This window comes from Salvia splendens, chromosome 6, assembly GCF_004379255.2.
Source record: "Salvia splendens isolate huo1 chromosome 6, SspV2, whole genome shotgun sequence".
Taxonomy (NCBI): domain Eukaryota; kingdom Viridiplantae; phylum Streptophyta; class Magnoliopsida; order Lamiales; family Lamiaceae; genus Salvia; species Salvia splendens.
The window spans coordinates 26130552-26190931 of NC_056037.1; the positions used below are offsets into that span (position 1 = coordinate 26130552).

Sequence of the window (60380 nt, forward strand, 5' to 3'; positions counted from 1 at the left end):
CGAGTCGACTGTTTCAATCCATACAACGTCTTCTTGAGTTTGCACACTTGTCCACCTTTGAAGTCTTCAGAGAAACCTGGTGGGGCTTCCATGTATATTGGTTTCGAGAGTTCACCATGTAGGAAGGCATTAGTAACATCAAACTGGTGTAGGGGCCACTCCTTGTTGGCTGCAATAGAGAATAGAACTCGGATAGTGTTCATTTTGGCAACTGGGGAGAATGTCTCGGCATAATCGACCCCATATGTTTGAGTGTATCCCTTGGCTACCAACCTCGCCTTGTATCTTTCAATCGATCCATCTGGTCTCCTTTTGATGGTGAAGACCCACCTGCATCCTACAGCTCGCACACCTTCTGGTTTGGCACATACATCCCACGTCTCGCTCTTCATCAGGGCATTCATTTCTACCATCATCGCTTTCCTCCAATGAGGCATTCTCATAGCCTCTTCTGATGTTTGAGTTATCTCTTCTTCTTTATACAGGGCGGTTGTGAACGCCCTAGCCATTTCTGTGAGATTGGCTTTAGCAAGATTTGCTTCTGAGTACCTGCTTTTAGCCCCGATTTTCTCTGGACTGTATCTTTTAGGTGGAATCCCTCGAGTGCTGCGCTGGGGAAGAATGTATCGACTAGTATCTCCATCAATGGCAGTGACTTCATCTGTGCCAGGATTGTCAGTAGGAATTGATGTACTTTCAGGTTCAGGAGTTACCTCGGATATCACTGGAGGAGGATTGGACTGTAGTGTGGTTGGCTGAGGAGGATCTATAGTAGACGTGACCTGCTCGGCGGTAGCGCTAGCTTGTTCTGTTGGTTTCGCCTCGGAGTTGCTTGATTGAGGCACCAACCAACTTGGGGGTCCACTTATCTCTCCTAGGCCATTCATATTTCCACCTCTCTCCCTCTGACCTCTAAGTTGGGTTTGATAAAAATACTCGCACTCAAGGAAGTTACAATTCATAGTAGTGATTAATTTCCTAGATGACGGATCATAGCATCTATATCCTTTTTGATTAATCCCATACCTAAGAAAGACACATTTCACAGCGCACGCAGAAAATTTTGTCTGTTCATGTTTCGGAACATGCACATAGACAGAGCATCCAAAAATTTTAAGCGGAAGAGTGAGGGGTTCCGGGATTTTCGTCACTTTTGAAAGAACTTGATGAAGGGGCTGGCAGCGGAAGCGTGCGTTCATAACGGATCACATGAATTTGATCTATTTAGCAGATTATTTAGACAAAATCTATTCGCATAATTATCACATGTATCATGCTCATAACTTGAATTAAAACATGCTTTAGCACATAAAATCCCTAAAACATGCTTACTGCGGAATTAGCCAATTTACCTCGTTGATTCAATCAAGAATCGTTGATGGCTTGCTCCGTCTCCACGTGAAGATCTTCAATACAAGACCTCGGATCTTCTGACTGGTGTCCCGGACTATACGCTGATATTTGTGTGGGCAAATCTCACCAACGTACTAGGACTCGAATAATGGAAGACAGAAACTGCTCACGGAGGGAGCACAATTTTCGAAATCTCTCTTTAGAGGGGGGACGAAAATTTTAAAAAAATAATTGTTGTGTTTTCTGTCTCCTTTATTCTCCTATTTATATAAGTCACATATTGGGCCCCAGTCAGGGATCTAAGGAAGAATTTGGAACAGGCCTCACCCAATTAGCTTTTTACTAATTAAATTGAACCCACAATTTAATATAAGCTTATATTGGAATATTACGAGCAGCCACTACAGAAGTAATATTGCACTGCCTTCTAAATCCGAAATTACAAGTATTCCGGGTTTCCTTTAATTGCATTTGATTTATTTCTCGCGCTTAAGATAGAAACATCCATTAATTAATTAATGCCTGCTATAGACTTAATTAATTAACATATTTCAAATTCCAAGAGTGGACTTAGAAAGAAACTCTTATTTATTATTCATAGAGTAATCAAACTCCAACTAGCTAGGTTCCGAATAATAAAACTTCGTTTCGAGCTCCTCTTGTGGATGTTATCAAACGAGACTCTCCTCGCGCACGTTTCAACATAATAGCAATCCTAGCACCTCTAGATAATGATCACCACTACCCAATATACCTGGATCGTTGGGTTACGAAAAACCCGCACCTTTGGTAAGTCAAAGTAGTGGATACTCAATATCGTATGCTCAATGCTAACGTACATTGATTAAGAAATTAATTATCAAGACCTCGTCTTTCAGTAGATAGCATAAAGACTCGTCTTGCTGTTAGATCCATTCAGTGCTATACCACACCAACGTCATCTTATTTGAATAAGGTTTAGAAATATTCGGACTGACATTGCAACCTTTCGCGATAGGTAGTCTAGGCCTATCTAGGTTGTGAAATTCTTATTTTTCTTTGTTTAGAACTGACCGTGTTACCTTAAATTGGACGACGCCCACAACCGGTCTACTAAAACAAAGACTTAGACTTTGTTACGTTTGCTCATACATTTAAATATGCAATAAACAACCATTAAATGTAAGACATAACAACATTATGACAAAAATAATCTGTTGCATTTATTAGAAAATAACCATTAGAGTTTTACAGTATCCAATCACTCGAAAGGTGATTTCTAGTATACAAAACCCTAACACTTGAAGGGGTGTTTTCATATCAAGTATTTTTGTAGGGAGACGGTTTACAAGGTAGACTGAGGTAGCGACTACTTCTGGCCAAAGAAATTTTGGGACATTTGTGTCAAAAAATAAAGCTCGAGTTATTTCAAGAAGAATTCTATTTTTTCTCTCAACTACCCCGTTTTGCTCCGGTGTATAAGGACAGGAGGTTTGGTGCTCTAACCCGTGTGTTTTAAAAGAGTCTTCCGTGTCTTTATTGACAAATTCCCTCCCATTATCTGACCTAAGGACTGAGACAGTTTTGTGAAATTGTATCTGAGTCATTTTAAAAAATATGACAAATTTTTCAAACACTTCAGATTTATTTCGCAACAAATACACCCAGGTCATTCTTGTGTAGTCATTAACAAACAGGAGAAAATACTTAAAACTATGATCACTAGTAATAGGCGCAGGGCCCCACACATCAGCATGAACTAGGGAAATAAATGTCTTTAACAAGCGTATTACTGGATTTAAAAGACTGTCTATGATTCTTAGCCAAAACACACGACTCACAAGAAATGTCTTTAAGATGCGAAAATTTTGGAAAAAGCAATTTAAAATAACCCGCAGACGGATGACCCAATCTTCGGTGCCATAACCAAGCTTCTCTATTAGCAGATCCGTGAGCAAGCATCGCGGCGCCACCTTGGTGAGCTATCTCGTCCATATAATAGAGGCCTTGACGCTTAGTGACACGCCCAATTATCCTCCTCGTCCTGATATCCTGTAATACACAGAAGTTCGGGTGCATCAATAAAGTACAATTCAGCTCCTTAGTCAGGTGACTAATAGACATCAATTTGTGAGACAATTTTGGCACATAGAGACAGTTTTTAAGTTTCAGACTGGAGATATTTCAATAGTTCTACTTCCATGCACAAATGTTAATTCGCCTTCGGCTATTTGAATCTGGCTTTTAATTGACCCATTAAAAGTAGAGAAATCTTCCCTATCATAAGTCATAGTATCTGTAGCCCCGCAATCAAAAATCCACTAACTTTCAGTATTACACTCCAAATTTTTTGCCATGCACGCAATATGGGTGTTTTCAAGGGGGTGCAAAATAATTAGGGCTAACAAATGAATTTTTTGAATTTGGGGGGTCAATTTTTGTATTTTCAGTTTTTAGAGGACTTAATTGCATAGTAAAATCATTCTGGGGTAAATTATGCAATTTATCGGATCTGGGGGACTTATGTGCGACAGGGGATGTAGGATGGAGTAGTATTTGATATTTTACGGAAGTGGGGGTGTTATGTGCAAATAACAAATGAGGGCTAGGGTTAAACAACCCCAACCCTTACCTCCAAACATCCCACCGCCTCTCCTGAAATCGGTGATTGCTGCTTCTCCAATCGTTCTGCCTCTGTTCTCAGGTCGTCCTTGAGCGTCGGCGGCCTCCTGGTTACCCGCTCCGGTCGCCGGGAATGTGCCCCCTCCGTTTTCAGTTACACCGATCGCCAATTTCGCTTTGGCTTTTTGGTTCTCATCCCACCATTCCGGGAATCCAACAAGAAGGAAACACGATTCCTTGGTATGTTTGTGTTTTCTGCAGTGGGAGCACCAAAGTTTTGACTTGTCGGGCTTGAACGGTCGGCGATTCGGAGCGGTTGGCGTCCCTGTCCGATACGGTGGCGGTCAACTCCGTTGCTGATTCCGGGCTGAAAAACCGAGCCCGATGTTGCCCGATGATGATAAGGCGTCGTTAGTTGCACGGCTTCTCACTTTATCCAACCGTATGCAACTACCGCTGAGGGCCATGGTCGCTCCTTGAGGACTTCTCGTTTCATTTGATCGTATTTTGGATTGAGGCCGGTCAGAAATTTGAATAGCCGGCGCGTCTCGATGTACTTCCGGAACTGCCCTACTCCTTTGTCACAGCAGGTGACCCGTTTTTCTTGACACCGGTCCACGTCAATCCATGTCCCGTGTAAGTGCCGCCAATATGTTTCGAGACTTAGTTCCCCTTGTTTAACGTTCTCTGCCTTTTCTTCTAGGTCGAACAGTAGGAACGGATCGGATGTACCTTCGAAAGTCACGGCTAGACTCTTCCATAGAGCCTCTGTCGTTTGGTGATGAGCAAAATCGATGACGATGTCGGTCTCGATGTTGTCTAGGATCCACGAGAAGACAATTAGATCCGTCTCCTCCCACTCCGTGTAGTCGGCCGCCCCTGGTTCGGGTGGTGGCGGATTGCCGTTGATGTGGCGGAGTACCCTCCTACTCCCAATCTGGATCTTCATCAGCCGTGCCCATACCGAATAGTTTGTTCCGTTGAGCTTTACGGCGATAGTCACATTTTTGCTGACCATCAGCTTGTTGTCGTTTGAGGTTTTGGGTTTGTCGTCGTCGGTCATGGCTTAATTCTGCCTTAGGTCGAGAGAGGTATATTCTAGGCTGTGATGAATCTATTTCTAAGCCTTTTTTGCTCTGATGCTATATTGGAATGCTTTGTTTTTCATTCAACGTGAATTATTCCATGATTTACATCCATCTATATAGGAAGGAGACTATACAAATAAGGTAAAGATTCACCCTAATTCTAATTACCTTATTACATGGTAAATTACTAATGACAATCAATTTCATATCTCCTTGATTATTTGCTTGTAATTTGATTCCCCCTTGATTTCTTTCCAACTGTTTGTGAGATTTAGAAATATATTAGTGAGATCTTAGATTAATGCAAAAGGTCGTTTGGTGTGGTATAATTTTAAATTTCATGTTGAAATTATGAAAGAATGGATATTAAAGGATCGAATGTCGAAGGTGAGCTCGGAAAATTTAGAATTATAGAAATCGATACTCAAACGATGTCTTGATGAGTTTAATTTTTACTACTTCCTCCGTCTTACAAAAATAAAAACTTTAGAGATGACACGGGTTTTAATGTGAAATTAGTAAAATATGAAAGATAGCATAAAGAAAAAGTGATTGAAATATTTTTAGTGAAGAATGAAACTTACTTTATACAAGAGAGAAGACTTACCAAAAATATAAGGGGACATTTTTTAATAAGAAATGAAAGAATATTTTTGTGGGATTGAGAAAAGACTATCATACAAGTACCCAGTATTTTATAACTATAAAAAAAACCCTACTGCATACTTGCCACTATTTCCCATATGATGAGAATTTCAAGGTCATGGTAATACTGTTCAAATAAAACCATGTATTTTATAACTATATGAAAACTATTATGAGTTGCCACTCTTTCCCACATGGTGAGAATTTCGAGATCATATATACTAATACTTTTTAGCAACAATAACGTGCCACATTAATGGCACATCCAATTTTTATATATGTACATGTAAAAAGTACATCCCAACTATCAACATAAAACCGATGCAAAGCATGGGGTATTAAATTTGGATGAGACTGTATGAAAGGTAAAGATTGATATATTAAAGCCCTAATTTAAAAAAAAAATTAGAACCAAAACACATCCTTTCAGTTTATCGATCTAACATTATATCTTGTAAATAATTTATTTATCATTTTATGTTTTCACCTTTAGTAAAACCATAGCAAAAAAACACTTTTAAATCATATATGGAGCATTCCCTTTCGTCTTATAGTATAACTTCATTTTGGAGATGACACAGATTTTAATACGTAATGGATAAAATAGGAAAAAATGAAAAAAAGTAGATGATGAGACCTATAAATAATATGAAAAAAGATATAGAGAAAAGATTTATATAAATTAGTATGGTTTATTACTATGGAATGGATAAATGAGTAATGGGTAAAATAGGAATCAAACATGCAACATAGTGATATTAACTCCACAATGGTAATAGCAAACTCTTCTCAGTCTGTTTTCACGTGGCTAACACTAAGCATTGCGATGAAGAAATCCAGCCAGTTTTCAGCACTCTCACAGCAGAAAATCGACATATTAAGCATTTCCAAATACACATGTAACGAAGCGTAGAAAACACAGCACACGGTAGGGGGGAGTCCAGTGTGTATCAGCTCTATTCTCTTCACATGTCATCCTCGGCCTCCTCTTCATCCTGGTCGTACTCTTCTTCATCGTCGGCTGTCGCATCCTGGTACTGCTGGTACTCAGAGACGAGGTCGTTCATGTTGCTCTCCGCCTCGGTGAACTCCATCTCGTCCATTCCTTCACCTGTGTACCAATGCAAGAAAGCCTTCCTCCTGAACATGGCTGTGAACTGCTCGCTCACTCTTCTGAACATCTCCTGAATGGAGGTCGAGTTCCCAATGAAGGTGGATGCCATCGAGAGACCTCTTGGAGGGATGTCACACACGCTGGATTTCACATTGTTGGGGATCCACTCCACGAAGTAGGAGGAGTTCTTGTTCTGGACATTGATCATCTGCTCGTCCACTTCCTTGGTGCTCATTTTGCCCCTGAACATGGCTGACGCAGTGAGGTAACGCCCGTGGCGTGGGTCAGCAGCACACATCATGTTCTTTGAATCCCACATTTGTTGGGTAAGCTCTGGAACAGTCAGAGCACGGTATTGCTGAGAGCCACGAGATGTCAGAGGAGCGAACCCCACCATGAAAAAGTGCAGCCTGGGGAACGGAATGAGGTTAACAGCAAGCTTTCGCAGATCAGAGTTGAGTTGACCAGGGAATCGAAGACAGCAAGTGACTCCACTCATTGTTGCAGAAATCAAGTGGTTTAGATCGCCAACTGAGGAAAAAAGTGAAAATATGTAAGCAAGTATGTCACGGAATTTTAAGAAATGTATAGAATTGTGCCAAATAACTATGAGCCCAGACACGTAGTAGATATATACAAATAACTAAGAGCTTCATTGATCAACAGAAGGCATGTAAATTGAGAGGCCAAAGAGATTGGTTATCCAAAATTCAACATAATGCAAAGGACAAGTTAAAGATAAAATAGTACATTAACACATCAAATTATAGTAACATATACATATCGAAAGGTCAAATGTATGTTCAATATTTGAAATGGACAATAAGCAGTGTTTTCCAACTGAGTTTCATATTTAGGATCATACAGCATTTTATTAGACACATAGAATCAACCAAATGACAAAACACGCAGAACAGCAGCGTAAATTAAAATCATAGTAACGTTTTCGGATTTCATATAACCAAGTTAGTTGATACGTAATGCCAGTCTGCCTTAAACATTTTCAAACATCTTTTATGATCTATGTGTGATTCTGAAATCAACAAACGGGTGAAGGATAAAACGATTGCAGATAGCAAGAGTAAAGACAGTTAGGCAAGACTAAATAAAGCATAGGCATGGAATATTAATGAGCTATACTCACAGCTAGGAGTGGTAAGTTTGAGAGTCCTAAAGCAAATATCATATAAAGCTTCATTGTCAAGGACCATGCATTCATCGGCATTCTCAACAAGTTGGTGCACTGAGAGGGTGGCATTGTAAGGCTCAACAACTGTGTCCGAGACCTTGGGGGAAGGGAACACAGAAAATGTGAGCATCATCCTATCAGGGTATTCTTCCCTGATCTTGGAGATCAGCAGAGTACCCATACCCGAACCAGTTCCTCCACCAAGTGAGTGACACACCTGGAAACCTACAGAAACGAAGCAAAGAGATTCAACCAATAGTCAGAACACAAAAAGATTTCCATCAAGAAATTAAAACAAAAACTCGTAAAGCTATGTCAGTAGCAGATCACCTTGAAGGCAGTCACAATTCTCAGCCTCCTTTCTCACTACATCTAGAACAGAGTCAATCAGCTCAGCTCCCTCAGTGTAATGGCCTTTCGCCCAATTGTTTCCAGCACCAGACTGGCCGAAAACAAAGTTATCAGGCCTGAAGATCTGACCATATGGTCCAGTGCGGACACTGTCCATGGTTCCTGGCTCGAGATCCATAAGCACCGCCCTAGGCACAAACCTGCCACATGATGCCTCATTGTAGTACACGTTGACACGCTCCAGTTGCAAATCGGAAGTACCAGCATATCGTCCTGTTGGATCTATGCCATGTTCTTCGCAAACAACCTCCCAAAACTTGGAACCAATCTGGTTACCGCATTGGCCTCCCTGAACATGAAGGATTTCTCTCATTTTCCTGTAGGATAAACAGCCACCATTATTAAATTTTCACCAAAATCATTTAGGAGCCAAATCAGCATTCACGAATAAGAAACAACAGTCAACACAGTCAAATTCAAAATGTGTTACTTCGGAAACATTTTTCCACATTATCTAATGTAAATATTTAAGCTAAATCTCCAACTTCTTCGTAGATCTCGCACTAGATCGAAACAGGCATCTAACCTAATACATTGATCTCAGTCAGATCTCACAGATCTCAGTCAGATCTGCAGATTCAGGGAAAAAACACTTTAAACTTACAACAACCTGCTTCAACTAAAGGCGATCCGCCGCTACATCATTCTATAATTCATCGACAGTTTTAAATTGAAAAAATTAGCGAAGTGTGTGAGAATTCGAAATGACATTAGTTCATTCAACGAAAATGATCCACTAACATGAACCAGAAGGAAAATGGAGCAAGCTTGAAACGAAATCTATAAATGTGAGCCAAAAACAGCGCGTTTTAAAACAAATCATGCTAATGTAGCTTAGATCTGAGCTCCAGTAACAAGGAATTGAAAGAAAAATCACCTGTAGGTTAGCGGGAGTAATCAGCAGGCGATCGACGGAGAGTGAGTGAGAGTGAGATGGAGCGTGTGAGGGAATTGTCAGATCTTGGAGTGATTTTATATTTAGGGAAGCCGGCTTTCATTATTTCCCTCCACTTGCAAGCGAGCTATTATAAATTATTTGATACTGTTGAGGTAACAAAGTACAATAGTAGTAGACCTCACCACGGTTCGGGAACCGGTGGTTCACGGTTCGGAACCGCCGGTTCCGGTTCAAGAAAAGCTTGAACTTGAACCGGCCCGTCCAAGGTTCGGCGGTTCTGGTTTTTGAACCTTGAACCGGCGGTTCATCGCAACCGCCAGTTCCGGGCCGGTTCGCCGGTTCATGGAATTTTTTTTATTAACATTTTAATTCAAGTAAAAAATGTAAATATACTTGCATAAATAAAATTAGAATAATGCGATGTACAAATGCAATTTTATTGATACAAATTACAACTTTAAAATTACAAATTACAACTTAAAATTTACAAATTACAACTTAAAATTATAAATTACAAAAGACTTAAAGTCTTGATTACAATTTACAAATTACATTTTCGAAACAAATGGGAGAAAAAAAATAAAGGAAAGGGGCTTGAGTTCAACTTAAATCTAAAATTTAAGTTGAGATGACTACGTATCCTCAATGCTCAATTGCATTTTGGAATCAAAGTCCACGTATCCTCAATGAAAGTGGAGAATAGAGAGTAGTGTGATTGTGTGAATATGATAACGTGAATAACGTGAGTAAATTATGAGCGCAAATAACGTAAACAACTTGAGAGAATGAGGATGGAGAATAGAGAAATTGAGATTGAGAAGAGAAATTCTTATTAACACAAGAATGGGGTGAGTAGAAATGAAGAGGAGGGAGGTATTTATAGGGGAAAATTGTGATTAAACAAAAAACAAAAAAAAAAATTTCAAATTTCAAATTTTGAAAATCCGGCGGAACCGCTGGTTTTCTGTGTAAACCACCGGTTTCGTCAACGGTTTTCTAACGAAAACCGGCGGTTTCTGACCGGTTTCTGAAAAGGCTAGGGGTAGGTCGGTTTTAGGCCTGACAAGTTGTTGGGAACCGCCGAACCGGCGGTCCCGGCGAAACCGGCGGTTTTGAACCACCGGTTACGGTTCGCTCAAAAATGGAACCTGAACTGGCCCGGTGGAACCGGCGGTTCCGGTCACGGTCCGACGGTTCCGGTTCCGAACCGCCGGTGACGGTTCCGGGCCGGTTCGGATCGGTTTGGGGACCTCTAAATAATAGTAATATGCATATTTATCATTTGATATTGCTAACTATTCTCTGTATTTTTTGTGTTATTACTAAAATGGAAATTGCAATGAAGTTTGGCAGTTATATAACTAATCTTGCTTGAATACTCTCTTTTGGAGTATATGAATAAAAATTACGATTACAAATTTTTTTTCCATAGAGGCTATGCTTAGTTCCTTTGAGATATATGTATTTGATATTTAACAACTGTTTTGAACTCTGTAGATGGAACATTCTCAATCTCTAACTCAAGTAGTAGCTAGCAACCAACCAGAGCTCAATGTCGAGATGTCAAAAGATATTGAAATAGAAGTGGGGAGACAATGCAGCTACAACAAAAGAAAAGGAGAATGAGAAGTTAAAAAAACGTAACAGGATCACCTGCAAAGAGGTTAAATGTATGGGATTTATTTTAGAAAATTATTGTTGATGTAGGAGATCTTCCTGTGCAAGTCTGAAAAGGAAAATGTAAGATGTGTCACAAGTTGATCGCCACTAATCTGAAGTGGAATGACACCTCCGCTATGTGATGCACCATCTTTCGTGTTTAAAGAAACAACAAGCGGCATAGGATCAAATGAAGCGCAACCAAAAAGGATCGGGGTCCATTATTAGTTGGAGATTCATTCAAACCGAGTCTAGGATAGCTTATGCAAGTATATTGTCCTTGATGAACTTCCCTTTAGAGCCCTGGAAGAAGAAGGATTCAATATTTTCATGGTAGAAATATGCCCTACGTTCCAAATCTCGAGCAAATATACGGTACGAGCTTAGTGCGTGAAGAAATTTCTGCAACAGAAGGAACAAACAAAAGTGTTTTTCAATAAAGAAGGCATGAGAAGAGTGTCATAACTACATACTATTGGACTGTCATTAATAACACAAACTATATGTATGTTACAACACATTTCATTGCTAAGGAGTGGAGGTTGCACAAGGGAATTATCAGCTTCACTAAGATTAACAGAAGTGGGAAGAATATTGATGTGATGATGATAGATGTGGTAACGCAATGACGTTTGCCAAGATTGTTTTCTTGCACCATAGACAATGTTGCAACCAATGATGTAGCAATGACATACATGCACTTCAAGCTCAATGCAAGAAACATTTTTGTTACCAATGGTCAATACCTTCATCAGCAATGTGTTGTTAGTATAATCCATTTGGTAATTGATGAAGGATTGAAAGAAGCCGTGAAATGGATAAAGGCTTCACCATTAAAATCTCTCTCCTTTAAGGAGATAGCCAAGATATCTAAGGTTGATACCTCAAAGTTCTTGTGCATGGATGTGATGACCAGGTGGAACTCAACCTACTTGATGCTTGAGGCAGCATTTCCATATGAGCCAGCTATGAGATTGTTCACAACCGTGAATCCTGATTTTGCTAGTGACTTGAAGGAAATGAAGCACAAAAAAAATGTCAATTGGTGTTCATACTGAACTCAATTGAATTGAGGTGATGAGGATGTGTGGCTTCCTCGAATAGTTCTATAATTTTATTCATCTCGTCTTTGGCACCCACTAGTCACATGACATCAGGTTCTCGTGGAGTTGTTTGACATTATCAGTGTCATAACCGAGTTGGAAGAGGATAAAGACGATAGTCTCAGAAACATGGCCACAAGGATGAGGTTGAATCGTGGCAAGTATTGGCTAGAGGAAACATAGCTTAATCTGAAGATGAACAAAATCCTTTACATCACTGCCATGTTAGATCCCATGCAAAAGATGAAGCACGTGGAACATTGTTTGAAGTTGGTGTATGGTGGCACACGGCCAAATGAATTGCTGGAGGAGTTGATCCACGACTTATACGAGGTGTACAAGGCAGAAATCGACGGATCTACTCTTTCTTGGCAAAGGAAAAAAAATTCTCTCGGAGTTGTTAGCAACAATGTTGCATATATGTCTGACCAGACGGAGCTCAATCGATACCTATCAGATAGTCTATACATGATGCCTTAGGACGAAGTTGATACTTTTGACATTCTCGAGTGGTGGAAAAAATACACAGTGGCCTATCCTATCCTATTATGTCGGAGATGGCAAGAGATATCCTAGCTATTCTTATATCCAGCGTTGCTTCTGAGGCTGCATTTAGCATGGGGGGTCGTGTTCTTTCGCCATTTAGAAGCTCTTTGACCCTGAGGAAGGTAGATGCTTTGTTTTGGGCCAAGGATTGTGTTGGTAGATTTTGATAGCTTCGGTTTTGAGCTCGGCTGTTGAGTTCGGTTTTTGAGCTCGGTGATGGTGTTCGGTGTCAGAGCTCGGTGTTACGAGCTTAATCGAGTTCGGTGTTAGAGTTCGGTAGTTCGGCACCAAGTTCGGTAGCTCGGCAGCTCCGTGGTCTGGAGAGAACGATCAAAACATGAAGAAGAGTTCGGCTGTTATAACAACTCGTTTCAACAGCCGTTGGATGTACTTAGTTAGTCATGTTTAATCCTGACCGTTAGATGGAAAATAGCCGTTAGTTAGTTTTGAGCTTTTAATAGTTTGTTATTCTGCTTTATTCAGTAATTTTTCATCTTCCGTTTCTGGTGAATAAAATTCTCTTTCGATTTCCAAGTCTTGATTTTTCCTCTCCCAACATTCGACAATCTGTAGCTAGGATTAACAATTGGCGCCGTCTGTGGGAAAGAGGTGAAAGGAGGTTGGTTTGCGGACGATTCAAACGATCTCGATGACGACAAGGCTTGAGGCTGAGAAATTCACAGGCAAGAATGATTACGGTCTGTGGAAGATGAAAATGAAAGCGATTCTGATCGATCGTGGTTTGGCGGCGGTTTTGGCTCCGGTAGATAAGGAGAATGCGCCAGTTCTTGATGAGAAAGCACAGGCGAAGTTCGATGAAATGATACAGCGAGCTCACAGTGCGGTTATTCTTTGTCTCAGTGATAAAGTTCTGAGGGAGGTTCAAGAAGCGACCACGGCGGTTGAGGTGCTAGCGAAGTTAGATGAGGTCTATTTGGCAAAATCCCTGGCCAATAGGCTCTATATGAAGAAGAGACTGTATTCGTACAATTTTGTAGCCGAAAAATCGATCGTCGAACAATTGGAAGATTTTAATAAGATCATTGATGATCTTGGGTCCGTGGATGTGAAGATCACGGATGAAGACAAGGCTATACTGGTCTTGAATGCGTTGCCAAGTTCGTATGATCAGCTAAGCGATGCAATAATCTACGGCAGAGATAAGCCAATCACATATGCCGAGGTTCATGCTGCGTTGATGGCGAAAGAGATGCTGCGATTGACAGGTGGGAAGGCATTGGAGACACAGGCTGAGAGTCTCAATGTCAAGAAATTCAAGAATAAGAGTTTCAAGAAAAACCAAAATAATGAGTTTAAGCCTTCAAGCTCGGAGGGGAGAGAAACTCGGTCCTGCCACTGGTGCAAGAAACCAGGGCACCTCAAAAAGGACTGCTTCGTGTGGAAGAAAAAGCAAGCGGCTGAGGGAGGAAAAGCTGTCAACACAGCAGAATATTGCGAAGAGGATGAAGTTTCTGTTGCTTTGAATGTGATGGAGGAAAAGGGAAAGGAATCTTGGATAATGGATTCAGGGTGTAGCTTCCACATGAGCCCGAATCTGGACTGGTTCGAAGACATTAAAGAGTCAACAGGAACTGTCATTCTAGGCAACAACCAAGTGTGCTTGATAAAAGGCATAGGTACCATCAAGTTGAAGATGGAGAATGGGTGTATGGTGACTCTGAGTGATGTTAGGTATATTCCTGATGTTAAAAGGAATCTAATATCCTTAGGCTCTCTTGAAAGAAAGGGATGCAGATTTGTCTCTGAAGGTGGGCAGATGGTTGTTAGTAAGGCAGGAAGATCTATCTTGAAGGCAACTAGAAAAGGCAGTCTATATTACATGATGGCTGCTGTTCAGAGAAGAGACTCAGGGCATGCACACAATGTGGTTAGTGATTCTTTGAGTCTGTGGCATACCAGATTGGGGCACCCAGCAATTGGTAGTATAAAGGAACTGGTCAAGAAGGGTGTATTGCAATGCTCAGATCAGACTGATACAACTCAATGTGAGGAGTGTGTGTTAGGGAAAGCCAAGAAGTTGCCATATCCCAACAGCACACATTCTTCAACAATGCCTCTAGATTATGCCCATAGTGATCTTTGGGGGCCTGCACAGGAGAATTCAATTGGAGGTGGCAGATACTACATGAGCATCATAGATGATTTCAGTAGAAAGGTCTGGATTTACATATTGAAGCAGAAGTCAGAGGCTTTCAGCTGTTTCAAAACATGGTGCAGTGAGGTTGAGGCAGAGAAAAGGCTGAGTTTGAAATGCTTGAGGACAGATAACGGGTTGGAGTTTCTGTCCAAAGAGTTTGATGAGTTTTGCAAATCAAAAGGCATCAAAAGACACAAAACAGTTCCATTAAATCCGCAACAAAATGGAGTGGCCGAGAGGGTAAACCGCACTATCCTTGAGAGAGTTAGATGCATGATCTTGGCTGCTGGGATGAAGAAGCGGTTCTGGGCAGAGGCTGCATCCACAGCTGTTAAACTGATCAATAAATGTCCTTCTTCCAGCATTGGAGGGGACACACCAGATTTCAGATGGTATGGGAAGCATAGTGGCTATGATGGCTTGAGGACTTTCGGTTGTAAAGCTTTTGCTCATGTGAAGCAAGGTAAATTGGAAGCAAGGGCCCTAAAATGTGTTATGATTGGATACCAATCGGGTGTGAAGGGCTATCGGTTGTGGTGTGTGGAGCCAGGAAATGAAAGAGTTGTGATAAGTAGGGATGTAACTTTCTGGGAAGGTGAGCTGCCTTTTAAGAAAAATTCAGAGACTGCAGTAGATAGTTCTGGATTTGAGGTGGAGATTGGGGGAGTTCAACAGGAGCAGCAGGATGAAGATGAAAGAGAATCTGAGTTTCCTGATGCCTCTGATCTTGGACAACCAACTCAGACGGCAGCAACACCAAATGAGCCAGGAAGCTATAAGCTGGTTAGAGACCGAGGTAAAAGGATCAGAAAGCCACCAGAGAGATACTCTGATGCTGAGTTCCTGTTTTATGCATTACTAGTAGCTGAGGAAATAGAGTTCTCAGAGCCAAGCACTTATGAAGAGGCTATGGACAGTAAAGATGCAGAAAAATGGATGCAAGCCATGATTGAGGAGATTGATTCACTGCTTAGAAATGGGACTTGGGTGCTGGTGGAAAGGCCCAATGGTAGAAGGGTAGTGAGTTGCAAATGGATTTTCAAACAGAAGCTGGAAGGAGCTGATGGTAAAAGTGTCAGATTTAAAGCAAGGTTGGTTGCTAGGGGTTTCACACAAGAACATGGTATTGACTATGATGAAGTGTTTTCACCTGTTGTGAAACACACTAGTATCAGAATCTTGTTGGCTATTGTTGCAAGAAGAGATTGGGAGCTTGAACAACTTGATGTCAAGACAGCCTTCTTGCATGGAGACTTGAAAGAAACCATCTATATGGCACAACCAAAAGGCTTTGAGAGGCCAGGTGATGAGGGAAAGGTGTGCTTGTTGAAAAGGAGCATATATGGTCTGAAACAAGCAAGTAGGCAGTGGCATAAGAAGTTTGATGATCACATGGTTAAGAGTGGTTTTCTGAAATCAAGCTATGATGAGTGTGTCTACATTAAGAGTGTAGGTGGAGCTGCTGTGGCATACTTACTCTTATATGTGGATGATATGCTCTTGGCTGGAGCAAGTTTGAAAGAAATTCAGAAAGTTAAGGCTGATCTCAGTAATGCTTTTGAGATGAAGGATTTAGGCTCTGCAAAACGAATTCTGGGTATGTCTATTTTCAGAGATAGAAAGAAGAGAGAGATTGTGTTGTCTCAAACTGATTATGTGCAGAGAATACTCAAGAGGTTCCAGATGAGTAACATCAAGGAAGTCTCAGTTCCTATGAGCCAACAATATAAATTGTCTGCAGACCAGAAGCCAAAATGTAAGGCTGAGGAAGATGAGATGAGACAGATCCCTTATGCTAGCATCATTGGTAGCATCATGTATGCTATGATTAGCACAAGGCCGGATGTGGCACAAGCTATTTCAGTAACAAGTAGATATATGTCCAACCATGGTAAGGAGCATTGGGCTGCACTGAAGTGGTTGATGAGATACTTGAAAGGAGCATCGGATGTTGGTATTCTGTTCAAGGGAGGAGAAGACCATGAAGGGGATGCTTTGGTTGGCTGGTGTGACTCTGATTTTGCTGGTAACTTAGACACCAGGAGATCTCAGTCTGGGTTCCTATTTACTTTGTATGGATCCGTCATCAGCTGGAAAAGCAGCTTGCAGGGAGTGGTTGCATTATCAACCACAGAGGCTGAGTTCATGGCTATGACATCTGCTGTGAAAGAAAGCAAGTGGCTAAAGGGGATTTTGGAGGATTTTGGTGTAAAGCAATGTAGTGTGAGCATTGGTTGTGACAACAACAGTGCATTGAGCTTGGCTAAGCATCAAGTATATCACGAGAGGAGTAAGCACATAGACGTGAGGTTGCACTTCATTAGGGAGGAGATTGAAAGAGGCAATGTGAAAGTCTTCAAAGTTCACACTTCAGAAAACCCGGCAGATATGTTGACTAAGCCATTACCTAAGGAAAAGTTTCTGCTATGTTTGAAACTGGTGGGACTGGAGAGGAGGAGTTCTGGTTGGTGACTCCGCTATCACAGGTGGAGTTTGTTGGTAGATTGTGATAGCTTCGGTTTTGAGCTCGGCTGTTGAGTTCGGTTTTTGAGCTCGGTGATGGTGTTCGGTGTCAGAGCTCGGTGTTACGAGCTTAATCGAGTTCGGTGTTAGAGTTCGGTAGTTCGGCACCAAGTTCGGTAGCTCGGCAGCTCCGTGGTCTGGAGAGAACGATCAAAACATGAAGAAGAGTTCGGCTGTTATAACAACTCGTTTCAACAGCCGTTGGATGTACTTAGTTAGTCATGTTTAATCCTGACCGTTAGATGGAAAATAGCCGTTAGTTAGTTTTGAGCTTTTAATAGTTTGTTATTCTGCTTTATTCAGTAATTTTTCATCTTCCGTTTCTGGTGAATAAAATTCTCTTTCGATTTCCAAGTCTTGATTTTTCCTCTCCCAACATTCGACAATCTGTAGCTAGGATTAACAGATTGGTTGAGGTCTAGTAATTATTTTTTCAAAGATGTAGAAGGTGGCCCCGAAACAGCTAGTGATAAACATTGCGATGATTGTGAGTTCATTAATACTCCCTCATGTGAGGCAAAACTTTTGGGCACATGAGTCAAAAAAAGTAGAGAGAAAAAGTAGGAGAGAAGATGAAGTAAGAAGGAGATAGAGTGTTGCATTTGCCATAAAAGCAAATGTTTCACTTATAGTGCGATGACCTAAAGGAATACGCCTCACTACTAATAATGGGACGGAAAGAGTATTATTATTATTATTATTATTATTTGTTCTTCATTTTTCAAATACTTATTCGTATCTAAATTTCGTCACACTTGTAGTGGCGAAGGAACTACAAAACCTTGGTTTAGTGTCAACTGATGAGACTACTTCGACTGGAAGTGAAGTGTGAATGATGATGGTTTATATTGGTCACACTCACACTACGATGATTGTGATTTTGGAATATTAGGAATTTGAATCTTTGATTAGTTTGATGAATGATGATGATTTATATCGGTTTTAGACTTTAGTCTTGTAGACTTTGGTTGACTTTTGTTTTTTTTTTATAATGGAATAGAATTACGGAAGTGGTTTTTGTCCTTGTGATTTCATGAAATTTTAGTTATTTAGTTATTTGCATATTGTGATATAGACGCCTTTTTATTTAATGAAGTTCAATTTTCGAACAGGTTTAATATTACTCCCCCGTCTCACTTTAGGAGTCTCATTTGAGTTTGATATGGATTTAAAAAAATGTGAAGGAAAGTTGGTGGAAAAATTAGTAGAATGTGAGTCCAACTTTTATATATTAGTTTTATAATAAAATGTGAGTGGAATATGATGTCTATTACCATTTATGAAATGTTATAATCGAGACTCCTAAAATGGGACACCAAAAAATGGTAAACCGATACCGCTAAAGTGGGACAAGAGAGTACTTAACAAAATTTATTGCTTCTGCCCCTCTTCTCCATCCACTAATGTATTGCAATCGATTTCGGTTCCTTCAGTGGAACCGAAGAACCTGTAGGTCAAAATCAATCAATTCCTCACCGACTAAGGGTTCGATTTTGATTCTAGATTTCAGAAAAATGAGAGTCGGTTAACCGAGTAATTAGTTCGGTCGCAAATCCCTATCCCTATGTGTTATTGAGTATTTGGATACACAGCTCTAATCAAAGATAGCTTAGAAACAGAAAATAAAGAGAAGAAAACATAGGATACTTGACATGTCATCAATTCATGATTAAACATAAAAACCGATTTGAGTGATGGAATGTTGTCTTTGCTTCCAAGTGAGAATGCTCTGTGCCCTTTTCCCCTATTTTAATTATCATTCCATTTGTATCATGTCACACATAAACAGCATCACAACAACTTAGCGTGAGAGAAAGAGAGGGGTCTCGACACGCTTTTTCCAAGAGAGAGAATAGAACTGTCCCGGAATTCGTATGTTGATACTGATTAAGATCGAGGGCTTCGATCGATTTTCTTGAACTGTCTTCGGAAGCCATAAAGATGTCGAAGAACTGTGTGCAAGTGTTGGATCTGTGTGTGAAGTGTAATAATCATATCTGTGAAGGGAGATTCTATCCAGCTTTGAAAGGCGTTGATTTGATTGAGAAGAATTATATGCAGAGTATCCCTGCTAAGGCGTTGAAGATCACTGATATCTTTGGTAGCGACACGTATGAGCAGATGGTGATGAAGAAGGAGCCCGAATACGAGGCGAATGTGCTCCTGTTTCATCTCCAAAGCTCGGACATAATGCAAGCATTCCCTTATATCGCTCCGTTTTCTTCAATGGTGCCAGACTGCTGTCGCATCGTTCCTTCCTTCATCAAGGATTCAGTTAACTACTTGTATGAATTATTTTGATTTCGTCCGCAAGTACCTTGACAAACTCTTGATCGACGTTCAAGACGAGGACAATCCACAGCGGCACCACTGGCGTGTCTCAGGCGATGCAGATTGCTGCGAACACAATGGCGGACACAGTAAGGAGGGAGGAAGGGCTTAAGCCCCTCCCAACAACTTTTTTTGTGTTTTTTCCTACTTTAATTTTTGGAAAATATTTCGTATACACTCTTTAGCCCTTCCCAAGTTTATATTATTAAAGAGTAAATCATCAAAATTGGAATGGTAGAAGGGGCTGAACTTTAGAATCAAAAAATTGCAGAGGTGAAATTATAGAGATGAAAATGGCTCCTTGTTTGAAGGAAGAAGAAGTCGTCCTTTTCTTTAAAAAAAATTTAATAAGTGGAGTAATATAATATTATTTTATTCTAATTTTTCCTCGTGAATAGTGTAGAATATGTGGACTAGTTGAGCTATAATAATTAATAACTACTTGTTAATATATTCACACATAGATTAAAAGTACAATCAATTCATAAATTTAATTTCAAAACATTTTTTTTTTGTAATAATAGTGCTGCTATTAAAATGTTAACTGTGTTCAATTTCCATTTAGGTAATGTAATAATTCTAAATTGATAATATAGCTTTTAGTACTATACCATTAATCATTAATCATTCTGAAAGTATATACAATATACCAAAATTTCAATTTAGTAGTCAAATTTTTGTTGTTAATAGTTACATCAATGATAGGCTATAGTAATAATTTACTAATAATTGATATTTACTCTATTGAATATCTTATAACCTTGTGTCTAATAGAACATTGCATTATTTATTTGCAATAGTAATTTACAAAAAATTGATAAGTCTAATTATAATAATATACATTAAAACTTTAATTTTCTTTAGATAAATTAGCCGACTATTATTTGATTTGAGTTTAAGATGTTAGAATTGGAGTTTGGTTCAAATTAGATTCATATATTTTTCTATCTTTTTATATATATATATTTGCAACATAGTAATATATTGATTTATGCATTATAATAATTTTTTGTATAAATTTTTTTTATCATTTTTATAGTTGTATTTGTGATTTTTTTAATATATTATTAGTTTTTATTATATTTAGTGTTTTATTTATTGAATATAGTATATATATATAGGGTATAAATGCAGCCCCTACCAATAATATTTTCTGCGTCCGCCACTGTGCGAACATATCGGTTTTAGAGAGGGCGTGCGATTATTTCATCCAGCATGTGGGATCCCAGTGAGGTCGATTGACAGGCCACAATGCGGTTTAACAGCAAAAATCGTGCTCAAAACCTCGAGGGACGCCGGCGCTTGGTGAACTCCAAACTCGACGAGTTCATGCAACTTACGGAGAACGTGAACTGGACGTCTGACGAGGAGACCGGGCATATCTTGAGACGGTCATGTCGACTGCTCAGCAGATCCTACCCTTGGACGCATTGCATAAAGTCGGTGATGAATCGGCGAATTTTTGATGTTGATAAATGCAAGTTAAAATGCAGATCACGACACAGAGATTTTACGTGGTTCGATTTACTGAAGTAAATCTACGTCCACGGGAAGAAAAGAGGGCAGAGTTGTATTGCTTGATCTGTTTTCTACAGCTTACAAATACAAACTTGCTATTTGATATTTTATCTCTAGAGAGCGAGAGAGAGAGTTTTTTAATCTATTTGATCTAAGTTCTATTTATACATTGAACTAAGATCGTGGCTTGCATCACCACTCATGATGGTTGTGGATGTCGTGGAGGTCATGCGATCCTGCATGGGCCCACTATCCTGCCTGAGTTAATGACTGCTTGACACCACTAAATAGATCGTGGGTGTAGTGGAGATCGTGGAGGTTCTGACATGAGTTGACTATCTCCCAGTTCGGTCAAATACTGAGACCGAACTGCTGAACTATTGCCGAGCAGCTTTTGCCGGTCTGAGAGTAGAGCTTGATTGGTCGGCTTTTACCGAGCTGTAGGCTGGGGCCGAACTCTTTGGTAATGCCGAACTGATTGGTTGGCTTTTACCGAGCTGTAGGCTGGGGCCGAACTCTTTGGTAATGCCGAACTGATTGGTTGGCTTTTACCGAGCTGTAGGCTGGGGCCGAACTCTTTGGTAATGCCGATCTGATACTCTTCCTTGGGCTTTGGGCCGATGGGCCGTCACTGCTGTTGGGCTTGTTTAGTCCGTACTCCATCACTACCCCCCCCGAAAAGCGAAGTGAATTACTTCGGCGAAGCGAGTCACTTCGGCATTCTGGATAAAGGTACGGGGTAAGTTGATGTTTGTCTTTGGTCTGATGAAATAAACATCTTTGACCGGACTCGTCTTTGGTCTGATGAAATAAACATGTTTGACCGGACTCGTCTTTGGTCTGATGAAATAAACGTCTTTGACCGGACTCGTATTTGGTCTGATGAAATAAACATCTTTGACCGGACTCGTCTTTGGTCTGATGAAATAAACATCTTTGACCGGACTCGTCTTGTGTCCTAATTTGGCGAGTTTTATCGCTCGGATCGGACTTTCCGTTGTCCTAATTTGGGGATCGGACTTTCCCTTGTCCTAATTCGGCGAGTTTTATCGCGTGGATCGGACTTTCCCTTGTCCTAATTCAGGCAAGTTTTATCGCGAGAATCGGACTTTCGTTGCAGTTCGTTTCAGACGAAGTGCTTGATTTTTAAGCCGAATTGTGGTCTTGTATCCTCTTTAGAAGCTTGGACTTCACAATCGTTGGCTTATTGCAGCTCGTTTCAGACGAACTGCTTGTTTAAGCTGAATTGTGGTCTTGTATCTTCTGTAGAAGCTTTGACTCACAATCGTTGGCTTGTTGCAGCTCGTTTCAGACGAACTGCTTGTTTAAGCTGAATTGTGGTCTTGTATCTTCTGTAGAAGCTTTGACTCACAATCGTTGGCTTGTTGCAGCTCGTTTCAGACGAACTGCTTGTTTAAGCTGAATTGTGGTCTTGTATCTTCTGTAGAAGCTTTGACTCACAATCGTTGGCTTGTATATGTTCTAAGAAGGGGATCAGCCTTCGAAGAACAAGATACCTCAGTAACATTTGTAAGAGACGACACGCACATAGACAGACAAAACGCATATAGACAAAACGCACATAGACAAATAAAAAAGACAAGCACAAAGACTGACTGACCGGACTGTCTCTTACAAATGGAACTTTTTGAGGGTTGGGAATGTGCCATGTTCGGGGTACCTGTTCTCCTGACATGTGAGTTAATTTGCAAGACCCTTTGCCGAGGACTTCTGACACCCGATACGGACCTTCCCATGTGGGTTCGAGCTTGCCCAGCTTTTCTGCTCGGCTTACTTCGCTGTTTCTCAAGACGAGATCTCCCACTTGAAATTGTAGCTTCTTCACCCTTTGGTTGTAATACCGGGCTACTTGCTCCTTGTACTTGGCTGCTTTTATGCATGCCAATTCTCTTCTTTCTTCGGCAAGATCTAGCTCGGCTCTCAGTCCGTCGTCATTCATTTCTGAGGAGAAATTTAGAGTTCGGGGACTGGGTACGCCGATCTCCACCGGAATTACGGCTTCAGTGCCGTACACCAGACTGTACGGAGTTTCACCGTTGGAGGTTGTGGTTGTAGTTCGGTAGGACCATAGGACTTGAGGGAGATTTTCTACCCATTGTCCTTTGGCTTGTTCTAACCGAGCTTTTAACCCTTTCACCAGGATACGATTTGTTACCTCCGTTTGTCCGTTTGCTTGTGGATGAGAGACCGAAGTGAACCGCTGTTGAATATTCAGCTCTTGGCACCAATTCTTGAACGTCTTGTCGGTGAACTGAGTCCCGTTATCCGAGATGAGGATGTGGGGTATGCCAAATCGGCACACTATGTTCTTCCAGACGAAATCCAATGCCTTCGAGCTCGTTATCGTAGCTAATGGTTCAGCTTCCACCCACTTCGTAAAGTAGTCCACGGCAACGATTAGGAATTTCATTTGCCGAGGAGCTTGAGGAAGTGGTCCCACTATGTCTATGCCCCATTGCATGAAAGGCCAAGGGCTTTGCATAGTGAATAGATCGGTCTGCGGCATCCTTGGGATATTTGCATGGATTTGGCACTTCGAGCATGTCTTGACGAGCTGCACTGCTTCTTGTACCAAGGTTGGCCAATAATATCCCCATCTTAGAACTTTTTTAGCTAAAGCTCTAGCTCCGATGTGGCTGCCGCACGATCCTTCATGAACTTCTCTGAGGATATAGTCCGTCTCTTCTGGTCCTACGCACCGCAATAACGGCTGGAGGTAAGACTTTCTAAAGAGGACTCCTTCATGAAGTTCGTACCGAAGTGCTCGGCACGTGATCTTCCGAGCTTCTCTCTTATCCTCGGGCAATTGTCCTTGATCCAGATACTGCAAGATCGGCGTCATCCAGTTCGGCGAGCTGGACACTGAATGTACCTCGGCTTCATCAATGCTTCGATGCATTAATTCTTCCGTCTTTGAGCTCGGATCTGAGGCCAACTTACTTAAGGTATCTGCTCGGCTATTTTCCGCTCTGGGAACGCGGATTATCCGAAAATAGGAGAAACTTCGGCTGATGCTTTGCGCTTTGTCCAAATACTTCTTCATTCTCTCGTCACGAGCTTCACTTGTACCCAACATGTGATTTACTATGACTTGTGAATCACAATGGACTTTGAGAGATTTGACGAGCAGACTCTGCGCTAACTGGAGTCCGGCCAGGAGGGCTTCGTACTCGGCTTCATTATTAGTAGTGGGGAATAGGAACCGAAGTGAGTAGGTTACCTCGTGTCCGTCGGGAGCGACGAGTAAAATACCAGCTCCACTTCCCATCTTGTTTGAAGCTCCATCTACGAATCCGCTCCAGCAGTCTGGCGGCTCTACTTCGGATTCCAAGGGCTGTGCTAGTTCGGCATTGGTAGAATTTTTCTGTTCGGCAATGACAGGGATTGCTTGATCGAACTTGGCCTCTGCAAGAAAATCTGCCAAGGCTTGTCCCTTGATGGCTTTCCGAGGTAGGTACTCGATTGAGTGTTCTCCCAGCTCTATGGCCCATTTGGCGATTCTGCCTGATGCTTCTGGCTTGGTCAAAACTTGCCGAAGAGGCAGATCGGTTAAGACGCATACCTTGTGAGCATAGAAGTATGGCCGCAGTCTCCTTGCTGCATTTACTAACGCCAGAGCAATTTTTTCCAGAGGTTGATACCTTGTTTCTGGACCTCTTAATGCTCGGCTTGTAAAGTAGATGGGAAACTGCTTTAGGCCTTCTTCTCGTACAAGCACCGCGCTGATGGTTTGATCTGATGCCGCTAAGTATAAGAGAATCACTTCGGCATCTGTTGGAGCAGAGAGAATTGGAAGCTCGGCTAAATAACTTTTGAGCTCGTCAAAAGCCTTTTTCTGCTCTATGACTTCAGAGACGATTTAGTCTTCTCGGCAGGGAGAGCGTCAATAGTTAGGATTACTCCATCATATTGCGGCTCGTTATCGTCTTCGGGATTCCGTTGCCTTTTCGGATCCTGAGGAGCGCAGTTCGCACCTCCCTGTTTTTTGTTCCTTTTCGGCTGCTTGCTTTGGTATTTTTTTAATGTCCCTGCTTTCACAAGGGCATCAATACCTGCAGCCAAATGTCGGCACTCCTCGGTATCGTGACCGTAGTCTTGATGGAAGGAGCAATATTGATCCTGAGGTCGGCGCACGGCCGATTTCGTCATCCGCCTTGGTTTTTCGAACATATCGGAATGTAGTTCGAAAATTTCCGCTCTTGACTTGTTCAATGGTACGAACTGAGCGGGCGGCTTCTCAGGATTGAGACGTGGTCCCAATCTGCCTTGTACCGGTGCCCTTTGAATTCTTTCAAAAGGAGTTCGGCGAGGAAGCCTCTGATCGCTATGATCGGGCTTCTTTTCGTCTCCTCTAGATGAGCTGTCTAAAGACCGTTTTCGACGGTCTGCCTCATCGGCACGGGCGAACTGGTCCGCAATGTCCCACATCTCTTGAGCTGTTTGCGGACTGCATTCCACGAGCTTTCTGTAGAGAGCTCCGGGCAGGATTCCATTTTGGAATGCCGAAATGACAAGTAGATCATTGAGATCATCTACTTGTAGGCATTCCTTGTGGAATCTCGTCAAAAAGTCGCTGATCTTTTCGTCGTGACCTTGACGTATAGAAAGCAGCTGAGCCGAAGTGATCCGGGCTTCCGCTTTCTGAAAGAACCTCCTGTGGAAAGCATCCATTAGATCTCGGTAGGATCTAATGCTGCCTTGAGGAAGGCTGTCGAACCACCTTCTGGCGTTCCCGATAAGCAGTTCGGGGAACAGCTTGCACATGTGGACCTCGTTGAGACCCTGGTTCGCCATGTTATATTGATAGCGTCCCAAGAAATCATGAGGATCCACGAGTCCGTCATAGGTTATTGACGGTGTCCGGTAGTTCCGCGGCAAAGGAGTTCGGGTGATATCGTCCGAGAACGGAGTCTTTAATGCTCCGTACATGGCGAACCCGACATCTCTTCGGTACGGAGGAGATGGAGTTCTCCTGTGGTTCCGGTACCGAGGAGGAACAGGAACATGTCGGGGTTGAGGATTCTTTCTCCTGGAAGACACGTCACTACTGCGGTAGTGACTTTCATGTCTGGATGAGGAGGGAGAATCCGCCGTCGTCTTCTCCGGCTGTTGGCTCTTCTGCAGGAAGGTTAAGAACTCCTCCTGCTTCTCGGCCAAGAACAGCTTGACAGCTTCATTTAAATCGGGCTGCTGGGAAGACTCGGTGCGATGACTCCTGGAGTGGCTTGTTCCTCCTTCGTGAGAACCGGAGGTAGATGTCTCCCGAGGCCGTTTTTCAGACCTGCGAGCTGGACTAGTTTCCTCACGGTGATCACGAACGGTATTACGGGTGGTATGTGATCTGGTATGCATTTTTTTGGGGTGGAAAAAGGGTCAAAAATTCGCTTTATCACAAATTTGGTTCTCTGTTTCCCACAGACGGCGCCAGTGATGAATCGGCGAATTTTTGATGTTGATAAATGCAAGTTAAAATGCAGATCACGACACAGAGATTTTACGTGGTTCGATTTACTGAAGTAAATCTACGTCAACGGGAAGAAAAGAGGGCAGAGTTGTATTGCTTGATCTGTTTTCTACAGCTTACAAATACAAACTTGCTATTTGATATTTTATCTCTAGAGAGCGAGAGAGAGAGTTTTTTAATCTATTTGATCTAAGTTCTATTTATACATTGAACTAAGATCGTGGCTTGCATCACCACTCATGATGGTTGTGGATGTCGTGGAGGTCATGCGATCCTGCATGGGCCCACTATCCTGCCTGAGTTAATGACTGCTTGACACCACTAAATAGATCGTGGGTGTAGTGGAGATCGTGGAGGTTCTGACATGAGTTGACTATCTCCCAGTTCGGTCAAATACTGAGACCGAACTGCTGAACTATTGCCGAGCAGCTTTTGCCGGTCTGAGAGTAGAGCTTGATTGGTCGGCTTTTACCGAGCTGTAGGCTGGGGCCGAACTCTTTGGTAATGCCGAACTGATTGGTTGGCTTTTACCGAGCTGTAGGCTGGGGCCGAACTCTTTGGTAATGCCGAACTGATTGGTTGGCTTTTACCGAGCTGTAGGCTGGGGCCGAACTCTTTGGTAATGCCGATCTGATACTCTTCCTTGGGCTTTGGGCCGATGGGCCGTCACTGCTGTTGGGCTTGTTTAGTCCGTACTCCATCAGTCGGGAGTGGTGCTCTCGACCATATATCCAACTCGATCGTAGGGACTTTTCTGAGCGATAATATAAAGAGGTTCAGTGTTAACGCAGTGATGTCGATCAACATGGAGTTGAAAGTGTTGGAAACTTTCGCGGATGATAGGTTCCACTCAACCGGACTGCACGAGATATACAGCGATGGGAGCTTCCGGAGCTAGTCAGCCCGAGAACTTCATGAATCCCGTTATAAGAGAAAAGAACTACAACACTTTGGACTATAAAAAGGTGGCTACCATCTGTGAAAAATACAAGGATTCTGCTGATGGAATCTTCGGTAGCCTTTCAAATAGAGCCTCGAAGCAAAGTGCCAGGAAGAAGTCCATGGACCGACTCAGAGATTTCAACTGAGATTGGCTGTAAAGTTTTCAAGTATTCCATTAAATTTCTTATCAGAATATATATAGTTTGTCGTGGACTATCCTTTTCCGAATTTGCATCCTACGTTGAGATAGTTAAAAACATCCCCAATGAACCAAGTTGTCGGGCATCAGGAAGTTTCTGTAACGCCCCACTGTCTGAACCCTAATTTTCGAACCATGAAATTTTTGCATTTAATGCTTTTAACGCCGTGAAGTATGCAAATTAAATGATGATTGAATTAATTGCTTGTTTTCTATGTGACCTAATTTTGTTTTGGAGTTGAGATGTGGGTGGAATAGTCAATTGTGTTGAATTGTGACGTGGTTGTTTGAATAATTGATGAGGGGTGAAATATATTGTGGTGAATTATTTTTTCTAAGGGTGAGTGAGATTAAATAGGATCATCAATAATTACCTTGCCCATTTTATTTGAAATTTTCGACCACTCCTATTTATTGGAGAGAGATTCTATTTTCTTTGGATTTAATTATTTGTTTGGGATAATTATCCAAATTAAATCCAAAGCCAATTATTCTTTATTTTCTTCATGAGGAAAGTCGACCCCCCATGCTTGCCCCATGGAGATTTCGAAAATCTCCTAATTGTGGAGATGATGAATTATTCATTATACTAATTGATCCCCTATTTATTCCATCTCATGAATAAATTCAAATATCCTAGCAAATTTTGTCTTATCTTGTTCAATTAAAGATTTGAAATTTATTCCTTGTGGAAGAAGCATAATTCATGCCACTTCCCTATTTTTTTATTGAGAGAATTATTATTTTATTATGCTCCGTAATATTTTATTCTACTCCTTGAAATACCAAATAAAATCATTGGCTAATTAAATAGCCAAGATTTCAAAATCTCTCCACCAAATTCACGCCAATTCCCACTCCCTCATATCTTCCCCAAATCTTTATTTAATTGTGGGATATTTTATTCCTAACTCTATAAATAAGAGATTAAATCAAACCCTAACCCTAGCCCCCACAATTTCACACGCCTACTCCCTCTCTCACACGCCCATTCTCTCTTCCCCACTCCTCCCACACTTGTTCTTCTACTCTACTCAAGATCCTTTCGATTCGCCAAGAGTTTGTTGAAGAATCAAGAGTTATATTCGTTTCTACCGATTGTTTCGTTCAAGAAAGGTACAATCAAACCTCTATTCTTCATTCCTCTCCATCTAAACATTCTTTTGACTCCCTCATGCATATAGTGAGTGTAGAGATTTCAAATCAAAGGATTTAATCGGTGGGAATTTGTATTTGTATGTGTGTATGCGTTTTGAATGAAATTGTATGAAGATTTAATGAATCATTGGTGAATGATGTATGATTATATGAAAACATGAGTGTGAGGACTCTTTTAAGCATGTTTGTGTGTTAAAACCATGAAAAGGTTGTGTTTGAATGAATGGGGATGAAACCCTAATTCGAATTTTTAAGCATTGAAAACTGTGGATTAGGACAGTAGATTCCGATACGTTTTTAACCAAACAAATGAACTCCTTTTTATTCGATTCTTTTTTCTGAGTAAACTTCATGATGTCTTCTGTGTTGTGTGTGAATTTCAACTCATTTGGACAAAAGATGAGTTTTTGGTGAATTTTTGAAGTTGACTGCGCAATTCTGCCGGAAAATGTTTTCTCGACCAGTAGGTTACGTTTTCGATTTGACCGACCTAAAAAGGTTATTTTGACATGAATTTTTAACTGAAAGTTATTTGATGAGTCTACTGCGTTGTGGTAAAATTTTACCCCCAACGAAAGTCGGGTGAGTTTTTAATAATTTTTATAAAATGGTTGCGCAGTGCTGCCAGATTTCTATCTTTACAAAAACAACTATGTTGTTATAAGTGATATACATGATATATATATATATATATATATGGGATGACGTGATGTGTTATTTAAAGATGGGGAAAAAGGGGAACGTTAGGGACATGCATAATATTAAGTCGATGTTTGTGACTGATTGATAATATATATTATCTAAAGGTGATAACTCGTACGCGAAGCGTGATAACAAAGGGAAAGCAGTACTTGAAATCTAAACGGTCGAGGTGGGCTCTCTTTTAAATAAGGACGATGTCCTAAATGCTTTATTGATGAAAATTTCTATGATTATCATGCCGTGATTTGTTTTAACGTGCCTATCTGATGTGGCTTTTGCCACTGTTATATAAATTGAATTCGGGTCCTCGTAGGGCTGCAAACCCTACGTGGATTAGTGTACACCTATGGTAGACTGTGTACTAGCGTACGGGCTGGCCGGTCTAGTGGCTTGGTTTGTGGCCACATTCCAAGTCATGTATTGGCAGATATGGTTGACGTCTATGGGAAAATGACCGCGCAGTCGCTATTTTGAACAATGGAAAAATATTTTGGGTGCCTCGGGCCTTTCTAAAGCTCAAACCCCGATGGTTACTTACGTATGGCATGATAACATATACTCTTATTTAAAATGTTTTCGGCATGAGCCACTGAGTATTTTTATAGTACTCATCCCTGCATGTGTTTTCCCTATGTGCAGGTTGAGCGGCGACGAGCGGTTGGTGGTGTTGAGCAGAATTAATAATATACTATGGTTGTTTTGAAACTCCGAGTGTCGTTGTGTCTTCCCACATGACTTCACTCTTCTCTTGGATGCTTCCGCTGTGATATTTTCTTTACTTAGTCTTTTTATTTATTAAACTTAAATTATTTGTAAGACTTTTATTGAAACCCTAGTCTTCTATGTCTGTTCATTAAGTCCTTTTAATCACGATCACCCACTTTTATTAACCCTAAAGGGCGGTCGTGACAGTTTCCTTCTCATCTATTATACTTTCTTGTATGTGTAACCTCAAGTGATTCCCCATTGATGGAGACCTGAAGCTAACTGGTTAGTATTCTGAGGTGATGGGAAAGGAAGGAGAGGGTTTCACCACCATTGTTTGTGTGTTTGCTAAGATCTTATCTACATATTGTATTTTTTTCTTTCTATCTTTCCCAATTTTAAGAACAAGAAAATTGTGGTTGATTTGTGATTTCTTTAAACAAATTCTCCTTGTGTATTATTATGGGCCGGTTAATAATAATAAAGACAAAATAATGATAATAATCATAATTTTGACAAGCTTGTGCATCTTTTGAGCACAAGAAAAGATCAATTAAAATCGACAAATTAATTATAAACTCACTCGATCAAAAATTAAAACTGCAAAGCAATATTAAGAGTACCAAATGAAAAAAAATACAATTCTAACTTATATCTTATTTGACATGGGATTTTTTATGCAGTATTATTTTGTTGGTAAAGTGAAAAGAATTAAGAAAGAGAAAAAAAAGTAGAGAGAGTGATGCTTTTATTTTTAGAAAGGTGTTGTGACATCCTAAAAATGAAAATGGGAGGTACTTTCATTAAGCCATTTCCAACTTTGCTTCGGGTGTTAAGCTACTCGGCTCAGCTCTACTCGGTTACAACATGGCGACGTTTGAAGAGCTGAAGTCCAAATTCCTTCTGGTATACAACTTGCCCATAAAGATCTAGAAATTAAGGGATGCTATCGCTTATTTCTAACAAAGAGTATACTTTAGCCGATGCTTAGTGTGATGATTGATATTGATGTGCGAGTGTTATGAGTGATTAATCTCAAGAACTCGATTCAACGAAAGAAATCCTTTTATTCTGAGATGAGAAATCGAAGATACAATGTGTGTGTTACAATTTGAATATTCTATTTTTGCCTTTATTTAACTAACTAGCAAAACAGATCCAACGGCTGACATTTAAGCTAACTAACTAATCTGCATCCGACGGCACATATTCATTCATGCTTAGTTCAGTAGCAACAGCCAGCAATGAGCTTGATCAAGCTCAACACTTCCAGCTACAATCAATCATAATCCAACAGACTCCACCTTGATTGAATGAAGCTCAATCTGCTGTCAATCTGCAGACATTTACCAAATTTTTGCATTTCTCAAACTTATCCTTATGCAATGCCTTAGTTAACATATCAGCTGGATTGTCATCAGTGTGCACCTTGAAAACTTTCACTTCTCCCCTTTCTATACCTTCTCTGATGAAGTGCAAACGGACATCAATGTGTTTGCTCCGTTCATGATACACCTTGTGCTTTGCCAAACACAATGCGCTATTGTTGTCACAACCGATTGAAATAGCTGCTTGCTCGAAGCCAAAGTCAGTAGCTATTCCCTTCAGCCAATAGCTCTCTTTTACAGCTGCAGTCAAGGCCATGAACTCAGCCTCTGTAGTTGATAGTGCAACTACACTCTGAAGACTTGATTTCCAACTTATGGCTGCTCCAAACATTGTGAATATATAGCCGGTTTGAGATCTTCTGTTGTCAACACTTCCTGCAAAATCAGAATCACAGAAGCCAACTATCACATCTCCCTTGTACTCATCATCACCCCTGAACAATATACCAAGACCACCAGCACCATTAAGATATCTCATCAACCATTTGAGTGCTCTCCAATGTTCCATTCCATGATTTGCCATATATCTGCTAATCACACTAATAGAATGAGCTACATCTGGTCTTGTAGATATCATAGCATACATTATGCTTCCAACTATGTTTGCAAAAGGAATCTTCTGCATCTCCATAGCTTCAGCATCTGATTTTGGTCTCTGCTCCACAGACAGCTTAAATTGTTGAGCCAAAGGAGTTGCAGTCTCCTTAATGTTATCCATCTTGAATTTCTTCAACAGCCTAGATACATAGTCATATTGAGTCAACCAGATCAGCTTCTCCTATCTATTCCTCACAATGTTCATACCCAAAATCCTCTTGGCTGACCCCAAATCTTTCATGTCAAAAGCTGCTGTCAGATCATCCTTCACAAGTTGTAGTTCCTTCTTGCAAGCTCCAGCCAACAACATATCATCTACATACAGTAGAAGATAAGCAACAGGTATCTCATTCTTCCTCTTGATATATACACATTCATCATACAAAGATTTCTCAAAACCACAGCTGATCATGTGAGTATCAAACCTTTTATGCCACTGTCGACTTGCTTGTTTCAAGCCATAGATACTCCTTTTGAATAAACAAACCTTCCCTTCATCTCCGGGCTTGACAAAACCCTCAGGCTGAGACATGTAAATCGTTTCTTCCAACTCACCATGCAAGAAAGCGGTTTTAACATCAAGTTGCTCCATTTCCCAATCTTTCTGAGCAACCACAGCAAGCAATATTCGGATAGAAGTGTGTTTAACAACTGGAGAGAAGACTTCATTGAAATCCACACCTTGCTCTTGTGTGAAACCCCTTGCAACTAATCGGGCTTTGAATCTGATGTGGTCTCCTTCAGCAGCTGATTCTATTTTCTTCTTGTAAATCCATTTACAACTCACAACTTTCCTGCCCTCCACCCTCTCAACTAGTATCCAAGTCCCATTTTTTAGCAGGGACTCAATCTCCTCAACCATAGCAAGCATCCATTTGTCTGACTCACTTGAATTGATTGCCTCTCTGTAGGAAGCTGGTTCATTATACTCCACCTCCTCAGCAACACAGAGAGCATAAAACAACATTTTTGAGTCAGAGAAACGTGCAGGAGGTTTAACATTTCTTCTCCTCACTCTATCCCTTGCAAGCTGATAATTCTCAAGTGTTTCTGGATTAAACTCTTGATGTTGATCAGAGTCAATATCAGCTTCACTAGAATCTTGAGCCTTACTTCCATCTTCAGTTCCAGGTGATGTTATCATTGGCTCCACCTCAAAGTTAGTAACCAAGTTCCTCTGATCAGTCTCTGCCTTGTTCTTCAATAATGGCATCTGAGTTTCCCAGAACACTACATCCCTGCTGATTATCACTTTTGCATTTCCTGGCTCTATACACCAGAGCCTATACCCCTTCACTCCACTTTGGTAGCCAAGCATTATGCACCTCAGTGCCCTGGCCTCTAACTTTCCAAGTCTGACATGAGCATAGGCCTTGCAGCCAAACACTCTCAATCTGGTGTAATCACCTAATGTACCATACCATCTGTAATCAGGGACATCACCATTTATACTTGAAGCTGGGCACATGTTCAATAATTTTACAGCTGTAGAAGCAGCCTCAGCCCAGAACTTTCTTTCCAAACCAGCAGATAGCAACAAGCATCTCACCCTTTCAACAATAGTCATATTTTCCCTCTCAGCCACACCATTTTGTTGAGGGTTCATGGGGACTGTTCTATGCCGTTTGATGCCTTTACTCTTACAATAATCATCAAACTCTCGGGACAAGTACTCCAGACCATTGTCTGTTCTGAGACACTTCAACACATCCCTCTTTTCAAGCTCAACCTCAGAACACCAAGTTGAAAACTTCTTGAAGGCCTCTGACTTTTCTTTGAGTATATAAATCCAAATCTTTCTTGAAAAGTCATCAATTATTGTCATATAGTATTTGCCACCACCTATGGAATTAACCTGAGCAGGTCCCCATAGGTCACTATGTGCATAGTCCAATGGTTGGGTGGATAGGTGCTTCCCTTTAGGAAAGGATAGCTTTTTTGACTTCCCTAGCACACACTCTTCACATTGTAGGTGCTGCTTATCAAGGTGTGCCTGCACAGCTCCCTTTCTCACAAGCTCTTTTAGACTGCCCTCTGCCGGGTGGCCCAATCTCATATGCCAAAGCCCAACATCTGATGTCACTGAGTTTACTAGAGCCATTGGAACCTGCACCTCTGCAAGTAAATAGTACAAGCTGCCCTTTCTTTGAGCCTGCATCACCTGCTTTCCTTCCTTACACACCACCATTTTTCCCTCTGCAGAAGAGAACACACACCCCTTTCTTTCAAGGAGTCCAAGGGAAATCAAATTCCTCTTTACTTGAGGAATGTATCTGACATCAGTGAGAGTTATAACACAGCCATTATTCATCTTTAGTTTCACAGAACCAATCCCCTCAACTTGACAAACCTGGTTATTCCCCAAGATTACTGATCCAGTGCTCTCACCCAGGTCTTGGAACCAACTCAAGTTAGAGCTCATGTGAAAACTACAGCCCAAATCCATAATCCAAGATCCACCAACCCCACTCTCTACTACATTCAGAATTTGTCCTTCACACTCATCCATGCTATCAGCAGCATTTATCAACTTATCTCCAGACTCTGCCTGTTTCTTTTTCCAGGCATAACAGTCCCTTTTAAGATGGCCAGGTTTCTTGCACCAATGGAAAGATCTACTCTCCTTCTGGCTATTCTGGATGTTCTTGGGAGCATTATGGCCCTTCTTAAAAGGCTTTTTGAATTTATGCTTCTGCACATTCAGGCTTTCTGCCACAGGTGCCAACACCTCTGTCATCATTCCCTCTTTGTGGAGTTCTTTGGCTCTCACAGCGGTTTGAACCTCCACAAAAGTAATCGCCTTATCCCTCCCATACAGTATAGCATCACGCAACTGATCAAAGGATTTAGGCAAATCATTTAACAACAGAATGACTTTATCTTCATCTCCTATAGCCACATCAATATTCTCCAAATCATCGATAGACTTATTAAATTATTCAAGCTGTTCTAACACCCCCTTACTATCCAAGAATTTATAGGAATACAATCTACGCTTCATATACAACCGATTAGCCAACGATTTCGTAAGATAAAGATCCTCTAACCTGGATAAAATGCCCGCAGCCGTTGTCTCCTTTGCCACCTCCCGTAACACTTTATCGGCGAGGCACAATACAATCGTGCTATGGGCCTTGGCTTCGATTTCGGCCTGCTTCAGTAGCGCCTTCTCATCGAGAGCCCCCTTCTCCTTCGGATCTTTCGGCTTCGCATCCAACGCAGACGCGAGACCTTGTTGTGTTAGCATAGCTCGCATTTTCATTCTCCACAGCCCGAAATCATTGGTACCGGTGAATTTCTCAGCTTCAAGACGAGCTGCCATCTTCAAGATATGCGGTTGAAAGCCTCGAAGAATCTTAGCTCGGAATTTGGGAAAAACAATAATCGATTCCCACAAACGGCGCCAATTGTGATGATTGATATTGATGTGCGAGTGTTATGAGTGATTAATCTCAAGAACTCGATTCAACGAAAGAAATCCTTTTATTCTGAGATGAGAAATTGAAGATACAATGTGTGTGTTACAATTTGAATATTCTGTTTTTGCCTTTATTTAACTAACTAGCAAAACAGATCCAACGGCTGACATTTAAGCTAACTAACTAATCTGCATCCGACGGCACATATTCATTCATGCTTAGTTCAGTAGCAACAGCCAGCAATGAGCTTGATCAAGCTCAACACTTCCAGCTACAATCAATCATAATCCAACACTCAGGAAATGTCATAGCCATAGCCTTTCAAGAGGATAAGATCCCTTCAAGTTCTATTAAAGACTAAATAGTGAGAGTATAAGGCTATATTAATACAGGTACAAGTGGAAATATTGACACAAGCCACATGATGAAGTGAGAGCATTATTCCATAGATAACCAAAGGAATTGGGTAGTGTGATGATACATTTTGAGCAATAGTGGAATCTAAGAAAATGACCGTAGAAGCACAACTCGCCACCATCTAGTGAGCCCACACCCTCAAAAAATTGTTATAGTGAAGTGTGAAGTGTGAAGTATGCCAAGGTGGTCATCACACATATCAATGTAAAGCATGCATAATTCGAGTTGCTTCTGCATGTAAACATTTACTTCTATATACGAGAAGAAATATTTTGTCACATTGTGCTTTGTTTTGGTTTATGTCATGTTTTAAAAATATTTATGTGGTTTAAGCAAACAAGCCTTGGTCTTCTTCATTGTTGACTAAATGGTGGGCATGTCATCATTAAAGGTCTCTCAGTCGGTACCTTGTACAAGTAAAACTAATTTCACAACTACGATAAAATTTGAGTAAGCGAACAGTACCACTTGCATAAGTCGCTGACCAGAATGTCTATTTCCTATCATACTATATCAAAGTATTATTCTCCTCCCATCCCCATCCCCCTGAAAAGTATGTTTTGTATTTATTGGGACAAAAGGAGTATGTTTTATCTGTACAGTTATTTATTAGTACACATGTTAATATCACACTTGTATTTCAAATGTCATTATAGGTAAAGTCCAAAAATTGGACATGGTCAAGACGCTATCAGGCCTAGGTGGCTGACTCAAGTGTCCCCCGAACAGCACGAAATAGTCACCTATTACACGGCTCACTAACTCTGCGTGGGGTGGGGGTACCCATGATTCGTCGGCGGTCAGGGATTTTTGCCATCATCCATCATTAGAACTATATTTCTCAATGATAGTTCATCCCCGGATTGCATTGGGAGAATAGGTAGGCCTTGTTAGCGTCACAACATCAAGAATAAGGGTTTATTTTTGTTTACATTTTCGAGTGTCATGAAAAGTTGTTTTTCTAGTAGTGCCAACTATTTATTAGTATAAGAATTTTAATCTTGTTTAATTAAAGTTTTGATGGCCATTTACCCTTCTCGCCGTATTCCTTATTTTCCTCATCAACTACACTTTGTTGGTGGTGAGATGTGACATTTGTTTATATAAACTGGAGTTTGAGAATTTAAAATAAAAGAAAACTGCAGTCGATTGATCCATGCAAAGATACGTATCTTGTGCTACTGTATTTAACATAATATCGTAAGCAAATATGTCAGCAAATAAATTAATACTACAATTATAAGAAGTTGTAAGGTTACAACTAATCAAAAGTTGTCTAAAAAATTGCCTAAATTACAATTTTACAATATTGTAATGATCCAGCCAATCAAAAAGTTGGCTAGAAAATTGCCTCCAATCTAAAAAATATGTTTGGTCGCAATCACTATTAAGAAATTGGTCAGAATTATATTTTTATTCTATTTACTTTTCTGTAATATATTTTACAGTCTTCATACTCTAAACAATATTAATGTAATGTCGTTGGAAGAATTTGTAACAATTTTTATGTTTTTTGGGTCCAAAATATATTAAAGTGGTACATTACAATAATATAGATGAAATTAATTTATTCCACGTCACGTATTTGACATCAAGATGAAAACTTTGCTATAAATTAAAAGAGAGATGAATGGAACAAAAAGTCACTGGAAATAAATAAATAATTATTCTCACCAAAAAAAATTATTTTGAAAATTATAGACGTATAGGTGTCAAAGACTTTTGAAAGAGAGGACAGTTATTAATTATTAAGTTAAATTTATCTTCAGACACGACAATATAGGAAAATAAAATAAGCCGAACAGAGTTAATAACAAAACCTCTTCCTTTATATAAATAATAACGAGGAGCCAATTTTGCCCAATAAGACAACCTAAATAGGAGAGACTGCAACAATGTCGATTTGGACAAAAACAAAAAAATCACATGTTTTAATTTCTTATTGATTTCATTTTTTTGTTTTAAATTTTGTGGGGTGGAGCCTATCAACGATGATAATATAATCAAATGCAAACTCTATATATTGTATAAATTCTAAATTATGATATGGGACCATTAGATTTCATGATTTGATGTCAAATAATGCCAACACAATGTCAACATTGTCAACCGATTGAGGTTATGTTGACATGTTCTATTGACGTTATTTGCCATCTTTTGACATCAAATCTTGAAATCGAACGGTCCATATTATAATTTGGAGTTTGTAGGAAAGATGCAGTACCCCTCTGGCACTGATTATAAAGACTGATGCGATTGTGTGTAGCAATCCCACACTAGGAAAAATGGAAAACGGTGAGTTAGAGTTAGAGAAGAGGAAGAAATCCGAAAATGAAGATGTGATGATAGACAAAAAGCATCATCTTGGTGGTGTTAGGACAATGCCTTTTATTCTTGGTTAGCCCACTTTTTCTTCTTAATTAAGTCTTTAAAACAATTCTTGGCATATGAGAAATTTCATCATTTTTCCCTCATTCTTATTTTGATCTTCAGTTTCCATTTATTGTGTGATGGTAACCCACTTTTAAGAATTGTTTTAAAGACATTCTTTAACTATGTGTGTGTGTGATGTGAAATCCACCTTACGTGTAGTCCGATAAATTTATTCATAATTGCTTGAAACATTAAAATAAAAATTTTGGGGCTATTGGTGTCCACCATAGTGGGCGGAATCAAAATTTTGGGGCTATGGACAAAAAAACTGGGGCTATGGACAAAAACTGGGGCGGGGCTATTGGGCGTGTCCGCCTTATAGTGGACACCCTAAGGCCATGTTTCTATGTTCTTAGCTATGGGATTGTTGTTCTATATGATGCAACGAGGGTGTTGAGGGAATTACCTCTCGGCTGAAAATCCTTGTGGTTTCTCTTGCTGCCGGCGCCTCTCCTCACTCCTCACTCCTTGCTGCTTTCTCCCTATGATGTTGTGAATCTTGGTGTTCGAAGAGTGGGGTGGGGCATGACCGAAGAAATTGCTCAGCCGGTGCTGTTCAGTAACTCCGTGGTATATATTTGCTATTGAGTTGTGTATTGGAGATCTGTTATGTTTTGTATTGTCATTTTTGTTGAATTGCAGGAACTGCTGACAACAGAGGGCATGGCTTCGAGGATGTATGATGTTGATATTTGTGTTTGGGGCATATTTGATGGATCTTATTTGACAGTTACTATGTTTATGTATCAACATTTGTGAGATGTTGTCGAAAGTTATTATGATTTGTATTATGACAGTTATTATGGTTTTTATTGACTTTTGTTGACGGTTGTTATGTCAGATGAATATTGTTTCACCTTAAATATGTGACCAAAACCTGTGTCAATATAAACAAATACAAACATATGCCCGAAACCTGTTTCAACCCATCAACAATGTTCAAATATCAACATATGACCAAAACCTGTTTCAATATAAATAAATACCAACATATGACCAAAACCTATTTCCCCGAAGGCGTGAACTTTTTTGGAGCTTTCCCTTTGTTCTTCCTTGTTGAAAATCCCCTGAATACATTGTGCATAGCCTTCCCAATCTTACTCGATGAACTCTTCACAGTTGGTCGTGAGGATCCCTCGGTCGGGGGTCGAAATATTACTTCATCATCTTCTTCCCCGCCCTCTTCTTCCTGACCCTCTTCTTCCCCCACAGGATCCACAAATTGATAATTCTGGAAGTATAGATCACGTCCTGCTAGAGCTGCATCCCAATCAGACCCACCGCCAAAGAATGAATCACATGATGATCGTGTTCACCATTGCAGGGGCTCGTGGCTTGCACCACTCAACTGAGACTGTGACCCTGGGTAGACAGGCCAATCTGGGGGATCGTATTCCGGATTCGAGGGCTCTGGTACCGCATACTCAGGTTGCGGCTGTTGCGGCTGCGACAACCTATGCTGTCGTGTATTCCCGTGCCCACCCGTCCGGACACTCGGCAGTCCATGACGAAGAGAAGTTGGTGGGCGTGGCGGCATGACCACATTTCGCCGTTGCGAAGTTGGATAATCCATCACATCAGTATGGTTCGTCGCACGAAGGGCCTCAGCAGCCATTTTGCGAATCTGCCGTAATCGAGGGTCTATGTCATGTTCAGAGGTCAAATGCCATATCCCCTGAAGGGTCTCAACCTAGATAACACAAATACAAAATCATTACAATCAATCTATACAAACTTTAAACTAAATACTTTTTATATACAAAAACATAACATACATTTTTTTCATAGAAGAGGCTGACTCGTTCATCCCACCAGTTGACTGTGTCCCAGGTTGAACTAGGTACGACACTGTGATCCTATTGTACCATGCCATATAGCCCGGATTAATGCGACCATCCATTGTCGACGTTGCATGGTTAAAAGTTGATTGGAACCTGTCATGTCTCAAGTCTCATTCATCAATGAAGAATTTATGTACCTTAGCCCAATCAGCGCCCTTCCTCCCACGGCGGTGACTTTTACACAAATGTCCGGCATTATGTAGCATCCTATCACAATACTGAGGAATACGCTGGTAGCGGTTAAATTGTCGGCAAACGCGTCCAGCCTCGTGTGCCTCGACAAATGACCAGCACACCAAATAAGTGTCGCACAGGAATGATGCAGTCGAATCAATGCAGTAATCAGGCAGGATACAATCTGCATACGGTGTCCACAGAAACTATAAAAAAATAATATAAAAATCACAATTAATTTCATACTATAGTAAATTCATTAACTAAGACAACAAAAATAAATTTCACCTGGCCAGGACGAATCAGTGATAATTGATCACGATAATGAGCTACTGAATATCGTGGAGCATTTCCAATTTCTGTAACTTTGTGCCACCTATACATAATATTAATGTCAAAAGTTACCAAAAAAATGCATAATTAAGTGAGTTAATGTAAAAAATACATTACTTGGCTCCACACGGGGTATACGGCGTGTGCATAGGCAATATAAAAAAGGATCAATGTGGGCATTCTTTCCCACGCCCACAGCTGCAAAAGAACCATAGGTCCACCCACATCTCTTTTATACCTGCCTACAGAAGCCTCGCACAAATAATGATACAGAAATGCTAAAGCAACACTACCCCAACTGATAGTAGACACTTCTTCCGGATCGTCAAAGGCATTTAACCACATAAAAGGGACTTTGCACCTTGTGGTGTCCGGTATAATAAGCCCCCCTAACAATATCAGAGCGTGTATACGTGCTCTTTGGATGTATGCATAATCATGTAGCCCATCACCCAAAGGTATCGTCGCTTGGTGGATAAGAGATGTCATTAACAAACCGCCATGCTTCGTTTCTGTTTCTGCATCAGGTATCCATCCCAACACATCTCGACACTTGCTGGGCCAATCTTCATATCCGAAGGGTAGTCACGGCCAGTGAAAACACGACCGTCTGCTCTCAAACCCCACAGGCTTTGCACATCCCGTAAGGTTACGGTAACTTCTCCAACTGGTAGATGGAAACAGTCTGTCTCAGGCCTCCAGCGCTCGATCAAGGCAGTTATAAGCTCGTTGTCCATCCTTATCGGCCTTTCACATTCCAACACGCCTTTGAAACCCCATACATCAAGCCAATACTTCACATTTTCATGTATTGGCACTGCCCAAACCTTACTCTCCGTCCTACGAACTCTCAAAACATTTGTTGTGCCATTTGCCAACAATGAGGTTGAAATGTGTTCGTTTTGATGAAAGAGTAATGATGGATCCTGAGGTCCATAACATAACTGTTCTTCGGAACTTGCAGATGCTATCTACTTCAAAACATTCACCCAATTTTTTTTTGAAATATATTGTAAAACATAACCAAGATTCAATTTTTATCATAAAAACTCAACAATCTAACTAAATTGCAACTTCAATTGAAAACGGCAAGCTATATTCCAATTTGAAAACATAATCAAGATTCAAATAGGCAACAAAAGGGGCGCAATTACAAAAACTGAATCACTTACTTCTACCCATTGAATTATATGCATATGACATACACAAATAGGCAACAAAACAACAAAAATCGACCAAAAATCCATCAATTTCTTCATAAACCCTAATTTTTCTAAATTACAGAAAACCTGCACAAATTACGAAATAAAGGATGTATTTACCCAAATTGAAGAACAATTACCGGAATATGTTTGAAAATGATAGAAATTCACCGGAAATTGATGGGATTCGTCGGATGAAGTCGACCCTAGACGATTTCTGCCGGTTTGTTCGCTTGGTTCGTGTTTCTGCTCTGTGCTGCGAAGACTTCTGCCTGTTTTAAAACCCGACGGAAGACGCATAAGTGTTATGTGTCGCTAGGAAAAGACGCATAAGTTTTATACGTCATTTAAGAAAGACACACAACTGTGTTGCGTCTTTAAAGACGCATAATGCTTATGCGTCACTAAATAACGACGCATGATGGTTATGCGTCTCTCTATTAACGACGCATAACGGTTATGCGTCACTCCCTAAGTCGGAATACAACTAAAATCCTTCATTAAAATGGAATTTCATTAACATGCATTACCAAGAATAGATTTTTTCGTGAACAAGCCCTTAGGGGAACTCCAACCTTTTAGTGAGATGTGCCAAAACAATTTTCAGATTTCGATTGAAGCTTTTAGGCTTTGTACAGTACACGAAAATAGAATTGAATGGAAATTAGTGTAAAATATGAATTGTATGTGTGAGTGTGTGCGCTTCGTGTGCAGTGTGTGTTTGTATGTATCAGTGTGTGTACATGCACACATATTGTATAGCATGTATAGTGTATTTGTGTGTGAAGGTACTTAATTTTATAATTTAATTTCAATAATACAGGACGTTAGTTAATTCTTATATTTATTTCAATATCCATTAGATTTAAGGCATATATAAAAATACTTTCATAATCATTGGTAGACAAATTGTTTCAACATCAATGGTCTAAAAATTTGAACGAGCCTAATAATACTTCATCCGTCCCACAATACTGAAATCATTTTACCATTTTAGTAAATTCTATAATAGTGAAGTCATTTATATTTATAATAAGAGTCTAACACATTTCTTTTCACTTATTTTACTATCTCTTACTTTATTCTCTCTTCATTTTTTACATTTTTCATTTTCTACTTTATTAATTCTTGCTTAACTCATTTAATACTATAATTTTTTTAAAATGATGTGCATAAAAGAAAAACTGTTGTGAAAAGAAGGCAGTATTTCAGTTTTCAAAAAGATAAGACCATATCATAAAAAAGTATCGCCAAATTATTAAAATATGGACTGGTTTAGCATTGTAGTTAGACATCACCAAACCGAACCGGCCCGGCTGAACCGGCCCGGAACCGTCACCGGCGGTTCCGAACCGGAACCGGAACCGTCGGCGGCGGTTCCGAACCGTGACCGGAACCGGCGGTTCCGACGGGCCGGTTCAGGTTCATGAAATTTGCGAACCGTAACCGGCGGTTCCGAACCGCCGGTTTTCACCGGAACCGGCGGTTCCGAACCGGCGGTTCACCGGTTCCGACACCTTTTCAGGCTACCACCGGCCTAGACGTAGCCTTTTCAGAAACCGGGTCAGAAACCGCCGGTTTTTGTCAGAAAACCGTTGACGAAACCGGCGGTTTCTGACCAAAAACCGGCGGTTCAACGAGTAAACCGGCGGTTCCGCCGGATTTCAAAAATTTGAAATTTTTTCTTTTTTTTTTTCTTTTTTTAATCACATTTTTCCACTATAAATAACCCCCTCATCTTCATTTTCTACTTACCCCATTCTTGTGTTGATAAGAATTTCTCTCTCAATCTCAATTTCTCTATTCTCCATCCTCTTTCTCTCAAGTTGTTTACGTTATTTGCGCTCATAATTTACTCACGTTGTTCTTGTTTACGTTAATATCACATAAACACTACTCTCTATTCTCTACTTCCAATTTCCATAATATCATGTCTTCATCTCGTCGTGGTGGTGATCGGGGCAAGGGAATTGCCCAAGATCAAAGTGACTCTCGTCGTCGTCGTGCCCCTTCTAGAGCACAAGTTGCGGAGGAGGTGGGAAGGCGAGCCGCTCTTCGATTACAAGTAAGTTCTAAACTTCTAAATTAAATGTTTTACTATGTTAATATGTTATAATAAGTTTTAATATGTTAGTAGTTTTTTAATATGTTTTATTATGTTATATGATATAAGTTTTAATATGTTAGTAAGTTTTAATATGTTTTAATATGTTATATGATAAGTCTTTAATTTGAGAGCACCATTTGGTATACTTGCTCGGAAAAAGATTATGTGCGGACTACCGCCTTTTCTTATATCCTTGTGCAAGATGGCCTATTGTGGAATGCCTCAGCGTCGTCCTTCCTTTGATTTATATGTTATAAGTTTTAATATGTTTTAGTAAGTTTTAATATGTTAATATGTTTTAATATGTTTTAGTAAGTTTTATATGTTTTAATATGTTTTAGTAAGTTTTAATATGTTTTAATATGTTATATGATAAGTCTTTAATTTGAGAGCACCATTTGGTATACTTGCTCGGAAAAAGATTATGTGCGGACTACCGCCTTTTCTTATATCCTTGTGCAAGATGGCCTATTGTGGAATGCCTCAGCGTGGTCCTTCCTTTGATTTATATGTTATAAGTTTTAATATGTTTTAGTAAGTTTTAATATGTTAATATGTTTTAATATGTTTTAATATGTTTTAGTAAGTTTTAATATGTTTTAGTAAGTTTTATATGTTTTAATATGTTTTAGTAAGTTTTAATATGTTTTAATATGTTATATGATATGTTTTAATGTGTATAATTCTCGTAGGAGGAAGAAGATCGAAATGCGGCCTTGTTACTTGCCACCCTCGGCGACGAAGAGCCACATTCGGATTCGCGTTTCGAATACGATGTGAATCTATCATCGGACGAAGGCGACGATGGATCGCATCAATTCCCACCTTCTAGCGCCGGCCAAGTTGGCGAAAATGACGAGGAGGCCGAAGCTCCTCCTCCTTCCGGGAGACAAAAGAAGAAGATGCCTCCAAAGTTGAAATCCGACATCTTCACCAAACATTACAAGAAGGTCCCGGTGGTAATTTCTAATCCTGATGATTCGACCACTACCGTGGAGACAGGCGAGTTCAAAGCTTATTGCAACTATTGCGATAAAGTCTATCCATTTGTAATCGGTGGGGGATATGGTACTCTCACACGCCATTTGAAGGCAAAACACCCCGTGGAATTTGGGCATTCTAGATCCCAAACCCAAATCAACTTCCCCGCCGGCTCATCGTCTCAAACAGGTACGCCACTATTTAAATACGATCCCAAAAATACTACCGATACCATGGTAAGATGGGCGGCAATGAAACATTTGCCGTTCAATTTTTTTAATGACAGAAAATATGAAATGACTATGCAACAAGCTTTTAATGTTGCTGCAAAAAGAATTCCCCCCTCTACTGCTCAAAGATCTAACAACCGGCAGTATTTTGAAAAAAAAATGGAAATTGCAAAGAGTCTATCCACCTTGGGGCACAAAGTTAATATTTGCTCCGATGTGTGGACGGATTCTTTCCAACGAAATTCTTACATGGGTATTTCTTGTCATTTTATAGACAATAGTTGGTCTTTAAATAAACGTTTGATTGGTTTTAGACAATTTCCTTCCCCACACACCGCACAAGCAATTGCTTCTTTAATTATTCAAGTTTTGAATGAGTATGAGTTATGCAACAAGATATTTTCGGTTGGTTTTGATAACGCAACCGCCAACACCGCAAGTATATCCGATTTAATTGCGGCTTGCTCCCCGGTGATAAGTGGTAAGTATTTTCATCAACGATGTATTTGTCATATTTTAAACTTATGTGTACAAGATGCTTTGTCTTTATGGCAAAGACATATTCAACCTATTACTACAGCTGTATCCTTGATCCACTGGAAGCCTCAAATTGGCAAGGCGTGGAAGAAGTATTGCCACTCGAAGAAAATAAGGTACACAAAGTTTACTTTAGACGTTTCTACTAGATGGAACTCTACATATGACATGTTGCAATCTACAATGGAGCATATAGACTATTTAGTTGATTTTTATAGAACTTACCCTGTTGATGATTTATATCTAACATCTTCTTGTTGGGAACAAAGCCTGAGTTTATTTAAATTATTCAAAAATTTTCGAAGTGCAACTATGGAGTTATCGGGTGTGTATTATTGCACATCCGTTCGTGTTTTAGAACATTGCATGATCATATCACTTGGTTTTAAAACTGCAATGAAAAATTCCGCAAACAATCTTGAGCTTATGTGTGTTTTATATTACATGGTTGAAAAATGGCTCAAGTATTTCAATGAGATCCCAACAGTTTTTTTGCTTGCCAAAGTTTTGGATCCAAAGTGGAAACTAGTTGGTACTTTCAAAATTTTAGAATTTTATTACAACAGTTTAGCTTCTATTGATCTTGAACCACTCCGAGCTTTGCAAACTGACGACGACGACAACTACATAAACCTTGCCCAAACATTCCAAATAAACCTCCCCCACCTCCCAAGCCTCCAAAGAAATTTTGAGTTCGACTTGCGGTCTCTCTTTCACGATTACGAAGTCAAGTACAACACTACCCACCAAGTTCGACCTAGACCCCCCCGTCAAACACAGAACTTTGGCTTCTTCCAAGTTGATGACCCCGACACCCAATCCCAATTGGCGGACCTATACGCCTTCAGCAGCGGAGGAAGGACGGCACATTCGGTAAGTGAGTTAGATTTATATTTAGACTCACACTTTTCATTCAATGAGGAAGAAGGAGGTCCCGTTCCCCAACAAATCGACGTCCTAGATTGGTGGTCTTCACACGAGAAAGATTTTCCCATCCTTGCATCAATGGCCAAGGAGATCTTTTCGGTTCCGGCTTCCACTGTCGCCGTCGAGTCCGCCTTTAGTGTTGGAGGCAACGTCTTGGACGACCGAAGAAGTAGGCTCACCGGACAAAACATGGAAGCCACCATGTTACTTGATGATTGGTGCTCCGCCGAAATTAGAGACCAAGAACCGGATTGGGACAAACTAGTAGTACAACCCGACCAAGACTACTTCCCCGACGAAGAAGAGTAGGCGCCAATACTTCCGATCAAGCCAAATAGGTAAGCAAGGTAAGAGAACTACGTGGACTTTGATTCCAAAATGCAATTGAGCATTGAGGATACGTAGGCATCTCAACTTATATTTCAACTTAAATTTTAAATTTAAGTTTAAATTTAAGTTGAGCTCAAGTCCTTTTCCTTTATTTCTTTTTTCTCCCCTTTATTTCGAATATGTAATTTTGTAAATTGTAATGAAGACTTTAAGTCTTTTGTAATTTATAATTTTGAAGTTGTAATTTCTAATTTTTATATTGTAATTTGTAAATTTTAACTTGTAATTTTTAATTTTAAAGTTGTAATTTGTAATTTTGAAGTTGTAATTTGTATCAATAAAATTACATTTGTACATCGCTTCATTCTAATGTTATTTACGCAAGTTTTTTTACATTTTAAACTTGAATTACAATTTACAAAATGCAAAAAAAAAAAAAAAAAAAAATCAAAACGAACCGCCGAACCGGCCGAACCGGCCCGGAACCGGCCAATCATCGGCGGTTCCACGGTTCACTTGAACCGGCGGTTCCACGGTTCACGAACCGGAACCGCCACACCTTGGCCGGGCCGGTTCAGGTTCATCAATTTATTGAACCGGAACCGGCGGTTCCGAACCGTGAACCGCCGGTTCCGGAACCGTGGTGACATCTAATTGTAGTCCGACTTTAATGCCAAAGGTGAAAAATAGAAAATTTGAAGGGATAAAATAATAAACACTCTCTCACAGAAATTCAATGAAACAACGCTACTGTTCAAATTAGCACACAGAAAATCGAAATCCCTAATTATCATCGATAATTTCAAACAGTCAAAATTATCATCGATAATTTCAAATCCCTAATTATCATCGATAATTTCAAACAGTCAAAATTCCAAAACCGAAGCTGAAACCGAAGGCGGAGCGGCGGCGGCAGGAGAAGCGGCATTCAAAACCCTACCGATCTCAAAGCACACAAACGCATCAACACACGCGTAGCGCACCTGCACCGGCGTGAGCCACTGGTTGTCCCAGCGGCTCATCGTCACATTCTTCGGCTTATCCACATCCTTCCCCAGCACCAGCGCCGCCAGGCTCTTCACGCCGGCGTTCTTCAGATCTCTCCGCCCGTACCTCTCCGCCGCAAGCCCCCTCAGATCCACCGCGTTGGCGCTGAATCCGAACTCGTAGTCCTCCTCCAGCTTCTCCAGATCCGCCTCGATCCCGATCCCGACGAACGTGTGGTTAGGGTTTGCGAGGAAATCGATGAGCGGCGGCGGCACGGAGGGGGAGTGGATGAGCTGGAAGATGAGGCAGCGGAGGCCGACGCAGAGCTGGAGCGTGGCGGCGGGGTGGGCGACGTGGCGGTTGTAGGACGGGCGCCACTCGACGTCGAGGCCGACGGTGAGGTGGCTGCCGCTGCGGTCGATCTCGGAGATCCACTGCGAGGCGATGGTCGGATCGGAGGTGACGGTGGTGAAGACGGATTTGCCGAAGAAGATGACGTCGTAGGTGTTGTGTGAGTCGTAGGGGAGCTCGTGGTCGACGATTGTGATGGAAGGCGGCGTCGTGATGATCGAAGGCTCCATCTCCGATTTTTCTGTTCTGTGGAAATTGGTAAAGTGAGGGGGATTTTTAGGAGACTGATAAGAAATGGAAGGAGGAAAAATGAAATCTCTTTGCCACGCGCGCTGATCATTGGCGCGTGCATTCCCATCCGACTTTAACCATGACGCTAAAAACATGACATGACATGACATCAGAATTAAGAAAAATATTTTATAAAATAAGAAAGATGATGGAAAATAAAAATAGGAAGTGCATGTATTTTTATGAGATGGATGGAGTATTTAAGAGCATCCACAGCCGTGCTCTTGCCAGCGACATGATTGTGGGTCCGGGTCCACTTTTTCTGCCTGCTCTCTATCAAGAGCACAACACCCATAATTGTGCTCTTCTGCAAGGACAAGCACAATTAATTTAAAATTAAATTAAACAAAAACATTTTTTCATAATATTAAAATTCATTAAAAAAACCTAAATAATATTACAAATTACAAATAAAATAAAAAAGACATAATTAAAATCCTAAAATTAAAAATTACATAATTAAAATACTAAAATTAAAAATTACATAATTAAACTCCTAAAAATTAAAAATAATTATTGGCTAATATTACCCGAGGAAGACTACTCATCCGGCGGCACTAACCCTAATTGTTTTTGGAGAATCAATATCATGATCTCGTGCGTTTGAAGTTGTGTGGGGGTCATAGTTGACCTATCGGCCATAGTCGATTTTTAGGAGACTGATAACAGCTTGAGAAGAAATGGAAGGAGGAAAAATCTCTTTGCCACGCGCGCTGATAATTGGCGCGTGCATACCCATCGGACTTTAACTATGATTAATTTCATTAATTCCATGACGCTAAAATTATGACATGACATCAGAAGTAAGAAAAATATTTTATCAAATAAGAAAGATGATGGAAAATAAAAATAGAAAGAACATATATTTTTATGAGATGGAGGGAGTATTTAAGAGAATCCACAGCCGTGCTCTAGCTAGCGGCACGATTGTGGGCCCGGGTCCACTTTTTCTGTCTGCTCTCTGTCAAGAGCACAACACCCACAATTGTGCTCTTCCGCAAGGACGAGCACAATTAATTTAAAATTAAATTAAACAAAAGCATTTCCATAATACTAAAATTCATTAAAAAAACCTAAATAATATTACAAATTACAAATAAAATAAAAAAGACATAATTAAAATCCTAAAAATTAAAAATTACATAATTAAAATACTAAAATTAAAAATTACATACTTAAACTCCTAAAAATTAAAAATTACATAATTATTGGCTAATATTATCTGAGGAAGACTACTCATCCGGCGGCACTAACCTCAATTGTTTTTGGAGACCCAATATCATGGTCTTGTGCATTTAAAGTTGTGTGGGGGTCATAGTTGACCTATCGGCCATATTGAGTTGGCCTAAGACCATCCACAACGAGTTGTTCGGGGGTGGAGGTGGCGCATAGGGAGCGGGGGCAGATGGAGTCCCGACGCGACGGCGATCGGCCGCCACCTTCTTCCTTCCTTGCGGTCGGCGTCGGGAACCACTTGGTCCGGCGTCGGGGCTACCCAAGTTAGCTCCGGCGAGTTGGCTAGCCACTTCTTCGGAGCCGGCGTCGGATAGGGATACCGGCCTTGACCGTTTAGAGGAGCCGCTAGAGGAGGATGTTACGCCTCCCATATACTTCGGGTGCGTCCGCGTGTCCTGCCAAACGTTGAGGTACTTGAACGATTTGTCGTTCATGGATTGGTAGGTGCTCAGCGCGACAGTGATGATGTCGACCTCGCTCCGGCCGCTCCCGGCATTCCGCGTCTCCTGGAGGAAATAGCCATTGACCTTGCCAATTTCTTCGTTGGCTCGGCCGATGGAGTTGCGCACCATACTCTCGTTGCGCTCGATCGTTCCCGGCGGCCGGTTTTCATTGTACCGGCGATAGACGCGCCACCAAAAGTGATCGCCGGATTGGTTCGTGCCAACCACCGCATCCTCGGAGATTTCCAAGTACGCCTTGACTAATTTATCCATCTCCGCCGGAGTGTACGGTGTGCGGACACCGCGAGTAGGAGGAGGCGGAGTTTGGGAGGGGGCGGTCGGCCTAGGATCCGGTGTCCACCCGTATCGCCCTTCGGAGGCACCTTGGTCATCGATTGGGTATGGTCGGTAGCCACCCGGAACGCCCGAATCTTGGGTTTGAGGAGGGGCTGAATATTCCGTTTCCGGACTAGGAAACGGTTGTGAACCGAACCATTCAAGGTTCCAACCGTGAGAGGGCGGGTGGTCATCGCCTTGGCCGGACATTGTTATGTTGTAGGGTATGAGAGAATGAAGATGATAATGGATATGTGAGAATGAAGATGAGTTCGGATATGGGAGAATGAAGATGAGAATTGTGTAGTTTGATGTGAATTTTTTGGTGTGAATGTGGGGGTATTTATAGATGAAAGTGGGTATTTTTGGGGGAAAAAAATAAAAAAAATTAAAAAGTGGTAAAAAACGGTAATAAATGGACATAATTTTTTTGGAAAGTGAAATTTTTTATTTTTTATTTTTTATCGGTTTTTTTTAATTAAAAACCGATTTTTGATTAAAAAAAAATTCAAAGGCAACGGCTATGCCGTTGCCCAATCGCCGGGCGCCACGTGTCCTGCTCGCTGGCACGGCGCGGACGGACGCGGGCTGGGCCACCACCGTTGTGGATGCTCTAACTAATTTCACCTAAGTTTTTATTTTTATTTTGAAAGTAATAATACTCTCTCCGTCCTATAGCTAATTCGGGTTCACATGGAATTTAAAATATACTCCCTTCGTTTCATAGTAGTTGATGTTTTTCTTTTCGGTATGCAATTCAAGCAAAATTGTGTTAAGTGAATTAGGTTAAGAAAAAATAAAGCAGAAAATGAAAAAAGATAGAGAGAATAAAGTAAGAAATAGTAAAGTAAGTGGGAAAAATGTGTTGATTTTTTACTAACAAGAGAAATGAGATACTATAGAATGTACTAGAATGACAAAATAACTCTACTACTATGAAACATATGGAATAATTGGTAAAATAAGATAAATGGAAAAATTAGTTGAAAATTGAAATAATGTAGTGGACCACTATATTGATGATTCCTATGAGAGTAAGAAATTTAACTTATTTATATGCAAGGGAGGGATTTTATCCTGGATTTGAAAGACTCAGAAATTCAATAAATATAAGAACAATTTGTAAAAATTATATGGATATTGGTTAAGGTATTAACTTGTCTCATGAAATTTAATTACTAATGTCATGACCCGCAATTTGCTAATGATAGCAAAATCGGAAAATCCGTGACTAATAAGAGGAATTAACGAAACGAGGAAAGAACTCAAGGGACTTGCCGAAAGGCCAATCAATTGATACCACAAATTAGAAGCCAAGTATTTGATTACAAGATCTCAAAATAGAATAATTCATCATATCAACTAAATCAGAGTTCGAAGGTGAGACTTTGAAATTCTCACTTGACAAAAGTACAGCGGAATAGGTCCTTACTAAACGACTTCGTGTATGAAGACACGAATCGTGGAGAAATCCACTTGATTATTTAATAGCATCGACTCCGATCAATATTCCTTCCTCTTGACGTTCAACCTGCACATTTATAAATACATGCATGGCTGAGTACAGGAGTACTCAGTGGACACGTGCCGAAAACAAAACATACATATATAAGTTGTCATCCATCACAGTATCACACGGGAGTTTTTCTTAAAAAGGCCCGAGCATACTAAATTCTTTTGTGATCTTAAAAGTCCGACTGATCAGTCTAAGTTCTTAGTGTATCCTGCCATGTCTGAGAATCTAGTGTACCGTGAAGGTGGCCACCTTCAACAGTACCCTCGCTGGCCAACCTCTCTAGGATGGTTCCCAACTCTTGTGCACATTATTCAGAATAAGATTTGCGGTCCTATTGGGAACCGAATTCGTTACCAAACTTTTGGCATCGCCAAACTCTCGGCATATAGCCCTATCAGACAGGTCTCGAAAACAAACATTTTATGGCATGACAACAACTTTTAAAATAAATCACATCTCCATTTTGAGAAAAGATGATATTTCGTAACTTCAAAATATTTGCTTTATATCCACACTATAGTGCTGAATATTAAAAGAAAGTCCACCTGATATGCTTATCTGCTTATCTCTAATTAAAATCCTTGTTTGGCCTCACTTGCCCTTGAATAATTTCTCCTTTAGAAATAAATAGCGTAACACGCTAATTAGCACTTGAACTATTTTTATGCGAAAAGAATGCATGCATTCTAGTGGATATCACCTATCTCTTAGTCTCGGCTTATAGGATTTTCTTCCTTAAATCCTAACTCGGCTTCTTTTCTCAGCAGCATTTAATTATTCGCATTACTTATATTGGAGAAATTCTATTATCTCTTGGTAAAATATGGATTCTTAAAATCCCTCCTTAAATTCCTTCTTCTTCGGATTTTTCTTAAGGCCGCCCATGGCGTCGCGGGGCGACGCCGGTTGGCCCTTTGCGTCTCTGCTAATATTTTCCATCTCCGGTAAATAAGACTTACTCGAGAATTAATTTGATTAAGTTCCAAACATAATTTCACAAATAAATTTCTTCCCCACATATTTGCTTCCAAGTTCCACAAATATACTTCTCGGTCCAAACTCTACAATTGAATAAAATGGCCAGCTACCATTTAATTTGGCCCCAACTTCTCCATTTATTTTAGAGGCCCAGAATTCAATTAATCCAAAGTGAGGCAGCTCAAATTTGTCTATTTAATTGTTAAGACCCAATCTTGCTTAATCCATTAAAGAACCCACTTATTTAATTAAAGGAACAGCCCCAATTTTCACTCCCTCATCTATCGGTCAACCCATCTTCCTCCACACTTCAAAAATTCAATTTCAGAAAGGGACTTCTTCCAAAACGAGAACTACACGGTCTCACCCTTCGCGCCCCCTCTTCACTGGTGAAAACACGCCTCCTCTGACGGGAAATCCGGAGTTCCATCGGTGGTTGCTCCCTCCTCTGTCGTCCTCTCTCTCCCCTCCATCGGTTCGGCCGTTCGACGAGCAAGGCCGCCGCTCGCGGTGTCGCTCGGCGTCGGCTTCAGCAGCCAGCCGCCTTTTCGGATGCCGCTCCGCCGCATGGATTGTTCGACGCCGGCCGCCGGCCGTCTAAGCTAAGTTTTCTTCTTCCCTCACCTCCGTTCATTCCAAAATTTCGATCGACGATTTGGTTCGGTCTTTGAGTTTTGTTCGTCGCTGGAATGAGCTTGCTATTGATTTGCTATACTAGTTCTTGATACTTATGGTTCTCATTTCGTCATACTGATTGGAAATATTCCCTACGTGCTTCGCTCTAGCATCGTCTCTCGCTTGTTCTCTACTTGTTAGCGTTATGAATTCCTAAGAGTAACCACAATGGTTAGGCGCGGCTATAGCCGCGCCTCGGGGCTAGCTCGGGGCGGTCCATAGTGGCGGAGGTGTCCGCCCACGGGGCGGACGACGAATTTGGGGCGGTGGGCGGCGGACGACGGATAGGCGAGTTTGGGGCGAGGACGCGGCGACTCAGGGGCAGACGCGGCGGATAGGCGGGGCGCCTATAGTGGAGCGGTGGGCGGACACGGCGGTAGGGCGGCGAATTTTTTAATTTTAATTTTAATTTTAATTTTAATTTTAATTTTAATTTTAATTTTAATTTTAATTTTAATTTTAATTTTAATTTTAATTTTAATTTTAATTTTAATTTTAATTTTAATTTTAATTTTAAGTTTAATTTTAAGTTTAATTCTAATTTCTTCACGTATAGTCATTTTCTTCTAATTACGTATAGTCTGATAAATTTATTCATAATTGCTTGAAACATTAAAATAAAAATTTTGGGGCTATTGTTGTCCACCATAGTGGGCGGAAACAAAATTTTGGGGCTATGGACAAAAAAACTGGGGCTATGGACAAAAACTGGGGCGGGGCTATTGGGCATGTCCGCCTTATAGGTGGGACTCATTCTTCACTATTAATACTTTAATTATTTTTAATACTCTACCTTTCTTACTTTACTAATTTTACATTAAAACCTATATCAAACCTAAAGTGTATATTCTTTTGGGACGGAGGAAGTATTCAACTACCATAGTTGTGTCTTTCTCAAATGGGTAATGAGTTTGGTAATTTTCATAAAAGTGGTTTAATAAAATTTTCAATTTTTTTAATGCATTTAATAGCTTATATGTTTACTTAGTAACTTAATATGAAAATAAAAAATAAATTATAATTATATAAGTATGTCAGTATAGAGTTGTGATCATTGTCGAATCAATTTTAAAGACCGAACTAGAGACTAAATTAGGGCCATTAGATCTAGTTTTTTGATAAGATGCGCTGCTGTGTAAATTATTTCGATCTTCATTACAACCTCATTTTACTTCATTGTATTAGGTTTATTACTTCATTTGTTACGTAGAACCTTGAAACTATAACATATTTTTACTTGCAGTAGGTTTTGAAATGATTCAACACATGCTTCATTCGAATTCAGTGACCTTGGTTTTTTACTTATTTACTTTAAAATATGCAATTTATTCCAGTAGGTTTATTACTTCATTCAGAAACGTTATTACTGCATTTCAGTAGAACTTCAAATGCTTCTACTCATACTTCATTCAAATGGTTTATTACATAATTAAATTAGGCTATCATTCCATTTTGTTGTTAGCGCCGTGGCGGCAGTAATAGACATTGTAGAGAGAAAGAACGGTACGTGACGGCGAAATCGCCTTTAAGTTAAATTTTCGTAATATGTTAGTATGACTAATTTGCCTTGAGATGATTTAAAAATATGGGCATTTTCATTTAAGGAAAGTTATCCTAATTTATTACCACATATACATCTAGATATTTACAACTTATACCACAATCAAAACACTAGTAATAATGTGGGTCACACTATCCACTAACTGTAAACAATTGAGGAACGATTTGAGTAGCAAGATCAATCGGTTGAAGATTGGAATGAAATTGTAAAGGAAATTTTTATTCACTGGAATGAGAAAAAACGAGAGCAAGAAGATGAGCTACAGTATGTAAAACTAACTACCGAAAAAAGCTATTTAACAGAAACTAAAACTAACGGCTAGTTTCAATCCTACGGCTAGGATTAAAACTTGACTAACAAACAGATCTAACGGCTGCCGGAAACGAGTTGTCATAACAGCCGAGCTGCCGAGCTGCCGAGCTGCCGAGCTTGCCGAACTTGCCGAACTTGACGAACTTGCCGAGCTTGATGAACTTGCCGAACTTGACGAACTTGCCGAGCTTGGTGCTTGTTATCATCACAAAACTCCTAACAATCCTCCACCTTTTGAGATGATACAACACTTCTTTCGATCACCTTGTTCTTTGTCAATCTCATGTCCGAGTAGCGCCAATCTTGACTTTTCTTGTCAGTATCCTGACTCCGAGAATCATCCCCAGATCCTCCTTTATCACTTCCTTGATCAGCCACAACGCCCCCACTGGACGATCGCCTCCACCGGACGATAAAACCTCCACCTAATCTGAATCTTCCCTGTTCAGAATTGGAGTTGCTGATCCCTAGAGATATCACACATCTCTCATAAGTGATAACCGAATTTCTGTCAAGATTATGCCATTTTCATCGCTTAAGATGACACGGCTGTTGCACCTCTCCCACGGACAATTCAACAAACGCAAACAAAAATCTTGAAGTAAATAACATGGCTGTTGCCCCTTCGGGATCCTCCTCGAATCGCTAACGATCACGACGTCGTCGACGTTGCTCTTACTCATCTTCGCATCTCTCATTGAGATCTCCAACAGACCGAGCTGCTCCTTGAGTAACTCGTCTTCAGACTTTGCATCATGCAGCAGATTTATTCTGAAGTATACTTCTCTGATTCACATGCTTGCTCAGATTCCCTTGATCAATTTTAAATCGCGCACAAAAACTTCGTCGGACAAATCTGAAAGGCCTTTCATCAAACAGCTTCTGAGCATCAAATTCAACAGCCCAACCTTCGGCCTACCTCCCGAAATAACCATTCCCTGGGATATCGCGTTCGCCTCCAGCGTCCTCCCGATGTCTCCGAGGCTAGCTATCAAACACGAATACGATGCCAAATTGGGGCGATAACCCAGCGTCTCCATCTCACCATCGTCGTCTGCCTCTGAAGCATCATCTCATCAAGGCTCTCATGGCCTTCAATATCCATCAACATCATCATGGGCCTTCACAACGTCCGTAACCACCACCTCCATCGCAGCGAGGTTCACGGGATCCTCCGCCTTTGCCTCCACCGCGATGATCCTTTCAAGAATCTCAGCAGCAGTCTTCTGTTCCTGAATTTGTCTCAAAACCTTATCACCAAGGTTCAAGATCACCGCACGATAGGCCTTGAGCTGCATCTCAGCCAGCTTCGCCTGTGCCTTCTCATTCAGAACAGGTGCCTTCCCTTTGCTCTCGGGATCGGGCTTCTCCAAGACCGCTGCGCATCCCTTTTCGAACTGATCTCCGACTTCTTCCAACGATTCTCCTCGTTCCCATAGACGGCGCCACTTGTTGGGTTGTCTAGATCGGAGCAAAAACGAAATGGAACAACAAGAACACGAGGATATACGTGGTTCGGCGTAAGCCTACGTCCACGGGAGAATAACGAATCGATTTACTTCAATCACGATCAAGAACTACAATCATACAACAAGATCACACACTCAAGAACAAGCTACTCCCTCTTCGCATATGAACTCATATCACACCGAAGACTATACAAGCTAGTTCCTCACAAAGATAGTGTGTATCTCTCACTCTAGCTATTGATTGTTGTTATGATCTCTCAGCTGAGTTTTCTCTCTTGGTTCTTCTCGAATCTCTGATATGGAGCTGCAACTGCTCTTATAGGAATCAACTATGCAGTTGAAACTGCCGTGCAAGTGAACTCAAACTGCTCTTCTCTAATAGCCGTTGCATAACAGAATTTTGAACTCAAACTTCTTGATCACGTGTCGCACACTCCACGCTCGGTTCCGATGCACCCTCAACCCAAAACTTCTTCTCAAGTCCAGATGAGAGGAGCATACACCTCACCCTCTCTAATATGGTTCTATTTGCCCTTTCTGCTATGCCATTCTGCTGAGGATTCAGAGGTACAGTCCGGTGCCTTTTAATTCCCCTCTCCTTACAAAAGTTATCAAACTCTTTGGAGAGATACTCCAAGCCGTTATCAGTCCTCAAACATTTAAGAACCACTGACTTCTCCTTCTCCACTTCCAGGCACCATTGCTTGAACTTACTAAAAGCCTCTGATTTCTCTCTCAAAATGTATATCCACATTTTTCTAGAGTAGTCATCTATGATACTCATATAATACTTCCCTCCACCTACTGACACCACAGATGCAGGACCCCACAAGTCACTATGGGCATAATCAAGAGTGGATGTGGAAGTGTGCTTGCCTTTGGGATAGGGCTGTTTCTTGGACTTACCCAAAATGCATTCCTCACATGGAGTAGTGTCCATCTGCCCAGAACTTTGTATAATCCCCTTCTTGGCCAGCTCCTTAATGCTTCCCTCAGCTGCATGAGCAAGCCGCATATGCCAGATTTTGAAGTCATCAGCCTTCACAATATTTGCCTGTGCAGTAGGGATCTCAACACTAGCCAGTAGATAGTACAAGCTTCCCCTCCTTTCAGCTTCCATCACCACTCTTTGATCCTTGGAAACTGTCATTTTTCCCCCAGTAGAGCAGAATGTATATCCCTTGCGTTCAAGAAGCCCAAGTGAAATGAGATTCCTCTTGATATCAGGTATATATCTCACTTCACTTATAATCTTCACAGATCCATCTTGCATTCTCAGCCTGATCTTGCCTATACCTTGGATGGTACAAACTTGGTTGTTGCCCAATATAACCGATCCAGTCATCTCTTGGATCTCCTCAAACCAGCCAAGATTCGGACTCATATGTAGACTACACCCCGAGTCCATGATCCAAGATCCTCCCAGACCACCCTCCATCACATTCAGAATTTCTGGCACATCAGTTTCCTCAACACAGTCAGTGGATGGAACACGGTTTCCACCACCATTTGCTTGCCTTCTTTTCCATGCGAAGCAATCCTTTTTGAGGTGACCCGGCTTCTTGCACCAATGACATGAGCGGGTTTCCTTTTGATTATTTGATGGAGTTTTCTGATTTTCTTGGCTCGGCTTCTGAAACCTCTTGACTCCCTTGAACTTCTTGACATTTAGGCTCTCAGCCATAGCCTCTGGATTCTTAGAGCCTGACTTCTGAATTTCTTTTGCTCTTATGGCCGATTGAACTTCAACAAGGGTGATAGTACCCTCTCGGCCATACAATATGGCATCTCGTAGCTGATCAAATGACTTCGGCAGAGCATTCAAAAGTAATATTGCCTTATCTTCATCCCCTATCGAGGCGTCGATATTTTCAAGATCATCGACCGCCTTATTGAAGTCTTCAAGTTGCTCCAATATCCCTTTATCATCCAAGAATCGATAGGAGTATAACCGCTGCTTCATGAGCAGCCTATTGGCCAAGGACTTAGCCATGTACAAGTCTTCGAGCTTCGCGATTATTCCGGCTGCAGTCTTTTCTTTTGCAACCTCTCGAAGAACTTTATCCCCGAGGCATAGCACAATTGCACTATGAGCTTTCGCCTCGATCTCAGCTCGTTTAAGGATCTCCTTTTCGTCAAGATCCATCTTCTCCCCTTTCTCCGACTTGTCCTCCTTTCCGCCCGCCTCCAACGCCGAAGCAAGGCCTTGATGAATCAGCATAGCCCGCATTTTCATCCGCCATAAGCCGAAATCATTCCTACCCGTGAATTTCTCGGCCTCAAACCTAGAAGCCATAACACCCTCCAATCTCACCACCGAAAGAACAAATCAGAAATCAATCGCGCCTCCCGATTCCCACAGACGGCGCCAATTTGTAAACAATTGAGGAACGATTTGAGTAGCAAGATCAATCGGTTGAAGATTGGAATGAAATTGTAAAGGAAATTTTTATTCACTGGAATGAGAAAAAACGAGAGCAAGAAGATGAGCTACAGTATGTAAAACTAACTACCGAAAAAAGCTATTTAACAGAAACTAAAACTAACTGCTAGTTTCAATCCTACGGCTAGGATTAAAACTTGACTAACAAACAGATCTAACGGCTGCCGGAAACGAGTTGTCATAACAGCCGAGCTGCCGAGCTGCCGAGCTGCCGAGCTTGCCGAACTTGCCGAACTTGACGAACTTGCCGAGCTTGATGAACTTGCCGAACTTGACGAACTTGCCGAGCTTGGTGCTTGTTATCATCACAAAACTCCTAACACTAACACTACTTAACTACCATTCTCTCCACCTCTCTTATTTTACCAATTTTGTCTTAATTACCATTCATATCATATTCCCCATATTTTTATAGGATGGAATAAATATTTTTATATTAGCTGATATATCTGTTACTAATACTACGTACGGATGAGTAGCAGAAGTTTTTTAGCAGTAGAAGTGGATATATTCCGCTACTTAAGTTTTTTAATTATTT

General features: G+C 40.7%; 3 protein-coding genes across 3 annotated transcripts; all 3 read right to left on the bottom strand.

Annotated features, from left to right (window-relative positions):
- Positions 1–4381: 4381 nt before the first annotated feature.
- On the bottom strand, positions 4382–5017 carry LOC121809031. Its single transcript, XM_042209581.1, has one exon. It carries the CDS (start codon positions 5015–5017, stop codon positions 4382–4384), a length of 636 nt encoding a protein of 211 aa, XP_042065515.1.
- A 1395-nt stretch (positions 5018–6412) lies between these two features.
- On the bottom strand, positions 6413–9417 carry LOC121807545 (tubulin beta chain). Its single transcript, XM_042207807.1, has 4 exons — positions 9279–9417; positions 8321–8718; positions 7946–8215; positions 6413–7332 (listed from the first exon to the last, which is right to left on the bottom strand). Exons 2-4 carry the CDS (start codon positions 8712–8714, stop codon positions 6653–6655), a joined length of 1344 nt encoding a protein of 447 aa, XP_042063741.1. The 5' UTR covers positions 8715–8718; positions 9279–9417; the 3' UTR covers positions 6413–6652.
- Positions 9418–47976: 38559 nt separating this feature from the next.
- Positions 47977–48881, bottom strand: LOC121809920 (Werner Syndrome-like exonuclease). The gene has a single exon (XM_042210769.1). It carries the CDS (start codon positions 48810–48812, stop codon positions 48111–48113), a length of 702 nt encoding a protein of 233 aa, XP_042066703.1. The 5' UTR covers positions 48813–48881; the 3' UTR covers positions 47977–48110.
- Positions 48882–60380: the final 11499 nt, after the last annotated feature.

Coding starts and splice junctions, on each gene's coding strand:
- LOC121809031 (XM_042209581.1), bottom strand. CDS start 5,017: ATGACCGACGACGACAAACCCAAAACCTCAAACGACAACAAGCTGATG.
- LOC121807545 (XM_042207807.1), bottom strand. CDS start 8,714: ATGAGAGAAATCCTTCATGTTCAGGGAGGCCAATGCGGTAACCAGATT. Junction 8,216..8,320: donor GAATTGTGACTGCCTTCAAG/GTGATCTGCTAC, acceptor TCGTTTCTGTAG/GTTTCCAGGTGTGTCACTCA. Junction 7,333..7,945: donor CAAACTTACCACTCCTAGCT/GTGAGTATAGCT, acceptor TTTTTTCCTCAG/TTGGCGATCTAAACCACTTG.
- LOC121809920 (XM_042210769.1), bottom strand. CDS start 48,812: ATGGAGCCTTCGATCATCACGACGCCGCCTTCCATCACAATCGTCGAC.